At 42.0% G+C, this 66,747-nt stretch overlaps 1 protein-coding gene across 1 annotated transcript; it reads right to left on the bottom strand.

The window, feature by feature from the left end:
• Nucleotides 1–8,177: 8,177 nt before the first annotated feature.
• MMP20 (matrix metallopeptidase 20) lies at nt 8,178–61,210 on the bottom strand. Its single transcript, XM_006206699.3, has 10 exons — nt 61,078–61,210; nt 53,732–53,979; nt 48,911–49,059; nt 46,674–46,799; nt 45,720–45,881; nt 43,379–43,520; nt 24,974–25,110; nt 23,660–23,816; nt 10,671–10,774; nt 8,178–9,670 (listed from the first exon to the last, which is right to left on the bottom strand). Exons 1-10 carry the CDS (start codon nt 61,201–61,203, stop codon nt 9,570–9,572), a joined length of 1,452 nt encoding a protein of 483 aa, XP_006206761.1. The 5' UTR covers nt 61,204–61,210; the 3' UTR covers nt 8,178–9,569.
• Between the last annotated feature and the right edge of the window lie 5,537 nt (nt 61,211–66,747).

Genomic DNA, 66,747 nt, shown 5'->3' with positions numbered 1-66,747 from the left:
CTATTCTTCAATTAAAAAAAAAGAAAAAAAAAGAAATGCAATGGCATATTGTCCCACAGAGATAAAATTTTAAATGTAAAATGTATATTTTATTGACCAATAGGATTTTAACCAGTTTTACATTTATTAGCATTCCTAATTGCACATAGACATTCTCCAAAATCGTTTACTAGTACACTGATGAAGTAATTGAATAAATTCTTTGATATGTGTTTATTTTATGTTTGTTTGAGAGCCATAATTTACCTTTTGGAAAATTATAATTTACCAGTTTGGAGGTTCCACTGAGAAGCATGAATGGGCTCTCTTGGCAAAGAATCAAGTAAACTAGGTTTTGGATAAGTTCACTAATGGTTACTTAACCTGGACACGTCCCTTCTTGGCCTCCAGAGTGAATTCCAAGAAACAGTAAAAGTTTAGCTCTGCTTACTCTCTGTTCCTCTAGTTTTTCCTCTCTCTCTACTGACTCTGGGTTTCATTTTTCGTTCTGATTTGCCAGGAGTCAATAACATATTCTCAGCTGGTTGCATCAATGTTTGGAAATTTGGTTTTATAACCGGTTGGTGATCTTCCTAGATGAGGAGGATAAATTCTCTATTGCATGAGAGACAAGGGAGAATCTGATTGGTTAGTCTTTTTGTTTGGTTTGCTGTTGATCTATTTGTGAGCTCAAATCATTTCAGAATTGGGGGCCCACTGGGAAGGACCATAGCTCTTTAAGATCTGGACTAGTTAGTATTTCTGTGTTTATTTTTGATTCAGCTGAAGTGTGGGACTGAAGCCATAAGCTCTCTATGTGCTTGTGTGTCTGTGTGTGTGTTAGTGTCTGTAACTGAAAAAGGTTCTATCCTTTAATCATGAAAGGGGGGAAATGCTTTCCAACTTCTGGAAGGTATTGACACTGGAGGGTATTAATAAATTAGATTATAATGTCTCAAAGGAGCACTATTATGATTTTTCAGAGAGGTAAATAAGCACTTACATTATCTCACTATGTCCCAAATTCACAGAAAAATAAGAAAAGTGAAGTTTTAATATAGTAAATATATTAATTTTTTAAAAATTCTTTTTTTATAGATACTGTTAATTCAGAAACATCTTAAGAATTTAAGTTGGCCTCTAATCAGATTCTATTGATTAAAGAGTCCAAGAACCTGGGTTGGTAACATCTGAACAGACAGGATTTACTAAAATTTGATCTTGTATTAAACCAAAAGATAAGCTGAAGTTAAGTCTCAACAAATTTTCAAATAATTTGTATCATTCAGATTGCATTCTCAGACTACAATACAATGAAGTCAGAAGTCAATAACAAAAGTATTAATCTTAAGAAGCTTACAAAATTTCTACCAGAAGTAATAAATAAATTTAGCAATGTCACAGAATCCAAGTTTAATACACAAAAATCAGCTATATTTCTATATGCCAGCAATGAAGAATTGGAAACTGGAATAATAAAGAATACCATTTGCAGTAGGATCAAATATATGAAATAGTTTTCGGTAAATCTAACAGAATATGGACAAGATCTGAACACTGACAGCTTTGCAACATTACTGGGAGAAATTAAGGAAGCTGGAGGCCGCTTGCCATCAGGAGCCCCCTTGTAGGACGGAGTGGAGTCAAGGCATGAGTGGCCCGTGGGATCTGGAACGGGGAAAAAGGCACGCGGCAGTGGCTTTGTCATCAGTGTTGACAACAATAGGAGGTATCTCCAGAAATCGCTAGATGAAATCATCTGAGACCAATAATCCGTGCGCATACATGGGACACCCTCTAAGGATTCCCAGAACTAGTTGAGAGGCATGTGAACGAGGCCGGATTTCCCTGTGAGAAGGGGGGTCGCTCCTCCCCATGGTGGTGGGACACAGGAAACACAGTATGGAAGCAAAGGCCACAGAGCTAGACTGACTTCCCTAGAAAGTAAAAGTATCCTAGAGATGGTAGGAAGTTAGATAACTGGGAGGCACCTGGCAGATAATGTGGAGAAGAGAGGGGGAGAGCAGTCCAGAAGATGGTGGTACGCCCACCTTCAGGGTAAAGGGACTTCACTTCCCCTAATGAGCACCAGCAAGAAACCGGTTAGAATCAGACAGCTGAGACCACGTGGTAGCAACAAGAGCCTTACCTAACAAGACCCAATGCTCATTGTAATATAATTAGCTTTGTGGTTTACAGCCCTCCCCCTCACCGTGGGCTTTTCTGTGTGAATCTTGGGTAAGGACAGGTGTAAGGGGGGATGGGCATGACTAAGCACTCCAGGGGCAGGAGCTGTCAATCAATCAAGACACTGCCCCTAAGCAAGGGTGTAAGACAGAAGGGACCAAGAAAGACTGGGGCTGCTATCCTCTCTTGGATCAGCCCACCTTTTGTTCTTGGAAGTGTACTTTCACTTTGCTAATAAAATCCTCAACTACACAGTGCTTTTGCCTCCCATCTGAATTCTTCTCTTTTGGGCTAGACAAGAACCAAGGTCTTTCCCCTTCTGGGGAGCCAGCATCTGTTGTTTCTGGATAGACTATAATTATGGGTCTTCTTTTTTCTTATAAGTGAATAGATAAACATCCTGAATGAATGAATAAAGTAATTAATAAATCATCCCCACTTTCCATATTGATGGAGACAGAGCCTTGGGCTGATGTTGAGGACATACAGAAATATTGAAAGATCCCAGAATCAGACTGCTTGAGTTTTTCATTTGATAGATATGCTTCCCAGAACAGACTTTACCTTCTGTAGTAGTTTGAAGCCTGCTTCCAATATAGTGAAACTTGCGTTCATATGCACACAACCTATTTAGGTTCCAGGCTTTCAAACTAAATTTCATCTCACTGAAACTTATCCAGAAATTTTTGTGACTAACCTAATTAGTAAAGAGAGGAAGAATTGGAAGAAGGAGGGAGAAAGGGAGAGAGAGAGAGAGATGTACTGAGAGAGACTGATTATGTGGTTGTGTTTATGGAAATGTGGCCATCTTGAAAGTTAAACTTAACCAACTTAGAGTATTAACGTTACGACAATAACAGAATTGAACTTCAAGTTCACTTGTAGGGGGGAAAATCCAAGACTCCTTTCCTCGTTCCTTCTTGCCACGTTTTTCTGATTTGGGCTCCTGTAGCATGTGTGGTTCCTGCTACTCACTTAGCAATTAGCTAGATTGGTTTTACCGTCTGTACTGGTCTCACCTATGTGACAGTGGAAGCAATCTCTCTCAGTTTAACCGTGAGTCTCAAAGCAGATGAGGTGCACAACTGTTACTGGATAGAGACCCCCGAATTGCATAGCCCACCAAACAGGGGAAGCTCCTGCTAAATGTGTGGGTCCTTCCCAGCTGACTGAGAAATCATTCTCAGTAGAGGCAGAGGGACAAAGTGAAGGAAAAAAAAAAAAAAGGAGCTGCTTTATTAATCAAAGAGAGAAGGGGAAAAAAGCAGAAAAGAAGACATGAAGCGGGGAGCCATCAGCCAGAAAGCTGGTCGAGACAGCTCCAAGCCCAGATCTGGCCGTGGCATCTTTCACTGGATGGCTTTGCCAATGTTATCTCCAGGCTGGTGGTTCCAGTCATCTCCTGTTGCTGGCTCTTTCCTCCCGCAGAGCTTAGCCCTAAAACAGAAACTTCAGCAGGAAAAAGAGAACAAAGAAAGAGATACTGGGGTGTGTCCTTGGAATCGATGCAGCAGTTGTGGAACATAAAATGTCTTGTTGTATGGCTATGTCCTTGGAACCAAGGAGCCACCACCAGATAAGAGAAACAGCCTGGTTTTCAACAGCCTGGCCCTTTCTTTCCCTTGCTGTTAGTCAGCCGGGGTCAGCAAGCCTGCGTAATCACCTCTCTCACAATGATGTTTGAAAAACCATTGTGCTGAATATAATTCCAGGATACCAGCCAAGTGATCTGGGGTTCAAAGTAGGGTTAGGAACCCTTGTGCTGGGAAAGAACCCTGAGACAGGGGCTTGGCTGCACACACGGGGTCAGGCGGGAGAGAACGTACAACTCTGGGACTCATCCTACCCCCCCGGAGAGCGAGACTGGCCCTTCTGATGTGAGCTCCACTGGTGGCTGGTTGGAGGTTCACAGCGTAATTGTTGCCTTGAAGGCTGATGTGGGTACTGGGGAAGGTCTTGATTGAGGTAGAGACACAGTGACTCATTTTCAGGCAAAGACAGAAGAATGCAGTAGAGAACTTGCTAGTCACTTTCTCTGTAAAGGTTGGTAAGATTACAGATAGAAGTGTTTTCACTATAAGAACAAAATACATTTTAAAAATTAAATTTTTTTTTTCTGCGCAGAGAAAGGTTTATTTCAGTGCTGACCAAGGATGGGGTGGCTCATGCCCAACAAAACCCCAAACTCACTGAAGGGCTTCATTAAAGGATGTTAAAAGATCAGGTAAGGGAGGAGGCTGATTGGTGGATGTGGAGGTAACAGGGTGATCAACACCATCAACCCCTAGGGGCCAGACGGTCTGGGGGCCACGTGCTCTCAATCAAGTAGTTAATTTCTTCCCTTTAGAAAACACAATTTTTTTTTTAAATCTTGAAAGTTCTTCTACCCTTTTTAACAAATTCCTAGATTACTAACAACTTTCTTCCAGAAGAACAATCCTTAAGATTTTACGTTATCTTTTGTGATTTATTCTTTAGGATTTTTGTACCTAGAAATGGAAAAACTGAAGGAAAAGACCCTGCAAAATCTCAAAAACTCTTATTGAAAATTAAACCATGTTCTTGAAGAGGGGAAGAAGAATGGACTAGTAGACTGAGCACTGGATGGTGATTAAAAACTTGAGATTATTTTTATCTCCCCTTTTACGCTTTTATAATCCATTTTCCCCCCAAGTTTCATGGTAATCTGTCAGGGTGGGGGCTCAAAGGGTTGTAGATAACCATTTGAAGGCTCTCTCTGATTCCCAGATTTCTCTCTCTATCTGGAATCTAAAAAAAAAAAAAAAGACACAAATGAACTTATTAACAAAACAGAAACAAACTCAGAGACATAGAGAACAAACTTAATGGTTACTAGGGAGGAAAGGGGGTGAGAAGGGCTAAATTAAAAATAAAATAGAAGAAACCAGGTGTGAAGTAAATGAAAGCTCTCCATACTATCTGCAATTTTTTGTAAATATAAAACTATTCTAAAATAAAAGACTTATTAAAAAAAAAGAATGAATACTGACAATGTTGGTGGGATGGCTAGAGTCTTCAAAGAAGCTAAATTATTTGTGTAGAGAAAACTATTTTAGGGAAAGAATGAAGTCTTTCAAGGTAAACTGTCGAAAAATTATTAACTTCCAGAAATTGCCAGTTCATATATGGAAATATGCCTAAAGTTAAGTACAGTGACACACTACAGTCATTGGGCAGCCCACGATTCCTGCGGAATGTGCCCTAACAGGACTTCTGACATTCCAACCTCCATAGAAGTACCTGTGAACACACTTACTCCCCACCCTCAGAAGCTCACATTATTTTTTTAAAGCATTGAAATATTTTACTTGCTGAAATCTGTATAACACTTCTCTAAAAATTAAACCAATGTTTTAAAAAACTCACATTATTTACATTGCATTACAGGCTTGGGATTTTCAAAGAATAAACAAATTGCTAACTATTTATACAGACATGCTTTTTTCTGCCCCCACAGCAGAGGATCTAAAATGGATTTAAAATGTTTCATTTCTCAGTTGGTCTTTTGCAACTGATTTTTCATCCTTCCATCCTTTTCTTTTCGGATCTCTTCCCCCCACCCTTGTGGGAATGACATGCTGCATTGTACAACAGCAGCTTAATTTTAAAACGATATACTGAATTAAAAGAAGGTATGTTGGGTTAGAATGCAGGAAGACGAGACTAAAATGAGGATTACGTGCATTAGGAGAGTCTTCTTTTGGACCTCAAAGTTGCTCACTCAGTTCCTATTCTAATTTATTCACCAGCAGGCTTCCCGATTCTGCTCTATTTCACTTTCAAGAGTCTATGGTGAAAATTGACACAACATTGTAAACTGACTCTAACTCAATAAAAAAAAATTAAAAAAAAAAAGAGTCTAGGTGGTGAGATGAAAGCAGGGATTGTGGCATTTTGGGTACAATTTAGTCTCGCCTTTAGTCTCGCCATGTTAACAAAGCACTTGGGGATGAGAATGAGACTAAAGACAGGCTCAGGAGCTGGAAGATTATCAGAGGATGCTGGTCAGACCCATTCAGGTCTATTGGAGAGAAACACAGAGTCTTTTGGCCTAGACTTGTCTATGATCCATTATGGGAGCCTAAGATTCCAGCCTGTTGCCAAGCATTATGCATTTCCTCTCAAATGGCACTGCACTGGGTAATTTTAGCTATAAATATTCACTAAAAAACCACAAAAAACCCTTCACTATCATTGTATATAGAAGGAAATGACTAAAAGCAGGAGTAAAGAGGAAACACCCGGATGATATATAAATGAGAGCACGTGAAGACCCTGTGATAAGTTTTAAACATATCACACATAATTTCAAATAAAAAAACTACATCGTTCGTTTGTCAACTACTGTGTGAAATGAAAGTCTCAGGTGTTTCCAAATAAACATTTGAAAAAGAACAGAGGCCCTAACGGAGTTGGCTGTGCCACTGCACACCAGGCTAACTGTTAGAGCGCTGGGTTCCAGCCACCGGGAATTTAATGTGGAGCTATTAGGTCTGCTCCCCACCCAGGTGAATCCATCTGTCCATTAGTAGCCTTTCCCGTGCTCTCCGAGGCCACTCAGAAATAGTCATCAGTGAGGTTAACAGGACAGTACCCAGAGGTCATCAGGGAACAAAACTCTGTTCTGCTTCCTCCTGCTCTCAGAAGAAGCAGTTGAACCACACTTCGTTCAAAACCATTAGTTAGCCAAGTATTTTTGCACTGATATTTGGAAGCCAAGCGAGGAGCATGTGTTATAAATTCTTTCCACGCAAAATTCCTGCTTCAGATGAGCATACCGATGTTCTGATTGGGTTCTGACGCAAACAAAATCACGATTTCTTGTGCTTTAGAGACATTGTAACTTTTCAAAATATATACAGCGATCTCCGGAAGCCAGTACTCTTGCTCGACAAAGGAATAAGGATTTGTAAGAGTTATTTCTGGGGTATGAGGGTTGATTGTTGATTTAATTGGGGATTTCAAAAAGAAAAATGTCAGGTCACCGATTATCAATCCTTGTGTGAGAGAGCTCCGCTATCTCAAGGGATATATACAAATTCTCCAAAAGATTTCAAACCAAAATGAATTCTAATTGCTTCAAAAACAACAATTATAGAGCCCCTAAAAGGTACCAGGGACTATGCATAGAATTCTGTATATTCTTACTTATGTATTTAAGCCTCTAAATAGCCTTGGGAGGTAAGAATTATTCTTATTGTAATTTTACAAAGCGGGAAACGAAGACAAAAATTAGGGAAGCTGACCAACATCACGTAGCTAAAAACAGCAGATCTGGGGTTTGACTTCAGTCAGGTCGGCCTTAGAGGACATGCGTTTTTTTCGCATCCAGTAACACTCATTTGTTTAGTAAAGTGTCTCCGATGGACATGGGCCTGGGTCAGCCCCGGACACATGAAGGACATCCGGCTGCTTGCGCTCAGCACCAGACGTCCTCAGGCCGCGTCATTGCCGCGTGGTCCCTGCCACGTGGTCTGCACAGATCGTCACACCACCTTGATCGCCTGGCTTATTATTTCAAAAATATAACAGGTTTATTGAGATAGAATTCACACACCATACAATTCATCCATTTAAAGTGTACAACTTAATGGCTTTCAGTATATTCACAGATTCATGCAACTCTTACTTTCCGCGTAACATACCCATCAGCAGTCGCATCCCGTCCCCCCTCCTGCAGCCCTGGACCAGCAGTGGTCGGTCAGCTTGTTGTGTCTCTGGGTTTTCCTGTTCTGAACATTTCATATAAATAGAATCATTCAACACGTGGCCTTCTGTGTTTGGCTTTTTCCACTTGGTGTGATGTCTGCGAGGTTCATCCACGTGGTTGCATGTATTAGTCCTTTTTTTAAGTTGCCAAATCATACCCCAATGTATGAATTTACCAGATTTTAAGGCTCCATTCATCCTTTGATAGACATGTCTCGATTTTTTGGCTGTTATGAATAACGTTGCTGTGAACATTAGTGTGCACGTTTTGTGTGGGTATTTGTCTTTGCAAAAGTGATTTTTCTTACTCTGCAGAGTCAGTGGATATTGGGTAGCAGGGGTACTAGATTCTGTCTTCAACAGTCAAAGCTTCAGCATCTGATTGGCTGTGAACAGCTACTTTCAGAAACCAAATGGAAAGCTTGAGTAACCTTAAGTAACTGCCTCATCCCTTCTTAATACTAAATCTTTTTTTTGTGAGTGTATGAAACAAATTTAATAAATGATGGTAATAATCATGGCTAACAAAAGCTGAATACTATAGACGTTCCAGGCAGCCTATGAAGTGTGCTAAACGTATTTCATCATCTAATTTTAGACCTACTCAAATGGTTTCGAATCCTTACATTCTAGAAGGTAAGATTTAAAAATATATATATAAAAAATGACAGACAGCTGTATTTTATCTGCACTGATGACTAGGTAGGGAAAAAAAAAAAGGTTTAGCTTGAAGGAGGAAAAACTAAAAGAAAAGGCAAACTTCCCTAAATGGAAAGCTATTCAGCAGAGACTCAGTTGGATGGGTTAAAGACAGTTTCACTGACGGTATTTTATTAACAGGAAACAGGAAATAGAGTGAATTACTGATCTTTCTTCTGGCTCTGCATACTCACAATACTATCTCAAGGTCTGCGTTTTCCAGAGGGACACAGGGTTTGTTGCCAAAGCGTGACAGAAGCTAGTAAAGATTAACTAAAGAGAAATGAGGAACTGTTCTTATACAACATTTTTATTGGCTTTTGTTAAAAGTTTTCCTGCTGCAAAGTGCCCATCTCTTACCTAGGATGAAAATCCATTTGAGTAGGTTTGCCCACTTCAACGTACTTCAAAGACCAGCAAGTACACGTAGAGTCGAACAAACAAACAAGTAACAAGACACAAAACATCTACAGCGTGTTGTTTGTGATGCGGTAAAAGTAAAGACGGATACATTTATATTCATCGTAACAAATGTTACGACCAAAAAGGCCACGACTTGCAAAGAATAATTATAATTTGTATGGTAATGACATATCCTATTAAAAGAATTATAATACATGTCAGAGAATCCACAAGTAGGCTTCTTCCTGGAAATAAAAACCAGACTTAAGCAATTTGCTTCAGTATATTAGGTAAGAAAAAACACAACGGGTGTCTCACTGAAAAGTGTATTGTGTTGATTTTGATTTTGTGTAAAGTTGACCATATAGGAGTTTTTCATTTGGATTAAAATTCTGAATCCATAACTATGAAACAGTCTAGAAGCATCATCGTTTTCAATGAACTCTAAATTACCCTTAGAATTAAAGACCACGGGAAGGATCCCTAACCTGCATTCTGCTTTAGTCCTTAAGATCCAGTTGCCAGCTGTTCTCAGTCACCTTCATTCCTTAGGAAAGACGAGGCTTTTCCATTCAGCAACCGACCCAGGAACCAGCTCTCAGCACACTAACCACATCTTCCTTCTCTGTGTCATACTTGTACGCTTTTGGTCCTGAAAAGAAGTAAATGTTGCCTGAAAGAGACAAAGTTGACATTGCGGTTACTGAAAACGACCTGCAAGCTTACAACAGGGAGGGCTTGTAACTGTAACTTTCTTGAGGTGGCACCGAGGGCAGTGGGGAACGTGGCAGGAGGCAGTTAGCTAGTCCTGTGCACAGTCCTCACTGAGCTCTAAGAACCTGACACCCCTAACTTGTCAATCATCTCTCGTCTCTCTCCCTGTTCCTGCCTGGGGTATTCGGTGCTTCTGCTCAGGCTGTACCCCTCCAGGAAGTCCCCTCCCCCGACAAACCTTTAACTGTTCCTTAAACCTCAGCTGAAGTCCTACCGTGATGTCTGCAAGTACCCATGCCTCTTCGATTTTTTCCTTTTTCAGATGACCTCTTGCAATCATGGTGACGACTACCACATAACGCAATACTAAATTATAGACTGTCTTGTTTCCCAGTTACTTCATCTGTGTTGGATGGAGGGGCATTTCCCAAAGATAGTAATCATTCCACAAGAGCAGAGACCGTATCTGGAACTGTCTTTGCATTTCTGAACCATGCCCAGTTCTGGGCAACAGACTCGAGAAGAATGTGTTGACTGACTGATTCAAACGATTCCGTTAAATTTATTCAACCTCGTTCGATGCAATTCAGTGTTCCCAGTTGTGTGGTAGATTTCAGAAGCTGGGTGATGGAGTGGGGAAAGGAACTGGGAAGGCTGAGAGCATGTGCATTTTAAAGATGAAAAGGTAGTTTTGAGTGGGTGGACTTTATGACGTAGCTGACTGGAGGACTGAGCCATACCTTAAAAACTTCCGATTTGTAAAGGAAGAACCGCAAAGGCAGACCTTTTCTACCCTCCTAGTGGTTCATCTGATTAGCTAAATTTATCAGGGACTCAGGGCCAAAAAAGAGTAAGAACCAAGGACTTCCGTGTGAAAACCTATTTTCTGCGATGTTAAAGCACAGCCCAGCTTTCTTGTTACAATTTCCACAAAGAAAGGTTTCAGTAGAAACACTCACCATTTAATTCTACTGCAGCATCTATTTGGCCATTAACTCCTGAAAATTCTTCTTCGGTGATCTTTGGATAGTCTTTTTCCATTTTCCTTTTTCGTTCATCGTAGCTGGAAGAAGGATTATTTCATAAGTAATATCAGTAAGAGGACACTGTGCTGGTCAGGCATATTTAGCCAGGCTGACAGATGGCTTACTTTGGACCTCTCTCTGTTCCCCTGTCTCTCTGTCTCTGTCTCTCTTTCTCACATACACACATACACACACTCACACACACATACAAACTCTATCATTACACTCCCAGGTTGCAAAGATTCCGGGACCACTAGTTTGGGAGTCATTTGCTCTAGACATTCTCTAAAAAATTTCCAGATAGATTGTTTAGAATTAGTTATTCATATATTATAGCATCAAATTTCTATAACTTAAACATGATTGCCTTTCAAAGGGAGCTCTCCATACATTTTCAGTGCTTTATTTACTGCTGTCATTTCTCTCTTTCTCACTTTTCCACGTATGAATTTCTGGGCTCACCAAACAGCTGCAAACCCATCACAGGGGCTTTTACCAATGAGCTTCTTGCTATGTCCCCGTGTAGGAGGACTGAGCAAACAGTGAATGAATGAATAACTGTGTGAATGGCCAACAGATAAACGAGAAGGAAGAAAATCTTGAGCCCTTGCCTTCTGAATCACTGTCATTGAATTAAATTGCTTTTGTTTCCCGGAAAGGTCATACAACTGACTGGATAGCAGTTTAGGCTTCTTTTTCTGAATCCACATCTACCGGCAATGATAACTCGAAAGACTAGTTAATACAGCTCTTTGTGGTCTAAATTACCCCTTGTGAAAAAGGCTGGGACTTGTCTGAATCAGCATGACTTGTACGAGTTCAGCATGTAGGCAGGGCTGACTCTCTCCCCTTCCAGAAGACTTCATTAAAGTGTGAGAAAGTCCCTTTTTCCTCAGCACAGAGCTCCCAGTGGGGACATTCCCAGGGTGGACTCCCCACTCCTTTCCCACCAAAAGGTCAGACAATTTCTCCTGGTGCCCAGGCCACTGGGGAAGTTTCCTGTGGGGGCAGATCACACCCACCTTCTCCTGAAATATGCCTCTCATGGGGCAATGAGTGCTCAGGCCAGGGTACAGATCTCTTACAACACTGAGGAGGATCGAACACCGGGAAGGAAGAATGCAGGCTGAGATTGACTAGTTGGTTGAGCTGCTTTACGGAGCGTTGAGGACAAGAGCGGAAGCTAACTCCCGGAAGTGGAAGTCCAAACTCCCTTTCCAGGAGAGCCATTAGGACCTTCCAGTAGGCCAAGGGAAAAACTGAGCTGTATCAGCTACTGGAAGCACAAATAAAAATGGAAGCCGTTTATTGTATTTTGTCATCATCAGAAGCGCTAATACTGAGTGTGGGGACAGGGCACCTGTACACTTTCAGAAGGGCAGGTAGGAGTGGTGCCAGGACTGGAGTTAGGGAAGGACTGGAGGGAAAGAAGAAAGGACAGCCAGGCATATTGGCTCCCCCATGGCTTAGATTTCTTTTGTTCACTTTGTTCCAGTGCCTGAAATCTAGGTCCTTCGTAATAAATATGTATGAGTTGCTCACATATTAATCTTTGTTCCCTAGGTTTTCTTCTCTCACTTCCCTGAGACAGTTGTATTGAAGCAGGGGAAGCTTGGACTAGAGGAAGTGAGGAAGGTAATTCTAAAGCTTAAAATATTGGAGGAGTGGGTTGCAAAAGGAAGCACAAAGTGAGCAAGAGGCATTTGGCTTGTCTGTATCAAGATCTAGAGGGACATGTGGTGGTGGATGCTGCAGGGCATGACTGACTTTGAATTCTTTGCCTAATGGTGACCCGTATGCTCAGGGAAAATGGGAGGTGCCTCTCATGTCTTTATCCTCTTTTGTCTGCTCTGAAGAGAGGATTCAAAGCTGCGCTTTTGTAATTAGAGTTCTGCCGTACCTTTGTGTATGTTAAACAGGCATTTCTGAGTGATTTTGGGAACTTAATCACCACTTCTGTTGTTTTATGGAAAAACGTGTTCTCAGTTCCAAACAAGTGACTAAAGACTGTCCGCAGGGAAGCCTATTACAAGGTGGGATCTGCTTGTGTGTTTAAATTGGATGGAGATTATCTGGAAAGTATGAAAGGAGAGAGGAAGGAGCTCTTCTGAGAACAGGAAAACTAAATAATACAGGAATATATTTTAAAGAGAAAATGATGGTAAGGACCTTTAATGAAAAAGAATATGAACACAAAAATATGTGTGTATATGTGTGGCTGGGGCACTGTGCTGTGCACCAGAAACCGACTCATTGTAACTGACTATACTTCAATTAAAAAAAGAGGTTGGGGGGAGTGATGACTGTTAATCCAATAGAAAGATCTGAAAAAGAGCTCTTTCCCTTTTTATCTGTCTGCTTAGTTTGCTGAGGTGGATGGAGATGCCATCTAAAATCTTATATATCTGTTCAGAGTATGTTGAAGGTAGTAAGATTATATAGGAAGAAAATTTCAGAAGAAATTTTAAAGAAGCAATGTCCAGTTGAGAATTTTAACTTTTCAATCACATTTATAAAAGCCTATACAGAAATTTCCGTAAAGTTGTGAAGTCATTGTTTGTTTCCTCCATCCCCTCTACTGTTTATGTAATTAATAGTCCCTCTGTCTTTCTGACATGACCCCTCTCTGCCCTCTTGCCTCCTAACCTATAACTGCTTTCCAAAGAGTATAACTCTCAATAGAACCTATTGCAAAGTATCAGGCTGACCCATAAATCAGCATTTTAAGGTTAGATGAAAACATGTATTTTGTTTGGACCACTTAGGTAGACACCATGTAAATTGGGCCTATATAATTAACATAGAGTTATCTACTTTTCATTTTACCAAGCAACAACAGTACCATCAAACCATCAAAATATAAATTACCACCTATTTTCGTGATCATTTCACAAACAAAAGAAACTTTAACTCCAAAAATGGCAGAAAGGACATAATCTCAGAATACAAGATGGTTCTTGCCAATAATACTGACCCAGACCATGTCCTCCTCTGTTTATAATCTTGTGCTATTCTTATTTTTCTGTGGACTGATGAAAACTCTGTGATGACCTAGCCCTTGATTTTTGGACAGATATTTGAACATTTCTGTCCCAGAGCAAAGAGCACAACCTGTGTGGTCAGAAGGCTCTGGGTTTGAGCTCTGACTCTGCTATCTGTTGGTGCTGTGATCAGGGAAAGTGATCTGAGCTCTGAGCCCTGGTTTCCTTATCTGGCAAACAGCAGTTCTGAGGATGAGAGAAATTCACACACGTGCACGCGTGCACACACACACACACACACACACACACACACACACATGCCTGGCACATGTAGACATCAAGGGCTGGCCCAAGCTATAAGAGTTTGTAGTTTATTTTGGCCCCAAGAACAATTAACTGACTGGCTAGTTATGAAGCTGAGAGATCTGACCCAGGACCCTACGTCATAGAGGAGTTTAGTCTTCACCTAATCTTTTAAACATACTTCATTAGGATAACATTTTGCAGCAGGAAGCAAGGTTGAGAAAAGGAGATCGAAGGGCTAGAGAATGTTGGCGTAATGACTTATAATATATATACTATGTATATTAGGTACATGCTAAAGTCATTGTATATATTTTCTCATCACTGAGGTCTTGTTTGTGAAACCTAAACACCAACAAAATACGACTGACCTGTAACTGTGTCTATTACCTTTACAGGCATTTATTTCATCACTTACTATTGATGAGTGGGTATAGACATTAAATAAATCATTGCTAACAGTTAAGTTTTACTAGCAATATAGACTGTCTCTTACCTTAGATACCTGATGCGGTTTTTCATATATATTATCTTAGTCTCCACCTTTGTAAGCTCAGGACTTGGGGACTGTTTAGGTAAGGTGCCTGCAGGTTGTTTAATTTTATGTTCAGAACTTAGATTTGTTAGGAATTTCTGGTGTTTCAATTGTGATGATTTTTAACATATGTCAATGGCAAAGCTGGCTCCATTCTGCCTTCTTTGAAGTACTGAGTGGAGAATTGAGTCTGCTAAAATTTGCTTAAAGAAAATGTGAGAAAGGGTGGCAAAAAGGGGTATTTAATGATAAATATCTAAGATATAAGTTTCAGGAAGTTTCTTCAAGGAGACCCTTCTAGCGAAATGGAATCCCCTCTGAAGTTAATAACCCACTTCTAGCCAGGAATCACATGGCCTTCATGGAGGAAGGAGCCTTTATGATCTAAGCCAGAGAGGGCAGGAGGAGAGTGGTCAGGCATGAAGAGAAGGGAGAAGAGGCAGAAGCTGCCGTGTACCATCCTAGACAGGGGTCAGGAACCAGGTCCCCATGAGGAAAGTGACTCTGAGAAAATTCTGGAACAAAGAATTTGTAACAATGTTGAAAAATACTGATGATCTCAATTGCCACCTGATTGTGTGATGAAATGCAAATTTATTTCTCCAGCCTGAATTCTCTGAGTTCAAGATGTGTATGTCCAACTCTCTTCTAGACATTTCCATCCTTTGGTTCCCATCAGCATGTCAAACTACACATGTACAAACTGGAGCTCCTGTCTACTCCTTTAATTTTGTTTTACTTCTTAATTTTGTTCTTTCCCCATTCAATGGCCTTAGCAGCCTGGCCAAAAATCAACTGAGCAGAGATCTATGGGTTTAGTTTTGGACTGTTAGTTTTATTTCATTGATGTCTGTCCTCATGTTAGTATGACACTGTCTTGATTATTGCTTTCTAGTAAGTTTTGAAATTGGCAAATCTGAGTTCTCCAACTTTGTTCTTCTTTTCAACATATTTTGGCTCTTCTGGTCTTATGAGTTTCCATATCAATTTTAAGATCAGCTTGACAATTTCTACAAGGAAACCAGTGGTATTCTGATGACGGATTCTGTTGGGTCTGTAGATCTCTTTGGGGAGCAAAGGTATTAAGGCTTCTGATCCATGAACATGAGATATCTTTCTGTTTAGATCTTGTTTAATTTCTTTCAAAAATGTTCTACAGTTTTCAGACTATAAGTTCCCCACTTCTTCTGTTAAAATTTATTTCTAAGTATGTTTTTCTTCATGATGCTGTTATAAGTGGAACTGTTTTCTTAATTTCAGTTTTTTGCATTGTTCATTGAAGTGTATAGAAATACAATAGATTTTTTCAACTCACACTTTGCAAACTTGATGGACTCATTTAGTTCTAACAGTTTTTTCCTCTTGAGTATTCCTTAGGTTTTCTATATAAATGATAATATGACATAGAAAGAAAGACAGTTTTACTTTCTTTCCAATCTGGATGCCTTTTATATCATTCATTCCTGCTTAACTGTCCTGGCTAGAACCTCCAGTAAAATGTTGGCCAGGAATGGTGAGAATGGAAATTTTTGTCTTGTTTCTGATTTTAGGAGGAAAGCATCCAATCTTTCATCACTCAGTATGATATCAGCTGTGGGCTTTCACAGATGCCTTTTATTAGATTGAAAAAGTTTCCGTTATTCCTAATTTGTTGAGTGCTTTTTAATCATGCAACAGTGTTGAATTTTGTCACATGCTTTTTCTGAATCTATTGAGATGGTTATACATTTAAAAATTTTTTTCAGTCTGTTGATATGGTGTATTACATTAACTGATTTTCAGATGATAAACTAACTTCGCATTCCTGGAAAAAAAATTCCCACTTGGTAATGGTGTGTAATTCTTTTCACATGTTGCTGGATTTAGTTTGCTAGTTTTTCTTTTTTTTTTTGGAGGATTTTTCCATCCATATTCACAAGAGATATTGGTCCGAAGTTTTACTTTCTTCTGATGCTTTTCTCTGATTTTCGTATAAGGTTAATGCTGACCTCATACAGTAAGTTGGGAAGTATTCCTTCCTCTTCTATTTTTTGGGAAGAGTTTTTGAAAAATTGAGTATTCTTTTTTAAATGTTCTGGTAGAATTCACCAGTGAACCATGTAGGCCTGGGCTGTTCTTTGTGGACCACTTTTTAACTGTGAATTAAACCTCTTCATTTGCTACAGCTCTGTTTAGGCTGTCTGTTTCTTCTTGACTCAGTTTGATCACTTTGCATCTTTCCAGGAATTTGTTCATTTCCTCTAAGTTTTCTAATTTATTGGCATACAATAGTTCATTCCTCTATAATCCATTTTATTTCTGTAAGGTTGGTAGTAATGTTCCCTCTTTCATTTCTGATTTTAGTAATTTGAGTCTTCTCTTTTTTACTAGATCAGCTTAGGGAGAAGTTTGTCTATTTTCTCGATCTCTTCAAAGAACCAAATTTAGTTTTGCTGATTTTCTCAAATTGCTGAAATATTCTCTACTTCATTCATTTCCACTGTCATCTTCATTATTTCCTTTTCCCTGCTTGCTTAAGGTTTAATCTGCTCTTTTCCCCAGTGTCTTAAGTTACTGCTTTCAGTTCTTTCTTCTTTTTTAACTTGAGCGTTTACAGCTATAAACTTCCCTTTGAGCACTGCCTTAACTGCATCAGTAAGTCCTCATCCGTTGTGTTTTCATTTTCACTCATCCTTAAGTATTTTCTAATTTCTCTTGCGATTTCTTCTTTGCCCCACTGGTTGTTGGAGAGTGTGATGTATAATGTCCACATGTTGGTAAATTTCCCCCTTTTTCCTTCTGGCATTGATTTCTAGCTTTTCTCCATTGTGATCAGAGAAGATATTTTGTACGATTTCGATGATTTTAAGTCTATTGAGGCTTGTGCTGGGGCCTAACATGTGGTCCATCCTGAACAATGCGCCACATGCACTTGAGAAGAACGTGTAGTCTGCTTTTGCTGAGTGAAGTGTTCCATAGACATCTGTTAGGTCTGGTTGGTTGATAGCCTGTAAAAGTCTTCTCTTCCTAATGGATCTTGTTGTCTGGTTGTTCTGCCTGTTATTGAAGGTGAAGCAGTGAAGTCTCTGATTATTTCAGTTGTTGTCTTCTCTCTGCTTCTTTGTTTTGTTTTGTTTTGCTTCATGCATTTGGGGCCCTGCTGTTAGGCTGTCCTATATTCCTGGTAGAGTGATCCTTTTATCACTGTAAGATGTCTCTATCCTTAGTGATATTTTTTATATTAAAGTCCATTTTGCCTGATATTAGCATAGCCACCCTGGCTTTCTTAGGTTGCTTATACAATTTGCATATGTATTTTTTTCCATCCTTTTACTTTTAGTCTATTTGTACCTTTGGATAGAGTGTGTCCCTTGTAGATAGCATACAATTGCATCTTCTTTTTTATCCAGTCTGACAGTCTTTGCAATTGATTAGATTGTTTCATCTAGTCACATTTAATATTGATACAATTAGATTTATATCTGCTATTTTACTTTTTGTTTTCTACACAGCTCATGTCTTTTTGGTTCCTTTTTCCCTCCTTAATGCTTTCTTTTGCATGAGCAAAAAAATTCCAACATGCCATTTAAATTTCTTTCATGGTTTTTTTCACTCCATTTAAAAAAGTTATTTCCTTCTTGGTTGCTATGGAGCATACCGTATATTTTTGTTTGTTTGTTTTTGTTTTTTATTGAAGTATAGTCAGTTTACAATGTTGTGTTACGTATATGTTTTAACTTACCATAATCTGCTTCAGACTTACACTGACTCACTTCCAATGAGATACAGAAACATTCCTGTAAAGTTCTAGTTCTTACCTCCCCCCCCCCCTTTGTGGTATTATTGTTATACACGTTACATCTGTATCTGTTACAAATCCCCGAAATACGTTGCGGTAATTACCGTTTTATACAGTTTAGTGTTTTCTAAAGAGGATGAGAGACTAAAGGAGAAATATATCTACATTTACAGTTTTTGATACATTAACCTTCCTATTTACCACTTCCAGCTCTCTCCTTTTGTTCCTGTGAATCTGAGTTACCATCTGGTGTCATTTCCTTAACCTAATACAATTCTGCTTCCACCCACTTCCTTTGTGCTGTTATTGACAAATGTTATTGACATTATCTTTCTATATGTTATAGGCCCAATGATACAAATATATATATATATATAGGTTTATACAGCTAATTTTAAAACCAGTTAAGAAGAGAAACATACATTTATCTGTTTTTACAATTATATAATTACAGTTACTGGTGCTCTTTTTTTTTTTTTTTAATGTGGATTCATATTACTGACTGGGGTTACCTGCTTTTAGCCTGAACTTTCTTTAGTAATTCTCATGAGGAAGATGCTAGCAACAAATTCTCTATTTTGTTGATCTGGGAATGTCTTTATTTTGCCTTCATTTTTGAAACGTAAACTTTGTTGACTACAGGAGTCTTGGTTGAGGGTTTTTCTTTAAGCCCTGTGAAGGTGGTTCCCACTGCTTCCTGGCCTAACTGGCTGAGCTGACTTCCAGTCTTGTCCTTCTGTAATCCAGTCACACGGCTGCCAGAATGACATTCTCTTTTTAAATATTTTTTTTACTGAGTTATAGTCATTTACAATGTTGTGTTAGAATGATATTCTTATAACAAAAAACGTATTGGGTTACTTTCTTATTTAAGACATTTAAAGATATCCCTCTTTTCTATAAATTAACACTGATCTCCCTGGAAAGGCATAGGCCCTCCGTGATCTACATGCTTGGGCCACATCTCTCACTCCAGCCCATGTTCCAATCATACTGAACTGCTTGAGGTTCCCCCCCACACACATGCTAGTTGTCATGCCTCAGTGCCTTTGCTTCAACTGCTCTCTGTGCCTGGAAGACGTCCTGCCCCTCTCTCATCTGGGAAACTCCTACTCAACTCTCAAGATGAAGCTCAGTCGTTGCTTCCTCTAAGAATTCTCTCTTAACAACCTCTGCTAGAGTTGGCCATTTCCTCTTTGTTTTGCCCCACTGACCCCTGTGCAGTCTTCTATGAGGCCCCTTGTGGCACTTGGCTTGCTTTTAATTTATTTATCTATACGTTTACTCTAAGACTTGTTGAGGACGTTAATAACACTCAGCATGAATTGAATAATTATTATACGACAGACATTTCACATTTTCCTCATTCATTTCCACAAGGCCGTGAAGTAGATACTATTTCTGCCTCAATTTTGAAGATGGTTAAACTAAAACAGAGGGGCGATCAGGTTGCCAGATGATTGCTGTTAGAGTTGAGATTAACGAACACTCTTTTACTCCTGTCCACACTCTGAAACAGCCAACTTTGTGCCTTCTCACGAGTGTCAAGGTCCTAGTACAGAGCCTGGCACATAATCATGTCCAATATATGTAGGCTGCATGTGGTAGTTTGTCAATATATTAAAAAAAAATTTTTAAGAGTTAAAAAAACAAGATTTTGAACTCTACCTGTCTTTCCTATTTTTATTACTTATTATTACTTCTCTATGGTGACTAACAATAAAATCCTTAAATAAACAGATCCATTTCCAGGATTCTTGGGGCATCTAGGAAGGAGAGAATTTGGAAGACTGTATCCCACTTTGGATCAGTGATGCCTCCAGTCTATCTGTACGGAAAGAGTGACTTAGGAGGGTAAAAGGGCTGGGACCTGTAGATTTTCAAGTCGCTTTACACAAAATTAGAAAAGACTGCCCATCTCAAAGAATGATGGAGTTGATGTAGATTTTCAAGTCGCTTTACACAAAATTAGAAAAGACTGCCCATCTCAAAGAATGATGGAGTTGATGGCATCCCCCGAGTCCTCAGAGACTCCTTGGTGTAATCACTGCTCTGCTATTAGTAAGCGAGGGAGAACCTCTATAGGGAGAAATTAGTCATCAGTGGTGAAAGTAATGTAAAGAAAAAAAAACTGGTTGGATCTCTGGGGCTTTCTAGAAAAAGGAAAGGAAGGAAGCAAAGCAAATAGATGTATGGAGAAGTAACACTTGTTAGTAAAATCTCACTGGAATGTCATTTGGTGATGTGGCACGTGATGGCGTTGGCAAGGTAGAGCCCCTTTTTGGATTTTGCTTTGTAGTTCCTCACCCCCCGCCCCATGTTACTATTACACTGACATGTGGGTTCTCACTCTCAGAGCCTGAATCAACCTGGCCCCAAGCCAACCCTCAGTCCTCAGTAGGGGAAGTTTTTCGGTGCTTTTCTCATGACAGTCATTAATTAAAACTGGTCCCCAACCCTAGGGGTTCATGGAGAGCTTCTCTGACAACCAGCGTAGCCAGAGCCTTTTCTTCCCTTGGCACATTATTTGTATCACAGACTGAACTAGCATGAGGACCAGAGAAAAATCTGAGGGATGCTAAGGGAAGTAAATCCTAACACACTGTCAATGGGTGTCAGTACAGTAAAATTCTTGGTCTATAACTTGAGGCTGTGGCCATCTGTATTTTTGAGTGCATTCATGTGCTTTACCTAGAGAACTTCATTTATCTCCTTCGCTTTTCCTTCCAGCCCTCCTGCTTCCTGTGTAGATCAGGATGTAATGGCCGGGGCTCCACTGGCCTCCTTGAATCCCATGGCAACCACGGGAGCAGAAGCCACATTTTACCACTGGAGCAAAGAATCAGAAGGCACTTGGGTCCCTAATGACCATGGACCCACCCTACCAGCTCTAAATCTGTTGAACTCCAGACATTTTACATTTATGAGAAAAAAGACCTTTTTATATTTAAGCCACAATTACTTCTGGACTTTTTTACTAGCAGCTGAATGTAATTGCTAACAAATACAGGGCTTCACAAGACAATAAGATGTCATCCACGTGAGACCCTGCTGAACAAAATGTATGGAAAACATCCATTAATAAAGGGGATTTATTAATAAAGATGACCCAATAGCTTTTCCTGAACTTTCGTAGGTCAAGGTTATTTGTCCTATTCCTTAGTGTGTAAACCAGTGTGTGTCGGCGAGTGTGAAGTAGGAGATACCTATTGCTGAAAGGATTGTCTATGCTTTGCCAAAGGTAGACATTTCAAGACAATGTCAGAGCCCTCCAGCTTTTAAAAAGGAAATTCCCTTTGACCAGCTCTTTGGCTGGATTGCTTTTCTGAGGAATATTGAGGTTGAAGTCATCATTTGTTAATTATCACACCTTTTTAAGCCATCCTTTGTAGATGACCATAGAAGTTCCTACTATTCCTGAGTGGTGACTCTTTTTGCACACCTACTATGTGTCAGGCAGTGTGCTATGTATCTACATGCATTGTGCCACTTACTACTTTCAATAACCTGGGGAGGTTAATATCAAAAGTGCCTGCTGTGGTCTCTTTTCCTTACCAGCAAGGTGAGTTCTTTAACATTTGAGTTAAATGCCCAAGGCCGACTTCTTAATGAATGTCTTTTATGTAGATTGCTAAAAACGTCTCCTTAATAGACACTCACAGAGGTTGAGCTGGAAAGGTTCAATACTATTTCCTCAGCGGGGATCAGGCATTGTTAAAACCAAAGGCTCTCTCCTTCCCCTTCCTTAAATTTACAGAGAATGGAAAACTTCTCACCAAGCTTCTTGTGTGAGCTATTAAGCCTCAGTCCTGCCTGATCGGAGGTACAGGCTTCGCTGCGGCTGCTGGTGGGTGGCAGATTAGTTCAAAGACGAGGCAATAAATGGAGAACAGAGATAATGAGAGCGTCGAATCCCCGCAATGAGAACCAGGCCGTGAGCAGGCTTTGGCGAATTAAGTGAATCGTCACAACTCGCACTTTCGCACGCTTGCCCGTACGTGCCTCTTGGGGTGTCACTCTCTAAAACTCCACAGGGAGAACTGGGTTTCTCCACCCATCCTCCTGTGTGCCAGCACGCTGATGACAACCACCTTGTCTTAAAAAGAGCTCTCGGAGAATATGCCCAGCAGGTGTTAGGGACTTAATAAGTGAGTTACTGTCACTATTTCATACCGAAAGTTCCAACAGAACAGTAGCTGGCTTAGCGGTTGAAGCCCTGGGCTGGAAGTGTCAAGTCATGAGAGCCTGTGACACTGTGAGCAATGCTACCAGGGCTCTGAATGTCCAGAAGAGCCAGCAGGGTCCACGCTTGCTGGACATTTTTATGAAAACATTTTCCCTTTTCATGAAATGTCTCTGCGCTCAAGTTGTATTATTTTCTCAGCCCCAGACTGAGGAAGATAGTCAAATGGAAGAAGATGACAGGGATTTATTTATAAATTTATATTATGCCACAGAAATGGTCATTTCAAAATAAATAATGTAGAATAAAATGAAAACCCTTGGACCAAAATTGGGCCCTTGCCTGATCCTGACTGGGACCAAAAGTGTTGAGCACAGTCAACCGTTTAGCAACTGTTTTCACTTCTCTCTTGAAGTTCAGAAAAACAAGTGAAGCTAAAGTGAGAACCCGGAACAGAGAAGGTGCCGAGGCAGAGCCTGACAGAGAGGCTCCCAGTTCTCCAGCAGAAATCAAACAAGACAGTGAGATGACAGGAGAGATGCGGTGAGGCCCTGAGCACAGTGATGGGATGACTGATGGCACCTTATTCAGATCTATTTATGTGAACTTGCTGCAAGACGGGTATGGAAATTGTCTATGATCCACTTTGGACAAGAAGAACCGTCATGTTCTGGGTTAGGTAAAAGAACTTAGCAATAAGGCCTCTTTCTTTCAGCAGAACTTTCCTTCAAAGAGCCCCACAGTCATGACCACATTCATTTCGCACAAAGTCACAGAGTATTCCGGAACGCACTGATACTCACAGAAGAGGGGTCAGTTCTCCCCCCAGGCGTTCCCAGTGGGAACTTCTGTGCTGGAGGCATTACATTCACTCTCTTAGGCCACTGGGGGTCCAGTTAATGAATACTTTGAAAGCTTAGGATGTTTCACGGGCTGGAGAGCAAACGATGGGATTATGGAATGAATGGTTCACTTATTTGGGTGGTTCTGTAGCTTGGAGACAGTCAACGATCAGTGAATGACACCCCAGTGGCCAAGAAAAGTCAATGGACCTATTACAAATGTGCCTTGCATTCTTTTCAGCAAAAGGACTTTTCCTTCTCATGGACTACGTCTGGACAAGCAGAAGGAGGAAAGCCATACCTGTAGTATTCATCTCCCACAAAGAAAAGGGTCTTCTGTGCGTCCTTGAGGTAGACCGCAGCATCTATCCGCTGCACGTTCCTTGGGAACCCATAGTCATAAATAGTCCGGGGAGGACCCTGCATCTGGAAGCCTCTTGTTACCCAGTAGTGGGGTCCTGGAAACAGAAATTAAAGTTGACAAAAACTCTGTACCACTTAGTGATGCTCCTCACGCAGGAGGATTTGTCTGCAGGATCACAAAGAGGGCTAGTTTACGGGATATTTGTCAACGCAATAGGAGAGACAGAAGCCTCTGTTCAATTCAGTAAAAGACTTAAAACTTGCCCTGGAGGCAAAAATCCCTAGGGATGCCTTAAGCAACCATATTGATATCAATTATGTCTTAAATTTAACACTTTTTTTCAGATGATTTTCATCTGTATAATCTCTTTTTAGTCTCATATGTACATGCGAGAGAAGGGGCAAGTGACACACAAATGCTGTGATTCTTAAATTGAAACTAGCTTTCTATCCTTGTATCTTAGCAACCAGAAGACAAGTTAAAATTGATAGTTACCACTTATGGGATAACTTCCATTGGCTAGCCATTGTCACGTCTTCAAGGTTGATGTTACTATAATCTTTTGCGCAGGAAGAAACAAAGACTCAGAGCAGTTAGATAACTTCCTAAAGGCACTCAGATATTAAAGAGCTTGGAAGGGGTGGTGGGTACAGCTCAGTGTAGAGCGCGTGCTCAGCATGAGGTCCTGGGTTCAATCCCCAGTAACTCCATTTAAAAAAATAACAAATAAATAATCTGAATTACCCTCTCCCCACAAAAACAAAACAAAACAAAGGGCTGGAGCCAGAGATTGGTTTCTTGTGTGTCCACCTCCTGAAGTCACCAGCGTCTTCATGCCCAGCTACTTCTGAGCAGGGCCCAACAGCAAGGATACTGTCGTCCTGAGGGCGCCATGTTTTGTTAACTCGAGGCTCTCAGTGGAGTATACCACGTCACTCAGGGCAGAGTCTTGGGGGCAGGGACCAGCCTTCTAGTTCCCTGGACGCTGTCACTTATCACAGAGCCTCACTAGGATAGCTCTTTGGCTTGGAAAAGAGTTCTATAGTCATTGTCATTTCTGTCATTGTCCATAGTCACTGTCATTCCGTCATCATTACAAGACAGGAGAGGGGTATTTCACACCCAATCTGAGGGGAAGGAGTGCCTGGAGCACCCTCTGTGATCACTAATGTATGCTGACAATTTCAGATGTTCCAAACACACTGGGCATTGTCCCCTGCCATCTCTTCCTGTGTGGGACCTTTGGGGTACCTTTGAAGAAGTAAGCTGTGCCCCTGTCAGCCACTTCGTAAGCTGCATCCACATTGGACATGAGCTGGGGAAAGGAGCTGGTGATGGTGCTGGGCCGGATCCCTGACATCAAGTGAACCTGCCGACGCCAGAAGATCCTGTTGGGCAAATCAACCAGAAGAAATCAAGGTCAAGGGTTGATTTAGATCTGAAGTCGAACTTGGGCTGAAACATACCGCAAACCACGCTTCAGAGGCCATTTCTAAATGCCTCTTGCCCTTGCCTGGTTTTTAAGGGAGCGTCAGGTTTTGGATTCTAGTAAACAGATCCTTCTCCTTTTTCCTTCATTTAGCATCTCTGCAACCCCCTTTCCTTCATTTATTTAAGGATGTTCAAAACATGGAAGGATACAGCAAGGAAGTAACATCAATGATTTATACACTTAAGCTACACATCTTCCCGTTCCAAGTATCATTTGCTACAAATTTCCCTTTCCTCTTCTGGCCTTTTAAAAATTAGAATCTCATAAAGACCATCTAGGTACACTTTATGAATATTATATAAATGAGCCAAGACTTTGTAGTTGGGAGATGCTAATTATTTGCAGTAAAAACTGTAAAGACATTAACAATTATAAATTATGTTGCTCGTGTACTTATCCAGCGAAAGTGTTTATATTTTTTGACCCGATGGCCATGTATACACACACATTATCTTCAGGGTTAGCAATTCAACCATCCACTTATTCAATATTATTTCCATAAAATTGTGGGAGTATGCGTGCGGTTACTGGGCTGAAACTTTCAAGGTAAATGTGGTCCCTTTTGAATTTCAGATGTGAAAATCATTCTTAAAAAATACGAATAGCTTACTTGATTCCACAGGAGCTGGAATCAATACATAAAATGATTTGTGAAAATTGTAATAAAGTTTTGACATTTCACTTTCCGTGTAGTCAGTTTTGGAATGCCTCAAATCTTATGTTGAGTTTTAGTTAATTTCACAAATGTTTATGGTGCACCAATCAGCAGGCACTGAGGTAGACATCAAAGATGAAACACTGAATAAGACCCAGGCCCTGCTCTCAAGAAGCTTGTAATCTAGTAGCAGAGACAGAAAAGTGACTGAGCAATTATAATTTAGAGCAATCTGTGCAGCAAAGAGTTAAGTTCACGACGCTCTGGGAACAGTGTCCCCACAGCGGAATGTGCTGTTGCATTTAGGGGTCTGGTGAAGCCATGCAGGTGAGGCACTTCAAGCTGATGACGAAATCTAAACGAGAGCTATGTTGAGAGAAATGTTTCTTCATTACTAGCAGCATCCTGATGCAGAAGGAAAAGCACATGGTGTTTTAGAAGATTAGAGGCAGGAGTTCCAATGACACTACTGACCAGTCTGTCCAAGTCTGTTTTGTAATCTCTTAAATGCAAATAACAATGCCTCGTCTAGTGCATGAGATCATGATGGGGCTCAAAAGTGATGATGCATATGAAAGGGCTTCATAAACTGTTAAGTGCCACCTGGGAGATATTGCCATTTAAATAAAAATTATTATCTGGGCACCCACCATGGACAATACTCAGTGTGGCAGGGGTCCATTGAAGGTACACTTCCTGGCCCCAGGCTGTCCACATCCCTGCCTTACCTAGATCATCTGTATTAACAGCTGAAAAAGAGAGACCCAGAAAGGCGGATGGCCCCAAAAGTCAGTGGGTGGTTAGCGGTAGACAGAACCAACTGGACCCTAGCTGTCCTGATTTCCATCACGTGTCCTATTTCATCTACTTGCTTCGTCTCAGCCTTGTGTTTTTCTTTGTTAATAACTTCACCTCTTGCCCGATCAGACTTCGCCCTTTCTGAAGGCAAGAGAGACTGCTTTCTCCCTCTCCTTTCTCTTTGCCACCACGAAATGAGCACAGGTTTGGGTACCCAGGAGACTCAGGCAGTAAGAGTAGATAAACAGGTCATGTCAACAGTCTGTAATCACATCTTTGATAAGGAGGGCAAAATCATGGACTAATTGGGAACCTGGTGAAGAACCCAAAAGCATGTGTTTTTCAATTAATTCAATTCAATACATAATTCTGAAAGGCGGACTCTGTTAAAGGCACTGTGCTAGATGCTCACGAAGTCACAAAGTGTGCCCTTCAGGCAATGGTAATGATGGGGATGAGGAAGTGAGGAGAGCGGGTAGGAGGAGGGGCAGACACTTCCTCCATTAACCAGGCTCCCCCTGAATTACGTCTCTGCTGAGGTACAGCTGACTTCCAGCTGCTTTCCCTTGGGTACCCGAAAGCTGGGAAGTATTTTCTCTCATTTCTCACTGAAAAATCAACAAGTGACTTTGGGCAAAATTAAACCCGATTTTTCATTTGAAGTTACAGGACACTGATGTCCCGAACGACCGAACATGAGAGGCCGTAAAGTGAAGTGATTAAGTAGGCAAACCAGGAAGGTACTTTTGGAATTTTTTCCTGGTAGTAGAATCCTACATTCCTGACCCAATAAACCTTGATTTAGGATGACCTGGGTATTGTGAGGACTAAACTCAGGTAAACTAGTCATTCTAAGCCAAGAGTGAATTTGTGCCCTGGGGCACATTTGGAAATATCTGGTGAGAGTTCTGGCTGTCACAGCCAGGAATGGGCAAAGCTCCTGAGTCTGGTGAGTAGAGTGTAAACTAAAGACCCTCAATGCACAGAACAGCCCAACATGACAGAGACTTGCCTGGCTCAAAATATCAGTATTGCTGAAGCTAAGAAAACTTAGTTTAAACACTGTCATGACATATTATAATGTATACACTATATTATTCCTAAGGTCGGAATAAACACTGCCTCTACCTGATACTTCTGTAAAGCATCACAAATTCCAAAAGAATCTGGAATCATGAGAATTTCCAGTCCACTAATGAAGAAAAATTGCATCTGGTGTGTAATAAAGCAATAGAACACACACTGAGAGGATTAAAAACTGAGAGCTATAGATTACAATAATAAATAAATTAAAATTGACCAAAAAAAAAAAAAGATCTAGCAAGTAACCTCCTAATGCCTCTGTAAATGGACTTAAAAGCAAATAAAAAAAATCTATGGACTTGGAAAAGAACAACTGCAGGATATACTGGAACTGATAAAGAAAATAAACTTCGTATCAATGGCCTGAAATCTGATCTTTGATAAGGAGGGCAAAACAATGGAGCTCACTGATATTACAGACCTGCTGGTAGATATTTAGCTGCACTGATGACCTTTGTGTAGCCAGGAGCCAACGGTGTGCCTGCCACGTAATCAGGGCTCAGTAAATACCTATTGGCTAAATAAATGAGTGTCAGAGGGTTGAGTGGAAATTATCTGATCATTGATTTTCATAATCTCATATTTATTCCCCTTTACTAAAAAACCACAATGAATTCATCAAGTTTGTGATTAGGTAACTGGTAACATTCACCTGGCCTCTTGCAGCTCTTTGCCAATCCTGTGAGCTCCTTGGGGCCAGGTCCTGTATTATTATTATTATTATTATTATTATTATTATTATTATTATTATTATTATTATTATTATTTAACTGAAGTATAGTCAGTTACACTGTGTCAATTTCTGGCACACAGCACCATGTCCCAGTGCAGGTCATGTATTATTCATCTTTGTATTCTTGGGTTTAGCAAGTGTCTGGCACATCTAGGGACTTGATCCATGTGTGTTGACCTTTGGTTTGTTTTTGGTACACCCTGCTGTCTCCACTTCCCACCTGGGTAAGCTGATCCCATCAGGCTTTCAATTTCAGGAGGGGCTTCACCTCCTGTTTGCTGACTGTCAAGGTAACCCAGCAGGAGCTGATGGGCGCTTTCATTTTCCACCGTCTTTACCCCTTACTTTCCTTGACTCTCTTCTTCTCTGTCTCCCTGTGCCCTAATTTCAGGGGCAAGAGGTGTCTTTCTTTCTGTCTTTTGATGTTCTCAGTTGAATTGCTGCTTCTCTCCACTGAGGTTGGGCACTGAGGTGCAGGGAAAGAACCAAGGGGCGCTTGAGACCTGGTTTTATTATTGCATGTGTGACCTTGTAAGCGTTACTTAATTTTTCTGAGACTCATCTCCCTTCTGTCAAATAATAATAATGATAATATCCATGATAATACTTCAAAGGATCAATTGAGATAATGCATATAAAAACAGTTTATAAACTCTGGACTGAGGTGGGAAGCCCCATAAAAAAAGACCAGCAGGACCCCCAGGCAGGGCCACTACCCTCCTGCCAGCACCATCTGGTTCCCTGGCCCAGAGGCTCTATTTCAATTTTTGCCTCTGAAATGGCTTACTTCTAGGAAAGTGGAACTTACCCCTCAAATTCTATTGGTTCCCTGAGCTAATTCCTGATTGGTTCTTTCTTTCCCTCCTGATTGGTCCATTTGTACTACTTCATTTGCATGAAGGTCACTCCTGATTGGTTATTTCTTCCCCCCTGATTGGTCCATTTCTACAAAGCCTGTTCCTAATTAGTCAACTTTTGTTATACCTTATTTGCATATGATATTGCAAAGTATAAACTGGCAGCCTATAAAAACCTGTGTAAACCTACAGACAGGATCCAGAGCTTGAAATGTTAACTTCTTTGGGCCTGCTGGCGTAATAAATCTGAGTTCTCCAACCCTCTGAGTGCTGCTTGGTTTCTCGCCTGCATCCAGGTTGCTGTCACAACTGAGCTGTAATACCGAGCTGTAACACCAAGCTGTAACATGTTTTTCTGCAGCAGACTACTCAAACAATTATTTGTAGATACTTTAAAAAGACATGTTTTCACTCTACAAATTGATTAATGGTGTAAAACTTAAACTTACAGTTTATCAACAGAGCTAAGTTTCCTTCTAAATTTGTCTCACTGATATAAAATTTTGTCGCCGGAAACTTTGAAGTACAAATAATGACATCACTGATCAAGAAGCCATTCATCTGGGGGCAAGCTCACTAACCAGGGCTGTTTTTAACAGAATGTTTTAGAGGCCAAGAAATCAACCATGCATCATCCATCTCATTAAGCCCAAGAAGAATTAAAACACAGCTTTTAAAATTAAAAACCCACATGTAGACAGTGTTTAAAAATAGTCAAAGCTGTGCACAGTGTCCTTAAGTGTTTATACCCATCTGAGGAGTCAATGGGGATCCGTACTTATAAGCCATCACCTGTGAAGATGTAAAGAATCTTGTCCTTAGTGAGAAGGAGGGAGTTCAGAAGAAATTACATTGAGTCAGGGATCTTAGCACACCTTCTGCCTCCTTGCCTGATTTGTAATAAGTAACAGAGAACCAGTCTAAGGAAATACAATGCCATTTGTTGACTTTCAATGAAGCAACCTTAGAGCCAGTAAAGAAATATCCCCGGGGAGAATGAAGGCAGACGACTTTCTCTTCTGTTGTGCAGAATTTCCTCGAGCCCCCGGGGCCCCAAGAAATGGAAGCTGCCAACAGTGCCGTCTCCTAGCTGTGGCGCCTGACTTTATGGTCCCTTTGCCCCATAGTGATTTGCACTCCTTTTTCCTTTTTTCCTTCAATGGCTCGTTCTCACTCATGTCTTCAAATGTGCCCTGGTATTTCTCCTCTTGAAACATCCTCATTGGACCCTGCTGTCTCTTCCCAGTACTGTCTTGACTCCTCGTTATTAACAAGATTCTCAAGTGAATGGTCTACCTTTACCATCAGCATTTGCTCCCCGCCGCTTGCGTTTTCACTAGTCATGATCTGGATGCCTTCCTCGTTCTCTCTCTAAAACTACTTTCCTTTGTTACCCTGGCCAGTCAGTCCCTTCCCTTTAGTTCTCAATCTGGTGACCTCAGCGACATTTTCCACTGCCGATCAGTTAAAAAAAAAAAAAAAAGATAATCCTCTTTTCTCTGATTTTTCTTGGGCTCCCTTACAGTCTGTCTCTGATGTCAGGTAGACCTAGGTTAAAGTTCTAGCCAGGGGAAAGAACTGGATTAAATAATCAAGTGCATGTAATATGCTTAGCATAACTCAGAGCTCATTGTAAGTGATCGTGAAACACCAGCTCCTGTTATTCTGATTATTAGAGTTTATTTTCCAATCTTTGCCTCGTCCGTGTGGGAGAGTCTATAAAGCATGAAGCTTATGGGTTATAGACTGTGACCTCCCCCAAGGACTAGCTTATTTCTATAAAACCCCACTAGAATTGTTATCACCTTAAACTCGACACATCCACAACTGAGTTTTGCTTCCTGTGTCCAACAAACATTTTTGATTTTGTTATCTATGTGAGCATGCTGCTACCTTTGACTCCTCCTTTTCCACCATTCTCCCCAAATTAGTGTCTAAGACCTGTTTCAGGACGCCTCTCACACATACCCTTCTCTCCACTTCCTACTTGCATGACCCTTAACATGTTATTCTTATCATTCTAATCTACGATACACGACCTCTTTCAAAATGTGACAATTAAGGGATTGACAGATGTCTTAAAAGAAAGCATCTAATAATGAGAATAAAATAGAATGTGGAGAAGCCTACCCAACATTTTTGAGAAACCTGGAGAGTCCAGAACCCCTTCTTCCTTGTGGCTCTCCATCCGACCTGCAGGCCAAAGGCCCAGGAGCCGAGGGACCGCCCCGAAGTGCATTCCAGTCAAGGCATTCGTTCATTCAGGTACAAACTCAGCATTCTCTTTGGAGTCCCATTGCTCAATCAGAAGGTTCCTGGGCCAGGGGTAGGATGCGCTTGACACTGGGAGAGGGCAGACCAGACCGCAGTGGAGGGTCTGCTGGGCTCTTGAGACCTGGGCCTGGCTTTCTTGTCTCCAAAGGATTTGGACGTGATCAACCTTTACACTTATTCCCTAGGTGAAATGCTATTATTCTTCTGAGATCTGTAGCTGACTGTGAAAGTGTTCATTCTATTGTTAAAATTGTATCATGGAGAGAGGCAAGATGGCGGAGTAGAAGGACGCTTGTAAGTCACCCTCTCCCACAAATACACCAAGATCCACATCTACAGACCCACTCAGCCAACCAGAGCACCTGCGGAACTCCGACAGAACATCTCCCTCTTCAAAAGATAAAGATAAAGACAAAAATCTGGTAGGAGAAAAGGAAAAAAAGAAAGAACAAAAGGCAAAGCAGCGTGGGACGGGTCCTGCGGGGAGGGAGCGGCAAAGGAGGACTGGCGCTCGCTCGCTGGGTCTCCCCTCTCCAATTGAGAGGCCAGCGGGATGGAGGGGGAGCCTCCAAGGCTCGGATCTGTACAGAGCAGCCCTTGTCTGACAGAACTAAGTTAAACGGGCACAGAGCGTCCCCCCCCCCACCCCCGACACCCAGCCTGAGACGCGGGCTGGCAGTGGCGGGCAGGGCCAGGCTGCACAATCTGGGCGGAGGACGGGGGCAGCTGCACGGAGGCAGCTCCAGGGGACTGCAAGGGGCTGGGCGCCGGGGCTGTGGGTGTACAGGACAGAACAACCTGGGCCCTCCTAAAACAGCAAGGTTGATGTGCTCTCGGGGGAAGGGTGGCATACCCCCATCTCTGAAAACCCGCGGAAACTTTTCAGGGGAAGAGAGGCGGGGCCCAGGCTGAGCCGCCATATTCTCCGGCGCTGAGCACCCAGGCGGGGGCAGGGGCAAAACCTGCATCCGCACCGAAGGGCTCAGAGCCTCAAGGGCCAGACTGAGACTGGCCTACAGCCTGGGGCAGGTGGGATCCTTCCATCCTGGTCCCTCAGAGAACTTGCTCCACAAAGACAAACAAGGAGCTGGGTCTTGGCTAGGAGCAGGGAGGAGGCTGCCCCTCGGTCTTTCCCGAGCCCACCCGCGGAGCGCGGCCAGGGAGGAGCGCGACTAGGGACTAGGGCGGAGCGCGCAGCCGCACAGAGCAGCGGAGCTACCGGCGGCACAGGCAGGGGGAGAGCGGCCCCCCGCCTGTCGGGCAGGAACACAGCCCCTGACCGAGGTGCTGGGAAGGGGCATGACCCGTCCTCCTGCCTGGCCAGTCTGCAACATCTGTCTGCGGCATCCAGAGGGGCAGTGACCCGCCCACCCGCTGCATCTGACCCCGTGTTAGGAGGAGGCGCGATCTGCTTGCCGACAGGTGCTGGGAGCAGCACAGAAGAGGGCGCCAACGGAGGGCCTATGAAAACAAGCTGAGCTTCCAAAACAGGACGAAGACAGAAGGACTTCACATTAAAAGCACACAGACTCCAGGAGAACACCGACAACCCCTTTTTTTTTTGTTTTGTTTTGTTTGTTTGTTTTGTTCTTAAATCTGTTTTTACCTGTTCTATTTTCAATTACTCTCTTAATTTTTACTTCTTAATTCATTTCTATTTCTCTTGGGTTTTGATGTCCTGTTATTGATTAGACACAGGCTTCAAATACATCTATTCATCTCCCCACCCCTTTTTTTTCTTTTTTTTTAAAAGGTTTTAAAAGGACGTCTCAACCCGATTAATACTCTGCTTCAACTCGCTCTTCTATTATTCATTATAAACTGTTTTCAAACCCTCTTTCTCCCTTCTTTTAAAAATCCTTCTCTCTCTCTTATTATTTCTTCCTTTTTTTTTCCTAAGTTCTATTCATAAATAGGCATTAGATAGATAAAATCCTTAAGATCCAAAATAGACAACTGATACTCCATAAACCACAGTGCCAGAGAGGTATGAGCAAGATGAAGAAGCAGAGAAACCTTTCCCAATTAAAAGAACAAGAGGAATCCCCTGAAAGAAAGCTCAATGAAATAGACATCGATAGCCTACTACATCAAGATTTCAAAAAAGGAGTGATCAAATTGCTGAAGGAATTAAAAGAGATAATGCTTAGAGAAATAAAATATGTCAAAAATGAAATTGAAGCTATAAAGAAGAGCCAAGCAAAATGGGAAAACTCATTGACAGAGATGAGGAATGATCTAACAGCGGTGCAAAGCCGACTAGTTAATGCAGAGGAACGAATTAGTGAGCTAGAAGACAGGGCAACAGAAAGCACCCATTCAGAAGAACTACAAGATAAGCAAATAAAAAATAATGATAATAGCATAAGGGACCTATGGGATAATATAAAGCGCCCCAATCTTCGCATAATAGGGGTCCCAAAAGGGGAAGAAGGATCAAAGGGGATTGAAAAGGTTTTTGAAGAAATCATGACTGAAAACTTCCCAAACTTAAAGAAGGAATCAGATATCCAAGTACAGGAAGCTCAGAGGGTCCCAAACAGGAAGAATCCAAATAGGCCCACACCAAGACATATCATAATCAAGATGGCCAGAGTCAAGGATAAAGAAATGATTCTAAAGGCAGCAAGAGAAAAGCAAAGAGTGAATTACAAGGGAACCCCCATAAGGCTCTCAGCTGATTTCTCTACACAAACACTACAGGCCAGAAGGGAGTGGCAAGATATATTCAAATCCCTGAATGAAAAAATGATGCAGCCTAGGATACTTTATCCAGCAAGGCTATCCTTTAGGATAGAAAGAGAAATAAAGAGTTTCACAGACAAAAAAAAAAGCTGCAGGAGTTTGGCAACACTAAACCCATGCTAAAAGAAATATTGAAAGGGCTATTCTAAATAGAAAAGCAGCAGGATGCTACAGAAATGAGAAACTCACAACTGGAAAGGTGATAACTCATGAATTACAAATAAAGAAAACATGAAATTATAAAAGAAGACATACAAATCACTGAGAGGGGGAGAGGGAGGCAGGGAAATATAGAATTTTTGTTTCTTTCTTTTTAAAATTTTTTTAACAGTAGGATGGGTTTGAGATCATGTTATTATCAGTTTAATAAAAACAGGTATAGGTTAATAGATTTACAAAAAAGGGTAACCACAAGTCAAAAATTTACAAGGGAGTCAGAAAAATTAAATAAAATCCATGATAATACAAAGGAAAATTACCAAACCACAAAAGGAAGAAGAAAGGAACAAAGAGGATATACCAATTCAACTACAAAAATAAGTTCAAAATGGCAATAAACACACATCTATCATTAATTACTGTAAATGTTAATGGACTAAATGCTCCAGTCAAAAGACATAGGGTGGCAGACTGGATAATAAAGCAAGAACCTTCAATATGCTGCATACAAGAGACCCATTTTAGGGAGAAGGACACATATAGATTGAGAGTGAAAGGATGGAAAAGGATATTCCATGCAAATGGAAAAGCCAAAAAAGCAGGTGTTGCAGTACTGATTTCAGACAAAATAGACTTTAAAACAAAGGCCATAAAGAAAGATAAAGAGGGACATTTTATAATGATTAAAGGAGTGATACAAGATGAAGACATTACACTCGTTAATATATATGCACCCAATATGGGAGCACCTAAGTACATACAAGAATTACTAACAGAGATAAAGGGCGATATTGATGGGAATACAATCATAGTCGGAGATTTTAACACTGCATTAACATCACTAGACAGATCTTCCAGACAGAAAATAAACAAGGCAACAGAGAAATTAAATACTACAATAGAAAAACTAGATTTGGTGGATATTTTCAGAGCTTTACACCCCCCAAAAATAGAATATACATTCTTTTCAAGTGCACATGGAACATTTTCCAGGATCGATCATGTACTTGGACACAAAAGAAACCTCAACAAATTTAAGAAGATAGAAATTATCTCAAGCATCTTTACTGACCACAATGCCATGAAACTGGAAATCAACAACAGAGAAACAAAGGAGAAAAAAAGAAAAGCATGGAGATTAAACAATATGTTATTGAAAAAACAATGGATCAATGAGGAAATCAAAGCTGAAATTAAAAAATACCTTGAGACAAATGATAATGAAAGCACAACCACTCAAAACCTATGGGACACAGCAAAGGCAGTGCTAAGAGGGAAGTTTATAGCGATACAGGCCTTCCTCAAAAAAGAAGAACAATCTCAAATAAACAAGTTAACCCACCACCTGAATGAATTAGAAAAAGAAGAACAAAAAGCCCCAAAAAGCAGCAGAAGGAAGGAAATAATAAAGATCAGAGAGGAATTAAATACAATAGAGATTAACAAGACCATAGAAAAAATCAACCAAACCAAAAGCTGGTTTTTTGAAAAAGTAAATAAAATCGACAAACCTCTGGCCAAACTCACAAAGAAGAAAAAAGAGAGAGCACAAATTAGCAAAATAAGAAAGGAAAATGGAGAAATTACAACAAAAAATAGAAATACAGAATATCATACGAGAATATTATGAAAAACTATATGGAACCAAACTGGATAACCCAGAGGAGATGGACAAGTTTCTGGAAACATACTGTCCACCAAAACTGAATCAAGAAGAAACTGAACACTTGAACAATCCGATCACTAGAAAGGAAATAGAAATAGCAATTAAAAACCTCCCTACAAATAAAAGTCCAGGACCAGACGGCTTCACCGGGGAATTCTACCAAACACACAAAGAAGAACTCATACCAGTCCTTCTCAAACTCTTCCAGACGATTGAAAAGGAGGGAATACTCCCAAACTCATTCTATGAAGCCACCATCACCCTGATACCAAAACCAGGCAAAGACACTACAAAAAAAGAGAATTATAGGCCAATATCACTGATGAACATAGACGCCAAAATCCTCACCAAAATTTTAGCAAATAGAATCCAACAACACATAAAAAAGATTATACATCATGACCAAGTGGGGTTCATCCCAGGGACACAAGGCTGGTTCAACATACGCAAATCAATCAATGTAATACATCACATCAACAAGAGAAAGGACAAAAACCACATGATCATCTCAATCGATGCAGAAAAAGCATTTGATAAAATTCAACACCCATTTATGATAAAAACTCTCGCCAAAGTGGGTATAGAGGGAACATATCTCAACATAATAAAAGCTATATATGACAAACCTATAGCCAGCATAGTTCTCAACGGTGAAAAACTCAAAAGCTTCCCACTAAAATCCGGGACAAGACAAGGATGCCCACTATCACCACTCCTATTCAATATAGTCCTGGAAGTCCTAGCCACAGCAATCAGGCAAGAGAAAGAAATAAAAGGGATCCAAATTGGAAAAGAAGAGGTAAAAGTGTCATTATATGCTGATGACATGTTACTATATATAGAAAACCCTAAAAGGCCCACAAAAAAGCTACTAGAGCTGATCGAAGAATTCAGCAAGGTAGCAGGTTACAAAATTAATGTTCAAAAATCAGTTGCCTTTCTTTACACTAACGATAAATCAACAGAAAAAGAAAGTAAAGAAACAATCCCCTTTAAAATAGCACCCAAAGTAATAAAATATCTGGGAATAAATCTAACCAAGGAGGTGAAAGAATTATACACAGAAAACTATAAACCATTGATGAAGGAAATTAAAGAAGACTTTAAAAAATGGAAAGATATTCCATGCTCTTGGATTGGAAGAATCAATATTGTTAAAATGGTCACACTGCCCAAGGCAATCTACAGATTTAATGCAATCCCTATCCAATTACCCAGGACATATTTCACAGAACTAGAACAAATCATAATAAAATTTATATGGAACCATCAAAGACCTAGAATTGCTAAAGCATTACTGAAGAGAAAGAAAGAGGCTGGAGGAATAACTCTCCCAGACTTCAGACAATACTATAGAGCTACAGTCATCAAGACAGCATGGTATTGGTACCAAAACAGACATATAGACCAATGGAACAGAAGAGAGAGCCCAGAAATGAACCCACAAACTTTTGGTCAACTCATCTTCGACAAAGGAGGCAAGAATATACAATGGAATAAAGACAGTCTCTTCAGCAAATGGTGTTGGGAAAACTGGACAGCAGCATGTAAAACAATGAAGCTAGAACACACCCTTACACCATATACAAAAATCAACTCAAAATGGATTAAAGACTTAAACATAAGACAAGATACAATAAACCTCCTAGAGGAAAACATAGGCAAAACATTATCTGACATACATTTCAAAAATTTTCTCCTAGAAGAAATAAAAGCAAGAATAAACAAATGGGACCTAATGAAACTTACAAGCTTCTGCAGAGCAAAGGAAACCAGAAATAAAACAAGAAGAAAACCTACGGAATGGGAGAAAATTTTTGCAAGTGAAACCGACAAAGGCTTGATCTCCAAAATATATAAGCAGCTCATACGACTCAATAAGAAAAAAATAAACAACCCAATCCAAAAATGGGCAGAAGACCTAAACAAGCAATTCTCCAAGGAAGACATACAAATGATCAAAAAACACATGAAAAAATGTTCAATATCACTAATTATCAGAGAAATGCAAATCAAAACTACAATGAGGTATCACCTCACACCAGTCAGAATGGCCGTCATTCAAAAATCCACAAATGACAAATGCTGGAGAGGCTGTGGAGAAAGGGGAACCCTCTTACACTGCTGGTGGGAATGCAGTTTGGTGCAGCCACTATGGAAAACAGTGTGGAGATTCCTCAAAAGACTAGGAATAGACTTACCTTATGACCCAGGAATCCCACTCCTGGGCTTGTACCCAGAAGGAAATCTACTTCAGGATGACACCTGCACCCCAATGTTCATAGCAGCACTATTTACAATAGCCAAAACATGGAAACAACCTAAATGTCCATCAACAGGTGACTGGATAAAGAAGATGTGGTATATTTATACAATGGAATACTACTCAGCCATAAAAACCGACAACATAACGCCATTTGCAGCAACATGGATGCTCCTAGAGAATGTCATTCTAAGTGAAGTAAGCCAGAAAGAGAAAGAAAAATACCATATGAGATCGCTCATATGTGGAATCTAAAGACTCATGGACAGAGAATACAGACTTGTGGTTACCAGGGGGGTAGAGGGTGGGAAGGGATAGACTGGGATTTCAAAATTGCAGAATAGATAAACAAGATTACACTGTATAGCACGGGGAAATATACACAAAATGTTATGATAAATCACAGAGAAAAAAATGTGACAATGAGTGTGTATATGTCCATGAATGACTGAAAAATTGTGCTGAACATTGGAATTTGACACAACATTGTAAAATGATTATAAATCAATAAAAAATGTTAAAAAAATTGTATCACGGAAAACCCAGAATAATCTGAGAGAGGCAAATAGCATTCAGATATGATTGCAGTTCTAGTCATTTCGAGGACGTCTGGGATGGCCTTTCTATTTTGTCATGTCTTATAAAGGATAAATCTATGGGAATTAAATATATACATATATATTTATATGCGTGTGAAAGGCAGATATGCTTATGACTTTCAACTTATGATAGCTGAAGTTTATTTCTCTTCAAACAGAATATTTGAAGGTGCCAAGTTGCCTTTATCCACTGAGGAGACTGGGTAAACATCTCACGGTTACTTGAAAAGGCACTGCATTCCATCCTGCTTTGGAAACAAACCGTGTGGTTATTACATCCACAGCCTGAAATGTCTCATCAACAGATTATTGTTAGTGGTGGGGAATTCCAGGCTGGTGGTGGGAGGTGGGGGGAGACTGGGAACCCTTTCATAATGGCCCCCTGGGTGCTGTGATGGCTGTGGCTTAAAAGAATTCTTTGTTCTTTGTCCAGGCTTAGCAAGCACTTGGGGACTTTTGGTGACAGCCGGTAGGGGATCAGAGTCATGGGATTCCAGCTCTCAATGGCACCGTTGGAGGTATGCCAGGGCCGTTAGGAGCATGGGCTCTGGCTTAGGAGGTGGGCTCCAGCCCACAGAGCCAGGCGCTCATTAGTTAAGGGTTGGTTAGATAAGTTACAATTTATCTATGTACTGGGATAATACACATACATACCAATTGGGTGTGGGTCCCAGCTCCATCCCTCACTGACTATGTGAGCTTGAACAAATTGTGTATCTTTTCTTTGTAAAGGGAGTAACAATTCATGCCTCACGGGGCTGTTGTAAGGAGTTGATACCAAAGCGCTTAGCATAGTAAGTACTGAGCACATCGAAGTAGCTACGAGTATAAGACAACACCTCATTTTAAAGAGAAGGAAGAGAGGTGCAAAGGCCATGGGGGGTTAATGGCAACTCCAGTGCTGAAGGGTACTTCTCCTGACTCCCCCTTTGCCCTGTCGGTCTTCCTAGTTCTTTGGAATCACCTGCCCCACCATAATAGCTCATCAGATCCGAAATGGGAGAAGACGAGGAGGTGAGGGCTGAGCAGATACAAGTCAGCCAGCCATCTTCCCTTCCCTAATCCTGTCCCTGACCGCTCCTTTCTAAATGTCCCTTACCTCTATGCCTCCCTTTCTGTTCCGTTATACCCTCAGTATTTAGAGTCAAGATTTTGTCAAAAGATGTAATCTCATCAATTAGTCATTAGCAATTATTGAATGCTTATAGTTTGATAAACAGAAGGTTAAAAAAATTTTTTTTTGCTTTTTTAAGAAAACGATCATCATTGCCTGCAAGGACATACACTCTTTGACTGCACTGTCTCCGTTGTCTCTATTGGAGCCACTGATATTACAAAAAGAACGAGCCACGTGCTGCCCTGGGGCACAGGCGTGACACGCGCTCCTCTGGACAATGTAGAGTCTGACAAGGTTACCGCTCAGATGAAGCTGCTGTTACCCTGCACGGTGTCCAGGCTCCTCCTGCTCGGCACCTTGCCTGTCACCCCAGGGTCGATGCCTACCAGTTCCGTTTTGGTTTACTTTTTGGTAGCAAGCAATCAAAATAAAGTAAATAATCAATGAAGTCAAGTCTTAATAAAAAAAAATCAACAAATAGATAATAACAAAAGTACCCCAGGTTGGCTGTTTCTATGCCTTAATCTGTTGTACACAGTTTTTTTTTCCTTTTCTTTTTTTATCTTAAGTGGAAACTTTTTTTTCACTTGAATACATTTATTTCATTTATTTAATTTTTTTTTAAATGGAGGTACTGGGGATTGAACCCAGGCCCTCGTGCATGCTAACCATGTGCCCTACTGCTGAGCTATACCCCACCCCTCTGTTGTACATAATTTTTGATTCTCACTCGTAAATAGAGTAACTGCCTTTTACTGAGCACTCACTGTGCACCTGGCACATAACTTACCCAGAGGCACCTCATCAGTAAGAAACACGGCCAGGATTTGAAACAACTCAGCCTAAGGCTAAGCCTGGGCTCCTGAGCTTCCCTCCAATTTGCCTTTGAGCAGTGGATACCCATCCTCTGCTGAAGATTCAGTTCAGCTATTTCTAATTTTTAAAAATCAGAAGCCATCCAGATGCTCGTTAGTTTAGGATTGGTTAAATAAGTTATGATTTAACTATATATTGGGATAATACACATATAGAAAATAAGATAAAAATTAACATTCATTGACATGGAAAAATGAGAGATGGCTGAGGGAAGAAATTTACAAATCACATCTTGCGAAATCCCCCTTCTGGGGCCACCCTGTTCCCACTCCTGTCTCTACAAGAAATCTCCATCTGGAGAAGAAGCCTGGAAGGACGAATTTCACACTGTGATTGCTCTGTGTTATGCGCTGGACGCTTGTGCCCCCTGGATGTGCTGGCATTTGGACAGGACCAGGGGGAGGTGATTAGGGTTTGATGAGGTCATGAGGATGGGGCTGATGGGCTTGGCGCCCTCCTAAAAAGAGCCGCCAGAGCGTTTCTCCCTCTTGGTCTAAATGCCCACAACAGAGGCCACGTGAGCACGCAGCACGAGGGCAGTGCTTTCTGAACGTCTCCCCCTCATCTAACCATGAGGTGTGCAAAGACAGGGGACTACTGAGCTGTCTTTATAGCTCCAGTCACCGCATCAGTGTTCAGCACCCTGCATGAGCTCAACAAACCCTTTTCCAATGAAGGAAAGAGAGTGAAACAGAATGTCACGCATGCGCATGCGTGAGCACACTCTGCCTCTTCCGGGGTGGTGAGTTCTGGCCCCTGGGAAGGGGGGAGCCTGGGTGGGTGTTGGTATCCTGGTCCAAAGGGAAAGGAATTGCAGTACCTGCAGCCACGCTCCCTGAGAAGCCACAGTGTGAGGGGAAAAAAAGGACTAATTTAACTTAAACTCATGAGATTTCCAACAAATCTTCATGCTTCACCACAGTCACGATCTCCTACTAACTGGACTTGGAGCTGCTGCTGGGAAACCCGCCCAGCGTGGCCTTTACCCATGACTTCCCTCTGTCACAGAAGGCCCCATGCTAGTCTCAGCTTCCTTCAAGCACAATTGTGGCAGCAGGTGTCTTTTTATTAATCTGCTGTGACCACCGATAGAAAATAAGTAACACGCAGTCTGGGTGCAATTACAGCACTACTCATAGCAACCTGCTCTCTCCCCCACAATGATGCTCAACAGAATGGTCGCGGTCTCTGCTCCAAGCTAGTCGCGCCTGATAATGGTTACTGCGGCATTAACCAACCACACTTAGCATTCCTTCACATTTGCCCACATGCATTTTTAAAATCCGTATTATTTATATGCTCTGGGTCTATGACTCATAACTGAATGAAAAAGACATCTGAAAAATAGCTCTATAACAATAAAAATACTGACAAATGAGGGTCAACCAGCTACCACTGCTAATTATGGTCACCCCTGCAGCCCCCATTGCTGCGTATTTGCAGCTACTCCTATAGTATCTTCATTAAAAATCCAGCATCTCCAGTATCATAACTTACTCACTCTCCCATGCCATTAAAGTTAAATACCATCTCCAGCTCATCATTCTTTACAACTCACAGACTTACTGAAACTTCTATTAATGAGCCCCAAGGAAACATTCCTGAAACAGCAATAACGGAAACTCACATTTCAGGGTATTTCTTAGCAGCTGTAACTGTAGTTAACAAGAACCTACCGACATCCCCTCTTTCTCTGTGCCTTCTGACAGCGAACTGACCATTGAAAAGCCAGGAGGCCTTGAGAAAGAGGGGTTTAGGAAGAATACTGACTTTAGAATCATCCACCTGTCTGTCTGTCCATCTGATCATCCATCCGTCCAGTCATCCATCCATCCATCCATCTAGGCAACAACCCTCTGTCCATCTTTCCATCTCTCCAACCCTCATTAACAAATATTTATTGAGAACATATTATGTGTGGTCACTAGGGACACAGTGGTGAACAAAACAGACATCGGATAAACCTGGGTTGGTGTCATAACTCAGCCACTTATTAAAACGGTGTTTCCTTGTGAAACTTACGTGTTCTCCTGAGCGCCTTTCCTCACCTGTAAATTTGGGTTCTGACTTCTGCTCCACAGTGAAACAGGTTAGAAGAAAGACTGTACTTACATGAAAAAAACACTCAGCCAGTGCCAAGAGCGTAGCAGGTGCTCCCCAAGGGGTAGCTTTGGCAGTTGCGTGTCTCCCCGGTGATTCCTGCCTCCCGTCTTACAGCCACACAGGACAGCCTTTCTGTACCATCTTCACACTTGGCAGCAACAAGGACCTCTAGCGCGACCTGCGCCTGGATTTGGAGCTGAGCCCTGACAAGAGTTGGTGGCACATCTTAGGCTTACCGGTCCCTGAAGAACAAGAGCTCCTTTCCCAGCATTGTCACGGCATCAAAGGACGAGCCGGAGTCACAGAGGTCGGGGATGGACGGATTATGAGGGGAGGCGTGGGGCACCGTGGGCTTCCCTGGGAATGTTTTCCGAGGTCCTAGGATTCAAAGTGACTTGGTCAAAATGGTGCCGAGATCTAGAGTCCCTACACTTCTGCTCCCGAGACCCGCTTTCACGGCATGTGACAAGGGAGCAGAGCACGGCTGTTGACGATGGGCAGACCTGGGCTGGAATCCCAGCTTCACTAGTTCTCTTTCCTGATACAGGCAAATAATTTAACCTCCCTAAGCCGCAGTTTCCTCACAGTAAAATGGGAGAGGGCAATAATGGTACCTATCTCCCAAGGCGTTTGTGAGAATTAAATAATGCCTGAGATGCACTTGGTGGAGTGCTCAGCACATAATAAAAGTTAAAAAAAATGGTGGCTATTATTTTATTATTATGCAAAACTTCTTTGATAGCTACAGATATTCCAAATTAGAAATATACTTTTTTAAATTGCCTCTGATTTTTTTTGTAACTGAGTACTTTTGTTCTTAATATGATTATAACTATGTGTGTCTTCATATTATTTTCATACAACTTCTGGGTGTCCTGCCCTGTGCATAAGCCTTTTTTTTTTAAATGAAGTATGGCTAGTTTACAATGTTGTGTCAATTTCTGGTGCACAGCACAACGTTTCAGTCATACATATACATACATATATTCTTTTCTATTATAGGTTACTACAAGATATTGAATATTGTTCCCTGTGCTATACAGTAAAAACTTGCTGTTTATAAGCTTTTTTCTTAGGCACCCAGGAAAGACTGGGTGAATTCTTGTGGCACTGAAGAACACTGGAGGTGTTAGCTATTGAAAAGCGTCTTCTGGATCCTCTGGGAACGCAGGACCCGCCCCTTGGGAGAGCTGCTGGTGAGTTTTCACGTTCCACCCTGTTCCTGGGACTGTCTGGCAGCTACGGAGGAGGGATGGTCCCAGTGCTTGACCGAGTGTTGTTGTGACCAGAACTGAGGGTCAGGGAAGGAGTGAGGCACAGCCAAGGGCCCATGAAGGGCGAGGGTTGGGCGAGATTGGCGTGGAGAAGGATCAGCAATGGGGTGAAGATCAGAGCGGGGCTGAGCCTCTGGGGAAAGAGCAGAACCTGGAAATTGGTCAGATAGAAATGGGCTGCCATTTCTTAAACATTGACTACGTGCCATACTTTACCAAAGGCTGGGGTGGTTGATGTGTGTGCTTCCTGGCGATGGAAAACCAGGTTTCCGTGTTTTGTTCACCTGTGTCAAAGTGACCTTGTCAAAATAGAAGCATCAGCTCCTGGCTGAGTAGCAGTGGCCATCAGCACGGTGGTGTCTCCAGTTCACAAGGACCCATAAAGGGCAGGCAAGGATTCGGACTGGGTCCTTCTCGGTGGCCAGGGGAACTGCTTTACCTTGGAGTCCTGGGGCCAAGTTTGTAAAATGGAGACATTCACACCCAAGGGCGGAGTGGGACCGACATACACCCTCTCTCTGAAGGGACAGAGCTGGCTGGACACTTCCTGGGATGGAACTGATCTCTTCTGCCCCAGTTCCCTGCAGACTCTGACTGCAGATGTGTGTGCCCATTGCTAGGCAGCAGAGAGCCGGCCAGCACACAGGAAGGCATGGGAGGGGGCAGCTGGGTCTACGCCCTTTTCTAGGCTGAGAAGACGGGGAGAGGCTCCGACAGGTAAAGGGTGAATAATTAGGCTCTGAGGCTTAAGGGAAAGTCAGTTTCCTAGACTCTTCAGCTTTTTATCCATTAAACAAAAAATCTCGAGATCTAATGATGCTTCAGGACTCCTTCCCATGGATTAATGGATTTGCCTTTCCATTAAAGAAAATTGGATGTAGATTTCCTAGTAATCCTTTATTACCTTTGAAACCATCATGATTCCTGTTTTTAGGAAGATAAGGTCATTTATCTACAAATGGATAAGCACCATATATGTGAACCATAAAAGCATCCATCCTCTCCCCGTGTCTAACTCCTGACCTCCACTCAGAAGACACACAAATGAGTGTATTTTCTGTGGCCGTCAAGGGACCAATGTGCTCTGGAGGAAAGCTATAAAGTTTAATTGTACATCTTAGAAAAGATCTACTCATATCTGGTAAAAAAGCTCTTTGTAAGAGGGCACAGCTGGAGCGGTAGTCTCCAGCCTAATCTTTACGTACGCGGGTCACTCCTGGAAAAGTACACTTTCTTTAAAAGGTTGGAGACCTAATGCCTGTCACTTGCAGAGTTTGGGGTTAAGGGAGTGTCGCGACTGTACCGTACAGCGCCTGGATGCCTTTCACGTCGTCCTTGGGGAGGTGGAACCCGTAGGGCCGCTGGTACTTGTAAGTTGGGTACATCAGTGCTGATGGGTCCGTGGAATGGGCCAGGCCCAGGGCGTGGCCAAACTCATGAGCAGCCACGGTGAATAAATTGAAACCTAGACAACGTGAGAGAGAGAAAGCCAGCATCAACCCAGGGTTTTACTTCCACTATCTCCTGCCTTCACAGGAGAGTTTATGCTCAAATCACAGTTTATTCCTTTTCTGTTCGGAACGGGGCTGCTCTAGGTTGGTGGGTTGTTCTGGCAGCTAGCTTTGCTGGCTTTAGCCTGGTTCTTCCCCCCTTGGCTAGGAGGGGTTTGGGGCGGAGGAGGGGGGAAGCAAATCCGTCCGCTTCGCTCACTGTCCATGGTGCTCACTAGGTTGGTAAAGAAGGGCCTTAGAGCTGACGGGGGCAGTGACACCTAGACGTAGGCCACGGGTACTTTACTGGCGCCCTGCTGTTGTAGCCTACTCCCTTTTATCCACACACGGTCCACACTGAAGGTTTCCGGATGACATGCAGAATAGCATGGAACTTTTATACCCATCCCCATTGCACGTCTCAGGAAACCACCGATTCCCTCAGGCCATTTCAAGCCTGTTTCCAAGTACAAGTAAGAAACAAAAAATCTAAATAGTTGAAGGAAAAGAGAGCTGTGCGTTGAGGACGGGGTAGCTGCTTCTTGAGATTACGCGCTAAGAGCCAGAGACCAGACAAGCGTACAGCACGACTGAGGGTGGGTCTTTTCCCTTATGTGTGCCCTTTTGGATTTTTGGCTTACTTGTTTTTCCTAGCCAGCCCCCCTAGTTAAAGGGTGGCTTGGGACGTTGAACCTCAGGGTTTCATGATGGAGGCCCAGAAGAAGGTACAATACTTTCCAGGTTATGATGAATGTGCATATATATACCATTCGTTCCCATAGTCCACTTCTCAGCATTGTCGAAATGTGTATCTCCTCCCAGGCCTTCTCCAGGTGCAAATGCATGGGCGAGAGTCCCTCGAGGCCCATCGAATGGGTAGGAATCCCCGTGATCTAAACAAGCAGGGAGAAACGCCAACAGGTCTTAGTCCTTCTGGCAATTTTTCAGGGGTTCATAACATCGCAGGAAATGAACAGCTTTTTGAATAGTGTTGACCCTTCTCGTGCAAAGAGATTGACTCTCTAATGTTTATTTTTTATAAGAAGCAGCTCACATGCCAATGAGTAATCTGTCCATTGAAAAATTAAAAGGGATATTTTGCATTTTAAAGATGGTAAGCAGTAAAAATTTAAAAAGTTCTTTTGTGGTTGTTTTTATTGCAATGTCTGTTAATTGGCACAAGGCATACCGTAGACTGTCCATGCTGCAGATTACAAAAGGAGAAAGAACAGATGGACATTTTGTAGCAACCTCGTCCACTGACTGGAATGGGAACATTCTGGCACAGTGCCTTTAACATATGATTTGACTAAGACAATTGCAGTAAATCGAACAAGTGTGTGCTTTCTGTTTCTACGGCACAATACAGTACAATTTAAGGAAGTGCCAAAAAAAAGGAGAAAATTTCTGTGTAATTTTGATATGTTTTCATGTGTAAAACTCAAGAAAGCAATCAAGGTGTTTATAAAATTACAACTTTTAAAGCTTAATGTGTTTTTGTTTTATTACCCATATTTAATAAAAAGCTTGTTACAAATGTAATAGAAAAGGAAGAAGAACAAAATGAGGGATGTTGTAGAAGCTACTTTTCACAGTTCTCCAGGATTTTGGTGAGGATACCTTGTTTTATTAAAAAAAAAAAAAAACACCAAAATGAAGTTCTGGTGCCACTGCCCAGGTTTTGGTGCAGGGCTGTTTAGTCCTGGTCAACGTGTGTGTTAGGGGACAGAACACATGTTTGAAAGATCAATATCATTAATATGTGGAATCTAAAAAAAAAAAAAAAGAAAGAAAAAGGAAAAGGAGGACACGATTGAACTCATCTACAAAACAGAAACAGACTCACAGACACAGTAAACAATCTTATGCTTACCAGGGGGAAGGGAGTGGGAAGGGATAAATTTGGGACTCTGAGATTTGTAACTGTTAACTACTAGATATAAAAATAGATGAAAAGAACCCAAATTTCTTCTGAATAGCACATGGAACTATATTCAATATATTGTAATAACCCTTAATGAAAAAGAATATGAAAATGGATATATGTATGTATATATGCATGACTGGGACATTACGTTGTGCACCGGAAACTGACACTGTAACTGACTATAGTTCAATTAAAAAACAGAGGGCGAGCCACGCTGCCCTGCCACGTCACTGGGGGTGGCCTTGGCCCTCCCGGAGGAACAAGACCCACCGTGGGCCAGGTCACACCCCCAGGGCCACCTCTAAAGGGGCCATGCTCAGGACTTGCTTGATCTGCTCTCTCCCAGCTTCTAAGCATGTTTCCCCACTGACATCAGATTAAAACTAAGATCAAGACTTGAAATAACAGGGACACTTAGAAATCTTCTCTGCGAAGGGCAAGTGGCAGTGATTCTCACTGACGCCAGCTCTGAGGACGCTGAGAAGGGAAGGGAATGACAAGGGCTCCACTCCTCACCAAGGGGTGTGGGGGACAGAGAAGAAGGAGGCAGGTCGGAGGCAGGTCTGGCAACTACAAAAGGTGGTCTGCAAGGGTGGGTAGGACGGCAATGCCACTCTCCTAACCAGTGCTGCACGGGGAAGCTGTCAAGGCCGCCACGGAATTAATCCCCTTCAGTGAAGATTCAAGGTGGGAGATGCCTGGCTCATATGGAAGGAGGTATCTGGCGATGGACGTCATTGTGGGGACGGGCTGAGGTCAGGTGGCCTCCTAGCCAAGGGGAAAGCCAGATCTGACAGACTTTGTCCCTAATGGGGCAATGCCACGATGAAAGCGGGTTATGCCGAGTCCCTTCCACAGCTCAGGCTCATGATGACAAGGGAGGTTGACAACCCCTCTGGTTCTGCTTTCTGGCCACACGAAGACCGGTGACCCTGCCACGGTCTTGGCCTCTGCCCATCACACCACTGTATTGGGGAGGGTTGGGCTGATCTCATGGGTTGAATATTGTAGAAGGAAAAGCATTGAAACATTTCTTCTCTGCATTAGTAAACAAAAATCCCAGAAGCACCACAGTACCTCCAGTTTCAAAAGAGATCATAATATCCGCTTCTCCTGCGTTTACTCTAACAAAGCTCAGGGGGACGGCACTGCTCCAGGCCTGCAGGGCCATCTGCACGGCTCTGTCCACTTCTGCAGGCGTCATGGACGGCGTGTACTTGGATATCCTGCGAAAACAGAAGGAACATGCTCTCCCTTCAGTAAGAACGCCTACGTGAAGAAAGAGAGAATTACGTCAAGGCTGTAATAAAAATAAAAATATTGAACATAAATCTACAAGTCAGGTTTCTTTTTCCCCAAAATAATCATTCTTATTTTGCTTTCATATTTGTTACATTACTGAAGCACGGTGAACAATTAGCAAAATGAAGGGGAGAAATGAAAGAGCTGAGATAATCTGGTGCTGAAAGAATTTGGCTTTCCTTGTTTTACATATATATATATATATATATATATATATATATATATATATATATATATATATATCACTCATTTTAAAGAATAACACCGCGGGTAAATTTATGAGTAGCTAAAAAGTCCGTTTTCCCTAAAGTGGTTTTAATTGAGAAGGGATCTCTTTTTCCCCCAAAGGGACTGAAAACTTTCAATTGTGAAAAATAAAAAAGTAAGAATTTTGAGGTATTGCAAATTCTTATTCAAAGCCTGTCAGGTTTTCCCCAGGGCCGTAGGGGATGGTTTTTTCTTAAAATAATGTAGTTCTTAAAGAGGAAGTGTTCACTCGTCACCAGGATGCTCACTTGGACTGAAAAAGGCTTGAGTCTTTCTCATCAAGTCCTGGCGTAATAATGACACCTGAAGGCGGAAAAGTACAGAGCTTTTCAGGCCAATAGCGGGTGGAGACAGCTGGGGTTTCTCTAGGACGTGCTGCTCTGGGGCCCGGGGGCTGGGGGTTCTCGGCAGCAGGTAAAGGAAGGGCGCGAGAAGGGAGCTTCTACCTGGGACCTGGGCTCGGGGGCAGGGAGCAACGGATGCAGAGTTAGAAGTCCGTTCTGTGAGAGCCCACCTTGACAGCAGATACCTCACCCACTTTCTCTCTCTCCAGCTCTCAGTCCAGGCCCTTGCAGGTAGTAGGAGCTTAGCAAACACTTGCTAAATGGAAGAACGAATGAATAAAAACTAGTGTTTTTCTGGGCCTCCTCAGTGGTTCTCAGAACTCAGGACCTGTGAAACTTTTAGGAAGCCTGTTAAACACACAGGCGTGATCGGGAATCTGCATTTTTAACAAGCGTCAGAGATTATTCTGATGCAGGTGGTGCCATCTCAGCTAGAAACCAACAGTGGTAACCCTGGGGGCCCCAGAGGAAGGGGCCAGCTCCCAGGAGAGGGTGGTAAGTAGCTAAACCCCAGCAACGGAGCAGGAAGGAATAAGGAGATATTTAACTCCACGGATCAGGGCCAAGAGAAGGGAGTTACAGTGTCCAAGGGGGAACCAGCAAGAATCCTTAAAGGAACTGTCTCATGCTTTCACAACATGCCAAGCCTACTGCATAGAATGAATCTGTGATTTTTCATGACTCTATGGAGTTAGTATCTCGAACATCTCTCACGTGTTAGCTGAGTTATCCACACGCACAGAGCTGACTGTGTGTGTTGGGCTGAAGAAGACAGAGACGGAGAAGGAGCGAAGCAGAAAGGAAGGGCACGTGGAGAGAAGCCCTGACCCAGGGACCGGAGGCTCATAAAGCAGTGGTGGTAACCGCTGATGTCCTGTGAGCACACACTAAGTGCTAGACACTGTTCTCAGCACTTTTTTTCCTTTTTTTAAAAAATACATTTTTATTAAAATATAGTCAGTTTACAATGTTGTGTCAATTTCTGGTGTGCAGCACAATGCTTCAGTCATATAGGAACATACATATATTCGTTCTCATATTCTTTTTCACCATAAGTTACTACAAGATATTGAATATGGTTCCCTGTGCTCTGCAGTATGAACTTGTTGTTTATCTGTTTTATATATAGTAGTAGTATCTGCAAATCCCGAACTTCCAATTTATCCCTTCGCACCCCCTTCCACCCCTGGTAACTGTAAGTTTGTTTTCTATGTCTGAGTCTGTTTTTGTTTTCTAAATAAGTTCATTTATCTTTTTTCTTTTTTTTAAGAGTCCACGTATAAGTGATATCATGTGGTATTTTTCTTTCTCTTTCTGGCTGACTTCACTTAGAATGACATTCTCCAGGTCCATCCATCGCAACAACCTTCAGAGGTAATAGTAATGATCTGTGTGTCACAGCTAGATGGGACTCAAGCCCCGTTCCTTACTGCCCCAAAGCTTCTGCACGTAAGCACTGTGTTATATTTTGTCTTTTTTTTTAATCTCCTGGGCTGTGTTAGAAGGAGTTACCCTGAGATCAAACAGCTATACAGGGTATTAAGATAGTCTCTAGTGGGTTTTTGCTTTTGTTTTTGTTCATTCAGGGGGAAGGAGGGTTGTTCAGGAGCAAGTGGATGGCAGGGTGAGTGTGCTGAGGTGGTGTGAGGGCTGCCCTCCCAAAGGTACGATCACAAGCATACTGTACTTCTCTAAGTCCCAAATTAGCTTGCTCTATCCCCTTTACATAATCAGACTAAAATTCTATGACACAGTTTATTTTAAGAAATGATGAGAAAGACTTCCCGAGTTTATATAAAATTTTCCTGTCTTACCCTTAATCATCTCAGAATGTCTTGTGTGTTCCATTCCTTAATGGATGTTTCTTTCCCCAATGCTTTAATTTTTGTGGAAAGCTTGCGCTTAAGCCGACTGATAATTGTGTTCAGAGCGCCACCTTATGGACTTAATGGCTCATAGCAACTAACAAGTGGGCTATGGGACTCCTCTTGCCAGTCTTCTTGGATCACAGGGACTCACTGGTGTCCTGGTTCAGTTTAACAAGCGGTTCTATGACCAAAACTCCTCATTTGTGGGGTCTGCTGATTTCTGTATTGTAAATACACTCATCTAGGGATAATTTCAAGCTACTAACTTGCCATCAGTGAACGTAAAGTTGGGAGATGAACCCATGATTTCCATCGTATAGATAAGAGATGTCATGAACATAGATTGTAGCAAGATGTAGCGTGATAATTAAAAATCAACGTTTTCTTTACCTTTGCTTTTTCGTTGTATATAACTTATATATATAGATTTTAATATACAATATGATATCTATATACTTAATGGTAAGTTTATATAATTTAGCTTTTAATACTGGCTGTGCTTAGCCACCGGCTCCCAAAATTCTGGGAAACTTAACAACCGGCTGCAAAATGCCCGAAAATGTAAGGATTGGCTCCTCTCATCTGTGAGGGGCCAGCTCCAACACCCCACCGCGGGGATTCTTTTAACAGTTTAGTCTTTCCGTCTCTCCAGATGCCAACCAGATGTGCTCAGCCTGCAAACGCAATGCGATCCTGACCCGGCCTGGCTCTCCACTGCCTCAGAATAAAGTCCAAACCGCGGAGCCTCCTTCTAGAGGCCCCTCGGGCTGCTGCTCGGGTCTCACTCCGCACACCCTGCTCCCGCCTCACTCCGCACACCCTGCTCCCGCACCCTGTGCTCTGGCCGCGGCACTGCGCCTTGCCCTGCACACCAAGCCCCGTTTGCCTGGGCTCCTTTTCTACTGGGAAAACCTCTAACGTTAGGGAGCGGAAAAATACAAACGGAGCCCCCACCCCCTCCGCCCGCCCCTTTCTCTAAGCATCCTCTCCCAGGCAGGCGCAAGGCCCACAGGTGCGGCAGCATCCGCCTGCCTCCAGCCCCACCTGCAGGCGGACGGGCAGGCGGGCACCGGGGAAGGAGGTCTGGGGAGGAGGCCAGTGCTGGTTCCGCAAACGGATGCGGGCCTCTGGGCCAGAATTCTGGCCTGAGTACCCAGAGCACAGAGAGGGTGTAGATTCTGGTTGGCTGTGTCCCCTTGGACCACGGAGAATCCTTCATTGCCGGGGGCAGGAGGAGGCCAGAGGATGGCCAGGCGGGGGCCACGCTCAGGTGTGGAGGCGGCGGGAAGTTAAGGTGAGAGATGGGGTAGCCTGGGGCTGGGAGAAGACTAGCTCCTTCTTGACCTTCAAGTCAGGCTCGTCACTGGCTGGTGCCTGGGCGACTTGGTAGCTCCCTCTATGTGCTGCCACCGTTCTCTGCTTAGACCTGCAGTTTCACATTTACTGTGACTGTTTCGTGTGTCTCCTCCCCCGAAGGACGGTGAGTTCCCTGAGGTCAGGGAAAGTGAGCTACTCACCTTTCTATCTCCAAGACTGAATGCCTATGGTAGACATTTAATAAATGGCCAATAAATTATTTTTGGAATTAATAAAAAATTTTAATTTATTAGTAGCTGAGTTTGATGACTTGATTTGGAATATTGTTTTAAGAGAACGGGTTGGTACTGTCAGTTTATTAATTCTAGACTAGATAGTTTTTCTTTAAAGATAAATGTGTTGTCGCTAGTTGCTATAATTGTTTGTAATGCCTAAAATGGCCAGCGATTATGAGGTCACATTTTCTAGCGAATTCTCCATTGTTGTTGGCCAGAGATTTGACCTAAATAGTTCTTATTCTTTCTCATGATTGTGATGAATCATGATTTTTTTTTTCCTCCAGCAAAAATGAGGGTTATTCAGGACCAGCAGAGAATTGCAACTCGGGGTCTGCAACCTGGGTGAGCCCCGTGCAAGGCCCCACCCAGCAAGGGCGGAAAAACACGTTGTTAGAGGAAAAGAGGAAGTGGGGCTGAATCGTGATTTTTACACAGATCACAAGGAAGATAGAAGAGAAGAAAAGAGAGGGAGCGAGAGAGAGGCTGTTTCTCTCCGAATTTGGAAAGACTCGATCGCATTACCTGTAGGTTAAAGTATTTTTTTTCCATTTGGGTTCACCTGGGAAGAGGCGGTAGTTAGCCACGTCGGGAACTCCGCAGCGAGGCCTCTTAATCACATCCATCGTGGCCCGGTCCAACTTGCCCGTGACTCGGAGGCCAAAGAACTGCTGTAGCTCCTTAATCTTCTTCACCATGGAGTTGCTGCCTCTCGCAGCCATCTCGCCAAGCGGGTGTCCTCCTTTCTTCGTGTAATACTTGTCGAGGTAGGCCTGGAACGGAGAGGCAGGCTGACCCCCGCAGCATGAGCTCTGGGCAACGCCGCGCTCGGGCGAGACAGGGCCAGGCTTCTGGATGTGCTGAAGGCAGTGTGCAGGGCGTAGCCCCATGTTCGAAAAAACTAGATAGATTTGCATAGATAAAGCTTAAATAGGTAGATGCCAAATTATTAATGATGATTGTCTTTGGGTGGGGAGATCTTAGATTTTTTTTAATTTGTGTGCATTTTGTCTTTTTTTTTTTTCCTACAATGAATAGTTATTTTAAGAGGGAAAAATCATGGAAGGAAAATAGTATGAACATTTCCCTCATGGACCATTTATTTGTCAGTGAAGTCTTTACCACTTTGCATAATGAAGAGTATCCTACTTCTGGTGTCATACTTTCATTACACATTATGCAAAGCCCACATGTCTTTAACTCTCCAAGGCCTTTTATTGAAGCCTGTCATCCTCTACAAAGGCTCAGGGTCAATCTGTTTCCCAGCTGAGGCTTTTAATGCATTCCGATGTGTTCAAAATGTGGGGTGCAACTTATTTTCAAAGGACGGGTTTCCTAGGGCTGGCTAGGCTCAGATAAGATTAACCACAAATTAAAAAGCTTTCATTTGCACATAAAGGCTTCAAACCCCTAATATATCACTCAAAACACTTTCTGTGACTTCTCCGGTGAAGTGAGTGAGACAGGGTCCTATACATAAATACAGCGTTGCAGCCTACTGTTGGCCCAGAAATTTCACCAGCTTTTTTCAGGAAAACAAAAAGCAGCTAAAGATTTATATCTATATTTTATTAAATATAAACTCTTATATTTATATATTACTAAAGGTACATGTTTATTGTTAAGAAATATATTATTTATCTATCCTATTAACTTCATATTCATGTTATATATTTTATTATATTCTATATAAATTATGCATATTATTCATTTATATGTTTTATATGCATATTTACACATATAAATAATAAAACAGTGGAAGCAACCTTAACATCTAACAGTAAGAAATTTGTTATATATATTTTTAATATTGCTGTGAAGTAATTCTAGGCCTCTGCTAATATCATGTTTTTGAAAACTATTTAATGGCGTGAAATAATGCACTCAGTATAATGACAATATACTGAGAAAAGCAGAACTGAAATCTTTATACAGATTATAGTCATAATTTCATTAATAAAACAAACCATATAATATATACATATTATGCTTATGTTCATTATACCTGTATATTAATATAATAATGATAACATGTATATTAACATTTAAAATTAAGGCATTAATCAAGATATCGATAATTAATATATATAATTTATGATGAGCATGAATAACATAAGTAATGGAAGGAACTATGTCTGAAGATTAATCTTGTTTGCCTCAGGGTTGTAAAATTATGGGTGACAATTCATTCTTTCTCCTTTCCTTTACCCCAAAGTTTTCTGCTATGAACCTGGACTGCAACTGTTAGGGGAAAAAAGGAAAAGGAGTGAGACTCGCTCCCTTCTTTGGACGAGATGCTCTGTGTTCGTCCTGTGGGGCAGCCGAACCTTACACCTTGCCCTGCTTGTGAGACGACTTCACTCCCTGGCGGTCGTTTCTTGTAAAAATCTTGGTGAGATGAGATCCCGAGAGGAGGAAAAGGTCAAGGCACCTGAAGCCCAGAGGAGGGGCCCTGAACGGAAGGTGTGACTATCTGCTCTTCCATTTCCAACTCTGGGTTAGGCCATCTTACTTAAGTAAGCGCTTTATGTTTCTGATCTTTTTGGCAAGATGTTGATTCTCTGAGCCATTCTGCTTGCTCGAGGTGATGCTGGGGGAATGCGACTCTCATGGTCGGTCTGAATCACACTCTTCAGAGGTAAGCTCTGTGCAGAAGACCAGATGCTCTGTGTTTTCTGAGACCATTTTGATTTCAAATATTTTGTTCCCTTGTTAGCTTATGAGTTACACTGACACTCTAAATTCTAATTTTGATTTCACAAAATATGGTCACATAAGAAGATGCTTATGGTAATATTAAGGGAAAAGGGGTTTACAACTATGATTATAGTCTAAGCCACGTTTGTAAATAAAAGTGTGTCATATGGGTACAGATATAGGTAAATACAGTAACAAACTTGGACTGGGGGAGGAAGTGGGGTGGGGGCTGCCAAAAGCTCAAGTATCAAGAAAAATATTTAATGTGATATTTTTGGAAAAAATTCAAAATGAATGCAGAAAATCTATGATGGACAAAATATCAAAATTTTAAATAAAAACAGAGTCCAAGCCGGTGTCACTCCCTTGCCCTAGTCCCAGCCTGAGTTATAGAAAGAGTTTTGAAAAAATGTAGACTAAAGGATTAACAGTGCTTGTATTTTAGTGATGGAACTGAGAATAATGCTTTTTTGAGTTATATATGTTTAACAGTTTTTTTTTGGCTGTGAGCATAAATAATTTTTACAATAAAATTTTTTTTTCATGAAAACATGCATAAGATAGTTGACCTGCGGTTCAAAAGGTTTGAGGCCAGTGGGAGGAGATAGGACTAAAACCACCCTTAGTGAAGTGAAGGTAAAATGAGAAACCATTTCTACCTAAAAGGAGAACAAGGATTGGTTACTGCAGGGATACTGGTGAGCTGCCCCTACCGGGTGTGCCCACGGGATGTGGTACTTGCACCTGTCACGTGGCGCCATCATCCACTGCCGTGGCGTCATGCTCACCTGCCGGGGCTCAAGCTCCTTCCTGCTGGGCATCGTGACTCTTCCACAGATACAGACCCTGGCCTGACACTGTTCTCGGCGCATAGTAGGTGTTCAGTCACTATTCAAGAGCTTATTCGTTAGACCAAATATGAAAATATGTTTCTTTGAAGAATTATCTGATCTTCTGAGGTGCTGAGAACCCAAATTATTCTGGGCACATTCCTGCCAAAGTTACTGACAAGATTTTAGTGTATTTTTCAGAGTCCAAATGTTCAGTTAGGCACACGGATGTGCACAGACCTGATTATGGGCCTGGGTCAACGATTTCAGGACCCCCAAGAATCATTTCAGCTGCCTGCCTTCCACACTCCTCCATCGGTAAAAGCACAGGAGTCTGTGGTTGGCAATCGGGTGGTCCTCCTTCGCTTCTCTACCAGTGGTTGATAGACAGGAATACCAGAGGCCGAGAGGGTCAGTCCCAGAAGCCAGGGGCCCCGGTCTCCCTCCCATCTCTTCTTTTTTTTTTTTTTAAATTGAGGTATAGTCAGTTTACAATGCTGTGTCAATTTCTGGCATAAAGCACAATTCTTCATTCATACGTGAACATAGATACATTCATTTTCATATTCTTTTTCACCGTGAGCTACTGCAAGATATTGAATATATTTCTCTGGTGCTATACAGTATTAACTTGTTTATCTATTTTAATGCACCAGTCAGTGTCTGCAAATCTCTTTCAGGGCACTTTCCTAGCGTTTTTCCTGAGTTAAGAGCTTAGCTCTCAGATTTATGTGTGCAAGGATGAGGTGAAGTTCAAGATATGGTTTCTTCAACATTTCTTTCAGTTTGGGCTAAGTCACAGAAATGGAGTAGTGAGAATTTTTTTGCTGTGTGATAAACCTTAGGTTCTAACAAGTTTGGGCAATTCCTTTAATTTCTTTTGGTATCAACTTTCTTATCTATAAAGTGGGACTGGTGTCTTCCTTACTGACCACCCCAGTGAGGAGCCAGCGTGAAGATGCTTTCAAATGTATTTTGATATATTTAAAGTGCATATACCCTTTTACTCATTAATTCCACTTCTGGAAATCCATCTTGAAAAAAAAATCCTTTAAATTAGGCTGTACAAAGATGTACAAAGATGTTCGTAGAAACATTACTCATTTGGAAATAATCTATGTGTCCAACAAAAGAAATGGTTAAATGAATTATAACTCACTTATATTCTGGAATATTTGTAACTCTTTAAAATGATGTTTATTGAAATTGTATAAAAATCAAAATTTTGTTATGACATAATGATCAGAAAGGTAAGAACCAAATTCTGAATATAATAATTGAAAAATATCTTTATGCACAGAAAGTAAAATGGTAGTTAAAGCACCTGGATTTAACAGTTTGTATTTGGAAGGTTTTATTTTATTATTATTATTTTAAAATTTTTATTTATGTTTATACTTTGGGGGAATTTAGGTTTATTTATTTATTTATTAGCATTTATTTATTTATTTATTTAAATGGAGGTACTGGGGATTGAACCCAGGACCTCGTACATGCTAAGCACACACTCTATCACTGAGCTATACCGTCCCCCCATTTTCCTTTTTATTCTCTTTAATTATGAGTTCATAATAATGTAATAATGAAAATTTGTATTATTTTAAGGACAATTTAACAGCCTGTTTTAATGTTGTATTGATATTACTAATTTTTTTAAAAAGCAAACAAAAAAGAATAAAACCTTGGATTATGGGGCTAAGCACTTCATCACTGCATCATTTTTGAAGCCTTTATGCTAACTAACCAAGTCAAAATTTAAAGGATACAGTGGGCATTAAATAAATCGGCTAAAAACCTGTTTATCTTTTTAAGCATAGATTATATTATCGCGTCCATGGGTTTAGGAAGAAGCATTGTAGTATTTGGAAACGTTGCCTGCCTGGAGTTTCCAGGCACAAGAAACTGTTCTCTCACAGCGAGCGATCTAGAAAGAAGAAAGCAGTGCAGTGCAGGGGGTGCTTAGCCTGAGCTGGGCCCCCAGGCCTGGCCTGACGCTGGGGCGCTGGGACTCAGCCAGCACCCTCTTGCTGCACTAGCCCAACGTCAGCACGAGCCCCTCCACCTCCCAGGCTGCTGCACTGGCTCTTTCCTCTGCCTGGACTGCTCTGTCTCCAGACCTTCACATGACTGTGACATTCAGGGTCATCTCAAATGTCGCTTCCTCCGAGAAACCTTCCTGGACTACTCAGGTGCAAAGGCCTCCTGTCACCCACCCCCTGCTCCCCGGTCCCAGTAACTCTCTATTATCCTGGTTAATTTATTTTCCACTATCACTTAGCACTTTCTGAAATAATCTTGGGCCCTTGTTATTGACTTGTTTATCGTTTCCCAGCATCTTCCCACCTCCTCCATCATCCCCATGTACATGCTGAAAGGACAGGGACTTGGCTTGTTTTGTTCACTGAGATTTCTCCAGTGCTTAGAACCGACCCTGGCCCAGAGCATCTGGTAAGCATTCAGTCCATAGCTGCTGAATGAATGAACTTAAGCTATTTTGTGAACTAAATCTACCTTCGTGTCATTTCATTTGTTGTATTGTAAGGCTGCCTCAGTTGGATACTTCCATAAATGCTAAGGTTCCTTTCTAGCCTCTGGGATCCACTTTGGAGATTTGCCCAGCTCACTCCAGCCTGCTGTGGTGTGATACTTGCTCCCGCCCAGGGCTGATGCCCGGGGCCACTACAGGCAGGAGAAGGTCTGTCTGCAGGTGGAAGGTGTTGACAAGCTTCCTTGCTGCTTGGTCGAAGGTCTTGCAGAGAGTGTGTCATAAGGGAGACTGAGGTGGGCTGACTAATTTTGGAGAGGAAGAAGTAAATGGTCATTAAAGACCCCCAACATTTTAAGAACACTTAATTCTTTCCAAATACCCCAAGCAAGGATGGCTTTTCCCAGGACTAGCTGTCCTTATTCCTGCAGAGACCACTGGGGGTGGCAGAGGGTGGGTGGTGGTCAGCTAATTGTTTTCTCTAAATGTTGATAGTTAATATTTTTGGTTTCATTATGTGGTTTCCGCCCTCATGGTACAAAAGCGGTAACAGATGATATGTAAATGAACAGGTGAGGCCAGTTGGGATCTGATGACCATAGGTGACCTGAGCCTGGACAAAATCCCCGTCTTCGGCCACCCCTGATCAGTTCTGGCCCCAGCATGGCTCTTCTTCTGGAGGTCACAAATTATATCTGGGGAGAAGGGATGCAAAGCTTGGTGGCACCAGGAAAATACAGTTTGAAATAGGCCCCCACCCCCCACCGCACCGTGTCCTGAGATACGCTATTTGGAATTTAGTTCATCTGAAAGCAGGCTCCCATCAAAGGCAGTTCAATTTAACAGGTCTGTACTTGGCAGCCACTATGCTGCTTATATGCAGGGCTGATATTCAAACTGTTTAACGACTGGGGGGGGGCAGGGGGACTGGCCAATTTAGAGTGGACAAATGGTGTGAACAGTCGGGAGGGGCACTCCGGTGTGGTTGGGACAAAATTAGCTCTACGCTGCTCTTCACACAGGTGAAGCCTGGCAGGCGGAAAGCAACCCTGAGGCAACTGCCGACACGCTATGGTTTTGATTGACACTTAAAAAAGAGACCCTCCTGTAAAAAATATCTTATCTACACGCCTCTCATGAATGTTGGAAACGCCATCACTGGAGACTCGTTTCTTCAGGTTTAAGATCGCCACCTTCCTTTAAGTGCCCGAAAAACACTTGGAAGCAAATATACTTTGAATCACTTTGAGTCACACTTCATTTTTGCAGAAATTCTAGTATGAATTCTTTGTATCAGATCCTCTCCAGCAGTCAACCGGGAGAGATTTGAAAAGAGGGACATACAGAAAGTGTAAGTAAATTAGGTGCTTGGGGCATATGCTTTAGAGAGGAAGGACCCTCACGTGAGAAGTAGGTAGGCGCCCAGGAAAAACTTGGTTCGCTCCGAATTTTAATAAAGCTTGTCCTGAGTACAAGAACCATTTTTCAAATAAATGAACACAGGAAATTTTTCTGTTGTGATCATTGGGATGCTTAGCCCTAAATTTCCCAGCCATCTCTACTGTGCAAATCTGTCTTTTTGTTATGCATGTATTTTTTGCAAGCCACCTCAAATTCTGTGTGCAGCGAGATACCTGGATAGATCCTTCTTCATTGATGTATGCAATCACGCAGCACTGGTGCCCAGCCGGCCCCAGACACCAGCCTTAGCTGCCCAGGAGATGGTATCCATTAGACTTCAGTGGACTTAGAAGATGATTTCAAAACCATAACAGATTTTCCTTATTTTCTCATGATCCCCTTTAGGTTTCTTGGGGGGTAGGAGGAGGGAAGAGGGAATTGTGCAAAGATTCACAAACCTGTGCGAGATGGTAGTTGTTCCTTGAGGTCCTGGGGGTGGCTGCAAATAGGGAGGGGGCTGCAGAGGAAAACTTCAGAGCCGTGACGAGGAGGACAGCGAGGCCAGATGCAGGGAGCACCTTCATCTCCTCAGGGTAGCTTGGTAATTATATCAGCCTGGGGGACGACAGACCGTGCACGTTGGCACTTCGGCCTTGAGCTGCTTTTATAGAGTTGAGCAGGTCTGGGCCCTCAGAGCAAGGATGATTCATGTCTCAAAAGCTAATTATACAGCTCCCTTCTCCCCTGATGACGGGGTAACACGACGGTACGCAGGAGTCAGGGTAAGCTTCATCCTTTGAGATTTCCCCAGTCGCAAAAGAACTAAAAACAGGGTCACTTTTAATGCCATGGGTTGGCGACTTACACAAATTGGAGTGAACTTGATTCCTCTGGACCCAACTCAGTGGAAGCGTTTGATTGGTCTCAGTTCCGGGCCTCTTCCATTCCGCTTGCAGAAAAGGTAAATGAGTGGAAGACCATTGAATTTGTCCCCCGTCATTCTGGGCTCCTCACACATTCAGTCCCATCACCTGTATCTTCTGCAGCCACTTCGACATTTCTCAGAAATGAAGGCTGCTTATAATGATGGTTCTGGGACACGTAAGATCCTGAATCATCGAGGAAACATTCCATTATTCCGTGCTGACTTAGGGTGGAAAGTGCACTGAGAACTGTTAGAAAGCTTTTGAAGTCAACACAAGAGAGATGTTCTCGGTTAAGCAAAGCATCGCACAGAACGCCCCGTTCTCTGTGCGGTCCGGCTGAGTGGCACCATGGATCCTGATGTAGAGATAACGGGGAGAAATGCTGCAAAAGCACTTTGGCATCAGAAAAACTGAGATTAAAGTCTGTTTAAGATACTTCCTAGCTGTGTGACCTCGGGCAAGTTATTTAACCTCTCTGAACGTTAGGTTCTTTTAATCCGCAAAAGACTGATAGCCATACTGTGTGTCACAGAGGTAACTCGCATGGCGTCTGCAGGTGTCACTTGCATCCAGCAGACCTGAGAGTTCAAGTCCTGGTTCTGACCCTTGTCGTATAATTTTGAGCATGTTACCCACTCTCTTTTAGTTGTTGTATTTTTGTCTGTAAAATAGGGCAAAAAAAAAGACCCACTTTGAAGAATTGTCTTAAAGGAGTAAACCAGGTCATAACCAAGCCCTCAGAAGAGCACTCAGGAGATGTTAGCTCGTACCTCTTACCAAATCATGTTCAATTTATCTTTTTACTTTGGTACCAGGCATCAGGGAGGCTTTTAATTAATTTTTTTATAAACGGATGAGAGGATGACTCAATCAGTGATCCTCAAAATGTGATTCCCGGACCAGCAGCGTTACTATTACTGGCGAACTTATTGGAAATGCAGCTTCTCAAGCCCCACCCAGACCTACTCACTCAGAAACTGTGGGAGGGGGCCCAGAGGACTGATGTTAACAAGCCCCCCCAGGTGTTTCTGATGCACATGCTAAAGGTGGAAAAATCACTGCAGTAGTTGAGCAAACAGGATTATGAAGTATGGGATGGAATGGAAAAAAAAAACTGTATACAAAGTGACAAGACCATCCCAGGCACAGAAAGCGTTCTGCACCGCCCTTGCTCTCTATAGCAGCGTGTTTCAGTGGTGACACACCTGCTTTTTATAGTCATTTGTGAAGTCTGTTACAAATAAGTTAATATTAGTATTTATTAAATTAAAAATATGAGAATGTCTTACTTTCACACTTAGATTAGATCCAAGGTTATTCCTATAGGATCTCTCTCTCTCTCTCTCCCCCCCTCCCTTGCAATCTGATACACCTTCCCACCTGGAAGAGAAAAAAATGGAGTGACAGGCCATGGATGAGGTGAATAACTCCAGGTGTTCAATGAGAGTTTGTCCCACATGTGAACAACATTTCTGTCATAAGCTGTGAGACACATAAAACATGGTCTTTGGTAGAAAAAAGAAAGAAAACCTCCGACCGAGTGGACTAATTCAACGAACTAAATTATACATTCCTTGAAGACCGAATGATAACAAGCGTCACTTAAGTTTGTTTTATAAATGAATGAATGGAGGTACAAACGTATACTCATGGTCACTTTTTGGTCTGAGAAAGGAAAGGCCTATTACAGTCATTTTCCCAAATGTGCGGTTGTCTGTTCTCCTGCCCTCTGCGGGGCTGCTACCACACGTCTTAGCAGCTGCCAAACTTGAAGACCAAGAAAGGAGTCCTTGAAACTTGCCTCCATTTGATCATCTAATTCCCTTGTTTTCTCCCCAAACCACTGTTTCAATTCATTGCGATGGCCCCAGTGTAGACAGAGAGAGCAATGTTGGAGTGGAGGAGAGTCGGCAAGAAGTTCTGGGGCCAATAGAGAGAAAATATTCTTACCTCTAGAGTCCTAAAGAGCATGCTAAATTCCATTTGTTTGGAAGCAGATTGAGGGAATAACTACCTATGAAGTATGATCTAGAAATTTCTAGATTCCAGCATCCACTCTTCCAATGAATGAACACAATCAATCCTGGTATCCCCAAGTCTGACACTTCGGTTGTTAAGTGCCAAAATGGAGGAGGAGTAGCAATTTATGTTCTGATAAGTCATTTACACATGAGTGTGAATAAATGTTACATCGAGCAGTGCTAAGCAACACCCTTAACCCTTCTTAAGAGAATGACAAATGCAAGCTGGTAATTTCTCACTTGCAGTTTTCTTGTTCCGATTTTCTCTCGTCACAGGGGGGCAATTTCTGTCTATCATTCTTGTATCAAATCTACATTAAGCCCAAATCATTCCAACCTAAAAAGATCATGTCAAAGCAAGTCAATGACCAGAAGGGTATGAAATGAGAGATCATATCACAGAGAAACATGGAAAGCATAATATCTGTAGAAAAATTGGATGATAAAAATAACGTACGTGAAACAGGAGGTTGGTAACCTCTGGGCAGGGTTGATGTTTTGGGGATCCCGCAGACTTCGCAGAAACTTTAAACAGAAGCCAAGTTTCCATGTGCCATTAATATAAGGGAAAAGGGTGCAGCCACTATGGAAAACAGTGTGGAGATTCCTCAAAAGACTAGGAATAGACTTACCATATGACCCAGGAATCCCACTCCTGGGCTTGTATCCAGAAGGAAATCTACTTCAGGATGACACCTGCACCCCAATGTTCATAGCAGCACTATTTACAATAGCCAAGACATGGAAACAGCCTAAATGTCCATCAACAGATGACTGGATAAAGAAGAAGTGGTATATTTATACAATGGAATACTACTCAGCCATAAAAACCGACAACATAATGCCATTTGCAGCAACATGGATGCTCCTGGAGAATGTCATTCTTAGTGAAGTAAGCCAGAAAGAGAAAGAAAAATACCATATGAGATCGCTCATATGTGGAATCTAAATCACAAAAACAAAAACAAACAAACAAAAACAAAGCATAAGTACAGGACAGAAATAGACTCACAGACAGAGAATACAGACTTGTGGTTACCAGGGGGGTGGAGGGTGGGAAGGGATAGACTGGGATTTTAAAATTGTAGAATAGATAAACAAGATTACACTGTATAGCACAGGGAAATATACACAAAATGTTATGATAACTCACAGAGAAAAAAATGTGACAATGAGTGTGTATATGTCCATGAATGACTGAAAAATTGTGCTGAACACTGAAATTTGACACAACATTGTAGAATGATTATAAATCAATAAAAAATGTTTAAAAAAAGGGGGGGAAAGGGTGTTAAATTATAGAAATTAAATTAAATTATATTCACTGCACAGAACTCCTTCTTATTAGATCCTAGCTGAATTCAGTTCTGTAGAGGTTTTAGTAAATCCCCAACATTTTAGGTTTCTGAGATGGCGCCTACTGTGCATGTATAATGAATGAGTGATGAATAATTGTTGAATAAGTTACTGATTGCCCCGTTGACTTACTTAAATAAAGGGCCTTGTATTTAGGCAGACCTAGAATTAAATATTGGCTTGGTCACTTTCTAGGTGTATTACCAGTCAGTGTTATTAAGTTTCAAGCTATGAAAACCAGTTCTGGATAATTTAAGAGACGACTTCTTTTTTTTAAAGGATATCCGGCAGCTCAGAGAATTGCCAGGAAAGCTGGAGCCCCAGGACCACGGGCAGTGGAAATGGAAGCCAAGGAGTGATCTGCTGCTGGGACCCCTGCCTCTTACCACTGACAGTGTTCCAGCTGGACAGCCAAGGCCCCTTCAGCTGGGCTCTTGTTTCTGACTGCCTTTGTCTCACTCCCTCAGCATTCAGATCTTCAACGGGAGAGTCCGTTGGCTGGACCTGGGTCACGAGCCCTCACTCTGATGTCCAGAAGCAAGAAGCAGGAGGTTCTCCTTAGCTTGGCCTCCGACCTAAGAGGCAGGACAACTTCCCCAGAGACCATCAATAATGTGTGTGTGTGTGTGTGTGTGTGTGTGTAAAATGGGACTGTCCTGCAGAGAGGAAATTGGTGCTGGGCAGCCAAAGAACAAGTCAAAACCAAACCCAGAGAATGTCAAGCACAATCTGCAAAACCTCCTAAACTATCTCCTGTGCTGTGAAACGGCCGGGAGTTGGGATCGGGGTGGTTAACATCTCAGTGGGATGTTGAGAGGACTGAAATGGTTTATGGATGCTCAGTGCTCAGTCCAGTTCACAAATAGGAGACTTCAGAATTGCGTTTTTTGCCGTGATTTGCAAAAATTCCCCAGAAATATTTCGGTGGGTTAATAAAAAATGAATATATGGCATTTATTTTACTCCTAAGATACCATTGTTGATTGAAATGACCTTGATTAAAATAACAGTTGTGGGGGGAAAAAGCATGACACTATTAAATGTGTACATCGCAATGCCATATATTGTCTCAGTGGTTTGTTTATTTTATTTTTTTGATCTATCTTCATTACTAGAACCTAAGCTCCATAAGGATACGGGCTCCGTACTTTGTCTGCAGTAATATCCCTAGTACAGGAAACAGTGCCTGGCACAAAACAGATATTCAATAAACAGTTGTTGAATAGATGAATGCATGAATGAGTAATGAGTAACTGAATGACTAAAGCCAGGAACAAGGAGAACAAGACTGTCCTAGAGGGTCACATTTTTAATTAGCCCATGTGATGAAAGGTGTGTAGCATTGCCCTGAAGTACTGAAACTTTTACTAAATCCTCATTATATACCAGACGTTGAGCCAAGCACCTTATGTATATTTTCCACAAAAGTGTAGAACACCGTTTTTCAAATGAAGAGACTTGGGATTAGGGATGTTAAATCATTCGTTGACATGCAGATAGATAGTAAGTGATGGCTCCACAATTTTAACACAAATCTGTTAGCACTCAAGATCTGTTCCTGACAGTTACAGGAAACATGCATGCATTGGCGCCTCTGCCAAGCAGCGCCCTGGGAACGCTGGACCCGGAGTGGGCTGGCGGGCAGACCACTTGGCTGAGTCGGCAGCCAGGCAGCTCCCCAGCACACCTGCCAGTCTTGTCTACACAGGACATGGGCCAACCAAGCTGCCCCAATGCCCTGATTGAGGATCTTTTGGGGGATGTAAGTAATTAGGTTTGTTTCTTTCTTTATTTTTAGCAGAGGTGCTGGGGATTGAACCCAGGA

The sequence above is a fragment of the Vicugna pacos genome, chromosome 10 (genome assembly GCF_048564905.1).
Source record: "Vicugna pacos chromosome 10, VicPac4, whole genome shotgun sequence".
NCBI classification, from domain to species: Eukaryota; Metazoa; Chordata; class Mammalia; order Artiodactyla; family Camelidae; genus Vicugna; species Vicugna pacos.
This window is presented reverse-complemented; position numbering and strand designations above follow the sequence as displayed.

Excerpts from the sequence above, each read along its gene's own strand:
- MMP20 (XM_006206699.3), bottom strand. The coding sequence starts at position 61,203 with ATGAAGGTGCTCCCTGCATCTGGCCTCGCTGTCCTCCTCGTCACGGCT. Across the intron at positions 49,060-53,731 it reads AAAAATACTTTAACCTACAG|GATATCCAAGTACACGCCGT; the intron begins GTAATGCGATCG and ends CTGTTTTCGCAG. Across the intron at positions 9,671-10,670 it reads TGCTGCAGTAGAATTAAATG|GCAACATTTACTTCTTTTCA; the intron begins GTGAGTGTTTCT and ends TGTCTCTTTCAG.